Consider the following 66,320-nt stretch of genomic DNA (forward strand, 5'->3'; position numbering starts at 1 on the left):
CAAAAATAGCGCCACAAGCCCACAAGACTAAAATGTGCTCCACTGTGAATAACCTCACTGTCAATACAGCACAGCTAGAATAGTACCTTTCTTTTGGCTAAATGGAATATTTCTTTTTATCATTACTGAAAAATATGTATACTGAATTACTGATTGTAATTTGTACATATATACATTTATCTTTATATTAGAAAACAAATAACAATGTATTATGCATGAACATGAGGGTCTTGATTCGGATAAGAACTAAAAGGTCTCGTCAGTAAACATCAGTGATCCTATGAAATAAAATTCGAATGACATATAATTCTGCCTTATACAAAAAGAGTGCAGCACACACAGTTCTCGTGCACATTTAAGTCTGTAAGAGCAAGTCTAATAGGTGTGCTAAATCAAGTTTTAAATCCAAAAATAGGGAATATGGGATAAAATTGCACTCCAACACTATGCTAGTGATGTTCTAAATCACTAGCACAAGCTTCCTCTTCCCTATTTTTAGAATATGCTAGCCACTCCTAAACTATTTTTATCATTAAAATATTCATTTCTCTCTCTTCTCCACATCATTTCCCTCTCTCCTCCACACAAAAGTTGTTTAAATTTAATATTATTATAATAATAGGGAATGAATATAGGGAGTACTATTGGAGCTCATGTGCTAAATCTTATGCTAAATCACTAAGACATATTATTTTATAATATTTTTAGGGAACCTCTTAGCATAGTGTTGGACTTGCTCTAAATAACCGACTCCCACTCCTTGTAAAAATGCTCTTAATTAATAGATTGTGGTTGTTTAAAAATTAATCTGTTAGAAATATATAATTTCTGATATTATTTTATCGAAGACATTGTCCAAATGATTGTAGTCGAACTGATTTTTATTATGAATGGCTGATATTTTAGGCGGGCGTTTTTATGCTGGATCTACATGACAGTCACTCCGATCTTAATAAAGAAAAACAGTTCTAACGGTCTTCTAGCTGACTCTTAAATATAATATAAAATATATGATTCAAAGAAAGTTGGTACACATGGAAGAGTGTCAATTCTAAAAGTACTTGTTATATTCCTTTTTAAAATTATATTTTACAAATATATAAACTCAAAAAATAGAAAATAAATGGGTTGGAGAGAATTACTTTTTTATTACTAAAAATAAGCTAAGTGCGCTCGTAAAACTGCGAGTCTTAAAGCTCTATATGAATCACTCATGCAGAAACCCTCTGGAATGCTCAGATAGATTCTTTTGTTATGTAATTACTTCTACGACACATTTTTTATATATTTGTGAGTAGATGCAAATTTTGTTTCTTTTGTATACCATCGAATTAGGACGGGTCTCCGGCTGGCTAACTAATGAGAAAAAAGTCAAATGATTTAAAGAACTCGTTGGTTCCTGTATGAGGAAACAGCCTTGTGCTATTAATGTGGAGGCAACCGTGGACAAGGGTCGGCACCACCACAAGTTCACAACCAATCCATTAATTTCTCAATTTATCCTAGTAAGAGGTTAGCAGTTAAGGATGCTTGGATGTAAACATAAACATGTTCATGTCAAAACGTTTATTTACAATTTACACATGGATACGAAGGATGAAGAGCTGATCATATATGTTTGGTACTACTATAAATTTGTTTACAGTTTGTTCCGAATAATAAAAGGTTAAATAATCTAAAAAATTATATTATAAGGGGTTTTAAAATGTGTGACAAATATTTTATTTTAAATATAGCAAAAACCAACTAGGACATATGAAATATTTTTTAAGGGCCAATTTCACTGTTTAACTGAATATGAATTATTTATTTTCTGTTCTTACATATTCTTTTTAACAATTTTTTTAGAAAAAAAAATGTAATAATTGAAATCTTACAGATATAAATCTCTCTCATTTATAATTCAATTCACAAATTACGTTATTAAGTTACCAGAGCAAATCATTTATTTCATATTGCGGGAGTTACTTGAGAGTTGAGAGCCTCTGGATATGCTCGTTTTTAGTCGACGAACAGATACATTCTAAATTAACATTTGATAAATCGACTTTATAAACAGTTTATATCCAGCGAGCTGAGTTCAGACCCTTTATATATGCATATGCCTCTACCATTCCAATGTCCACCTCTATGAATTTCGATGAGGTGCTGCAACATAAATGCCCATGAAGACGTGTTAATAGAGTACCGCATGGCGGCTCCTACTTATTTCAAGTCGTATCTACCATACTGCTGTTTATCTCTTTCACACTCTAATGGTTCATTGTATATTGCAAGTTGTGTTGTAGGCTTGTAGCCCACATGGCCGATAAGGGGTCTTCGTGAAGTACATATTACAGGCAGGGGCGGAACCAGAAGAGGCTAGGGGATGCTAGAGCCCCTAACCTTGAAAAAACAGTGTATATTTTTTTTACAGCCTCCGCTGAATCATTTATGTCAATATAATTTAGGGTACTTAGAGCGAGTTGAAGAGATGTCTAACATGTCCTAAATCATAATTTAGGACATTTGGTGAAAAGTGTTGATCCAACAATGTCCTAGTGATGCCTTATATCATTTGGACCTCTTGAAGCCTTATAAAGCACCTCTCTCCTTACTCTATCCTATATATTATAACAAATTATTATACTTATTCTCTCTCTCTCTCTGTTTTGGACTTGCTCTTAGTCTAAAGATAGTCTGAATACATTCAAACAGATACACTCATAAGTCATACGCACACACTTGACACTACCCTAACTCGGCTTCTCACTGCAATAGATTCATTTAGCCGCGAATAGTGAATAGCCATGTCACTTAGTGGTCCTTATCTTATCACACCACACATGGAGATGGGGACATGTTGGAAAAGAATAGTGAATCGCCATGTCACTTGGAACTGGTTGCTTACGCTTTTTCGGAGGTCTACAACAATTACGTGGCGTAAAAAAATCGCTATGCTATAAGTCAACTTTTTTTTTCGCCGCCGCCGCTTACTGTTGTATTTATGTTAACGCACTCTGAACAACGTTCTCTTTGAGGCATTTTAACCAATCAATACATGCAACCTAGAGAGATGGTCGTCCCTCTTTGATGAATGTGGTATCGAGGTTCGGTATTCAAATTTCAATCAGTCCTTTACGATCTCACTTGCTTCCAATTCCAAATTTGAGCCCCCCTAAATATCATTCCTGGTTCCGCCACTGATTACATGGGCGGCTACCTCCTACATCCCATATGTCATTCTTAATGTCTTTTGTTTTGTTTTTAAGATAAAGATATAACCTTAAATCATTCTTCGTTGATCTTTATCTCTGTTGAACATACTTGATGTCATATCGAGATACCCTGGTATGATACGTGTTACAACCGAACCGAATAAAGTCGACGGGGAGCGATTATTAAAATAAAATAAAGTTTTTTTAATTATAATTTTATGCATTTTCAAAAAAATATGTGTTATAAATCATTGCTATTAAATTTAAGTGGTCTGTATATCAATTGTGTATTATATTTTAAAAATTTAATCTATCTTTCTTAGTTATCATTAACCTGTAAATCAATTGAAATTTACTAATGCTACAATTCTATGCTTTCTTTTATCATATTTGTACTTTTTATTTGTTCAAGGATATTTTTCCCCTCATTTGTATTTCATCCGATTTTATTATAACCTAAACCGAATTGTTACAAATCGAATCAAGGTTATTAAACCGAAATCGATGATTCGATCGATTATGATTACGGTTTTCATTTGTTAAATCCGATGATATATTTCAGTTTTCATTTCAATTTCAGTTTTAATTATCTGAAAATCGGCCTGAACTAACTCATGCTCTACCGTAACTTTCTACCGTAACTTTAAGGGTCTAGAGGAGCTCAACTATTTGACAAAAGTTCGACTCGCTCCGGCCCTATCAAAGTCAAAATGCCGCCCGGTCGTTTTAGAGTCCGATCAAAACTCGGCCTGATGGGGTTTCCTCGTATCTGCATCTTATCACCTATGTTGAGAATGAGGAACCCGATTTGCTGAGAGCAATAAATTGATGATGAAGGGTTGGTGTGATGATCGGTGGTGATGTTGAATACACGATATTATATGTGATAAACTGATAATTTATGCATAGATGAATATGTGTGTTGTTATTTATGATAAAAATTCAGTATAAAAAAAACTTAAAAAAGTTACTCATTCTTAGAATGCAAGAAAAAAAATTTCATACGATACACATTTAAAAAATACTTGTTTTGGGATAACTATTTTAAAACAATGTACCCTCAGATATTTTTGATCATCATCGTATAAATATCGTTGAAAATCAGCTTATCCAACCACATTTCAATTTATCGTAGGGGAGTCGGCAGTCGATTCTCGTGAGGCGAAAACAACCCTGATACACTAGCTATATCCAGTAGATTATTAGAAATGCAAACTTATAACATAATCATAGTTAGCGTAATCTATGGGATTTATCGGATAATATTTCGTTCAGGTATAAGAAGCTCTGTCTTTTAAGTTTTGCAGCCTTTTTTTTCCTCTCATCACTCATCAGAACTTACATATATATGACCATACTAGCTTACGTATAGTGTTGGATTAATCAGGCATACTACATATTAGTCTGGTATTAATCAAAATATTATGATGAAAACTGAAGGAAAGGTAAGGTATACGATGGTCTGCAATGCACATTGCAATATCATTGCCAACTTGGAGCTGTTACTACATTGTTCAGATTCGCAGAACTTCGCACATCGTTAATTTACATGCCAGCTAGTTATCATGCATCCTAAACAAAAATGCCTTCAAAAGCGCCTATTCCGGTATAAATCCTACCTGCTCTAATTAATAAGGAAAATGACATGAAATATGAAGTTTCGGACGGTTAAGGAGAGAGCTAGGAAGATGTAACTTATATACACGGACCATCTACTTCTTGGGCTTATGATATTTCTCTGGCTTTTCTTGTTAACGTGTTTAATCGTTAAAAAAAAAAATACACGAAGGATTTCATTCCATAATGAAAATTTATAATTTTATATATTCTGTATAAAAAATATATTTTAAAATGAACTTTTGTAGTAATATGTTCTTTTTTTCCTGATATTAACTATACTGTACAGAGGTTTTACTGTAAGGCTGACAGAAGAAAAATGTATAAAGTTGAAACGGGAAAAAGAAGTACTACTAGTGAACAAACTATAAATTTGTCTTCTAGACCCCGATATAATGAGATATTTGGACAAATTTTTCTTTTCAAATTTAAAGGCTTATTCTTTTAATGAAAAATATATATATTTATAATTTTTCTAAAAATAAATATTAAGCAAATGTTTTATATTCATTATTTAATATAAAAAAAAAAAAAGAAGGACCTGTTCCCAGGAAAAAAACACAATTCTATATATTCTTTTCCGAAAATAAAAATTTATTTTTAATAATAAGATCAGACAAATGTCCACAGCAATATACACCGGTTCATAGAGAAAAAGCTCCAAAGGATAAACCATATTAAAGCTACCATGCTTTTACTTTCGAAGTCAAGCACTCAAGCTGTAGAGAACTTGAGTTGAGCAGTTAATATTGGACGCGTTGACCCCGTCAAAGGTGAGCAACTGAGCAAGCGAGATAAATATAGAAAGTGACTGATATTTAATTAGGAGCTCCAACTGTATTTGAACGCTTGATGCATTGCATCCTTTCCACTATATAAGCAGGTCCATGCAGGAGCACAAGAGTAGAGTTAACATATACAACCAACGCACTCTGCCACTTCTGCTAGACGCTTAATCGAACATATAAGTTTTCGATAAAATCATGCTTAGACTGCTCTCAGCTTCGCCATGGGAACATTTAGGCTCCTTGAAGGTAATAAACTATAATTGCATTCAGATTTATATTTTTCGGCTTACCATATTATGATCACTGTATTAACAGTTAAGTTCTTTTCGACGTTTTAACCAAACAATGCAGTATCTTCTATACGCACCTTTCCTCATGATAGCTATCTTATCGGATTCAGAGGATAAAAACATGACCTGGTTCCATCACATTCTCATCATATGTGCACTAAGAGCTACCATTTACACATTCTGGACCTCTTACTGCAATATGTATTTTCTCAACCGAAACCGCCGCATCATTCAAGAAGGTGTGGACTTCAAGCAGATTGATAAAGAATGGCATTGGTACGTAGGACTCCATACGAGTTTGCTCATCATAAAATAAATCGTTGAAGAATCTGAGACAGTGTGATTAATTATTTTATTTTTCATCTTTAATTGTGATTTTCAGGGATAATCTCCTAATCCTTCAGAGTATGATAGCTTATCTGGGATTTTACATGAGCCCTATGCTAAGAAATCTTCTTCCAGTATGGGACACCAGAGGCTTCATTGCTATTATGATACTTCACATGGCAGTTTCAGAACCTCTATACTATTTGGCTCATAAATGTTTCCATGGAAACTATCTTTTCAGCAAATTTCATTCTTTCCACCATTCCTCGCCCATCCCCCAACCGTTCACTGGTAAATCAATCATCCTCATCACGGTTTTTTGTCTTTATTAATCCACCTCCCCGTAGCTCCTTTACACACTTGTGTACAATAGGCCGTGTTTATAATTTCTTCATGTGTTGTTGCAGCGGCTAGTGCAACCTATTTGGAGCAACTTCTATTGACTGCAGTGATGGGAATTCCCATCCTCGGGTCGCGCTTGATTGGATGTGGATCCATTAGCGCGATTTATGTTTACATTTTAAGCTTTGATTTCCTGAGATGTTTGGGTCATTGCAATGTGGAAGTGATTCCTCATCAGATATTTGACACCTTCCCTTTCTTCAAATATCTTCTCTATACTCCAACGTAAGTGACCAATGTAATACCAGCTCTTTCTGTATTTTTGTCACCTCCTAAAACAAGTAAATTTCACATAGTAAAGAAGAAAACCAAATAGTTTAAAAAGAAATTATGTGAAAATTAATTAGGCATGCATGCATATAGACATGTGTCCGTGATAGAATTAGGAAATGTTTTACAGCTATGACAAAGAAATATGCATGTGAATGTGGGTGAGGGGTAATGAATACTGGACCACATCAACATGGTAATGGTGCGATTTCAAAGATAAGAGTTCCTGTGATTTTATTTACATTACATGAGTCCGAAAATGCACTAACATATTTGGGAACACACTTGATCATCGCACCAAACAAGTTCTAGCGTGCATATACTTAGATGGTCTTTCCAGCGATGAATATACACCAGAGTAGTAAGTTCTGATTTGAGTTGGCCAATAACATTTACATAGCCTAGGTGATGGATATGCTATATTTAATATGCTCCATATCCATCTGATGAGCAGTGTATAAGCCTATATTGACTATTGAATTGTAGTTTACTTATTTTGTACTAGTCTTTAATACTACTAGATCGTGAGGCATAAGAGTTAATTTGGTGAATTTCTTGGTTGGTGTGGTTTTTGCAGATATCACAGCATACACCATACAGAAATGGGTTGCAATTATTGCCTCTTCATGCCTCTCTATGATGCATTAGGCAATACCTTAAATAACAAGTCATGGGAGCTACACAGGACAATGAGCTTAGATTCTGGTAATACACTAATGATAAAAAACAATTACTCATGCACACAGCATTTCCAGATTAAATTGAATTGGAAACTGACAGACAATAATATAAATTTAAACTTTGGTGTGCAGGTAAAAATAGAAGTGTACCAAATTTCGTGTTCTTGGCTCATGTTGTGGACATAACATCTTCCTTACATGTACCATTCATGTTCCCGTCCGTAGCATCCATGCCTTATACGTTTCGATTTTTCATGCTCCCGTTGTGGCCAGTAGCATTTGTAGTAATGCTACTGATGTGGGCAAAATCCAAGGTTTTCTTGATCTCGTTCTACAATCTCAGGGGCAAGTTACACCAGACATGGGCGGTTCCTCGGTTTGGTTTTCAGGTTACTTATAAAACCAGTATCCGAATCATGTTATGTCACTACTCTATTTAAATTAGTATTGTGTCATTAAGATGTGCTAGTGTTTTCTATTGTGCAGTACTTCTTGCCATTTGCTAAAAGAGGAATTAATAAGCAAATCGAAGATGCCATTCTGAGAGCTGATAAACTGGGGGTTAAAGTAATTAGCCTCGCTGCTTTAAATAAGGTTTCTTTCTCTCCCTTATTATGATCTGCAGATTAATTGTAATGTGTATGTTAAAGTTGTGTTTGTTGGCTAGAACCAAGATGCCTGTCCTTTCTGATTAATGAGACCTTGGTTCATACATGTGCAATGAATGTAAATTACAATTGACTACTTATAGACATCAAATGAATTTTACAAACTTTCTGGTATGGGTCTTAGGGATGGCTTGTCCGAAACTAGTATACATGTGCCGAATGGAGGAGAGTCGGTGGTAGCAGAGCGCGGCCCCGGTCCCCATTTGTTGCCTGTTTTCTATCTTGATGCACTTAATGTTCTATATTTGTTTGGAAAGGAAAAAGAGTCTAAGTATAGTTTAGATCCCAGCTTACCAAGGTCCACCTAAGAGACATACATGAGCCTAATTACCTTCCTTTTCTACTATAGATAACTATAAGCCAACTAATTACCTAATTAAGTTAGTAAGACAAGACTATTAGATGAAAAATATGAATGTAAAAGAGTGTGAGAAAACTTGTGTAATTATTTGTGCAGAATGAGGCTCTGAATGGAGGTGGTATGCTCTTTGTGAACAAGCATCCTGATCTTAAAGTTAGAGTCGTCCACGGGAATACCTTGACAGCTGCGGTAACTCTAAATGAGATCAACGAGGATGTACAAGAAGTATTCTTGACTGGAGCCACTTCAAAGCTTGGTAGAGCCATTGCACTTTACCTATGTAGACGCAAAATACGAGTTCTGGTAAGTTAAACTATTTATTTTTAGCACCCTTTCCCTGTTTCAAATTCTTGTAATTTAAACTGAAATATAGAATATGCAACAAGTAAAAAGAAAATGGCGTTTGAGAGTAACAGGATGATCTAATTAGTTAAAACAACCGCAGATGTACACCTCTTCACCGGATAGATTTCAGAAGATTCAGAAAGAAGCCCCAGCCGATTGTCAGAAATATTTGGTCCTAGTGACCAAGTACCAAGCAGCCAAACATTGCAAGGCATGTGACTTATAAATTAGCATGATTTGAATATACTCATTCCAATCATGTATAGCTAATTGATTGTGTGTCCGTGTAGACATGGATTGTTGGAAAGTGGATCACTGCAAAAGAACAAAACTGGGCACCACCAGGAACACATTTTCATCAGTTCGTAGTGCCACCAATATTCACATTCCGAAAGGACTGCACCTACGGTGATCTTGCAGCCATGAGACTGCCTGAAGACGTCCAAGGCATAGGATCTTGCGAGGTAACTAACTTTCAAGTATTTCATCGATCCATTGCTACGTATATAAATTAATTGTGCCTCTCATAAATTGGTGCCAACATTAACAGTATACTATGGAGAGAGGAGTAGTCCATGCCTGCCATGCTGGTGGTGCAGTTCACCACTTAGAGGGCTGGACTCATCATGAAGTTGGAGCTCTTGATGTAGATAGAATTGACATAGTTTGGGAAGCTGCATTAAAGCATGGCTTCAGGCCAGTCTCGAACAGAAACAACATTTCCCCGAAACAAATTCAACTGTGAAGATTAAAAAAAAGAAAGTAAATAATGAATATACAACAAGCACAGATCGATCATGATGAATTTTTTTCTTTTTTTCTCTAGTCTGCATTGTTGGTCTGAAGTTGTACTCATAATTGACATTTTTGTTGTATGATATTGTTACCTCACATTGATCAATATATACAGGAAAGCTGAACATAAAAAATACACAGGGTGTCAGATTTTACAACAATCATGTTCCATATTGCACTTAAGACACTCTGTTTTGGTTGAGCAAAGAAAGAGAATATATCATTAACAAAAGAAAACACGGTTACAATTAATAGCATTATGAAATCATATATTTTACCATTTGTAGCATGCACAATCTATCTGCATTGTTGATGATGGCCGGGTCTATCTCAATTTTTAAAAGTTGTCTTGCGATATGAGAAATTTCTGCACTTCATACTAAACGATATGATGTCATCTCTTTTCCTCATTGACGGGAATTTTCAAATTCACATTCTCAGGACATGAATTATGATAGTGTGACTTTTTAACGGTAGGATCCTCACAGGCTTCCTCGCCATCTTTGGATTTCATAACTTATTGTATTATCAATTATCATTATTTAGTACCCTTTCACTCGCTGAATCGTATATATATATAAAAAAGACAACTACGCATTTTAATACATTTATAAAATGTAGTTTTATAGTTTATATTTAAGATTTTTTTTCCTAAATAATTTATTCAATAAAATTTAAAAATTAAATTACAGATATATATTTTATATAAGTATTAAAACGTGTGACAAACAACAAAAAAAGATATATAAAACTGAGTTAGAGAGATATTAAATTATAATAATAAATTCGCGATCATCGTCGCAAACGAAACTGCTCTGACTATTTCCAAACCCGCGCACTTGGAAAGGTAACCACCTCACACTAGTGCTTACCTGGGTGATTAAATCCTGTTGGATTGGGACTTGGGTGTTAAGGTAAGTTGTGGGGACCATCTTCCATGTGTTCCCATGTTCCTCTGTCGTCTTTTTTCTGCTTCCACGATCGGCACGCTAACTCCCGTCTTCTCCGCGTTGCTGTCAAATTGAAGTAAAACATGTAAATTTTGAATTCTTCAAAACTATAACCTAAAAAAGCAATGGGTTTTATTATAATCGATGCTATGCATACACTTATATTGTTATATAAATTTGAAATTTGATTTTATATTATATATGACAATATATTATGTATAAATTAATTTGTATGGAACACTGGTTGTTTTCTTTAATTTTAACAGTAGATTTAATGAGTTCGAATATACAATAAATAAATGTATGCGTATATATATTACTTCCTCTGTTTCATATTACATGTCCACTATTGAGAACTAAAAAATGTTTCAAATTACTTGTTCATTTAAACTTCTAATGGAGTGTAGTCAATACACCAAGATGAGCTTTATACCACATAAAACTAAATTATATTGAGTTTGTCAAGTTTGCGCCTATAGGCACATGATAAACACTAAGGGGGTGTTTGGTTCATCAGAAGGAAACGGAATGGAATGAAGAAAGAGAAACGTGGAGAAAGGAAAGGAATGAGACTGAATTGTTTTCCTTGTTTGGTTCAGATCAGGAAACATAATGAATAATTATCCGTATTTTTTTTATATCTATTAGTAAAAAGTAAAAAGTTATTTTGTGAAAATTTATTATTTCATATAAATTGCAAGTATTTATATTGTCAATACTTTTTATAAAAGATACAACAAAATAAAAAAAAAATTATTTTTTTGAAAAAAAAATCAAAATTCAGATCATTTAAAATATGTTTCAAAAAAATTACATAAAGATATTCCCTTAATAAAAATATTTTTACCACCAAAAATATTTAAAACTAAATATGTCTTGAAATATATAAATTAAAAAATTGAAAAAAGAGTGAAAAAAAAGAAAGGGAATTCAAATACCTAGGGGGAAGTGGGTAATGGGATTAGAGGGTCTTGGGGTAAACCCAAAATCAAAAATAGGGAAAGGGAATGATTGTTTTTGTAAAACAAACAACAACAAAGGGAATTGATCAGATTGATTCCCTTTCCCTTTGTTTATTACCCTCAACCAAACGCCCCATAACATTTAAAAAATTAGAGGGTTTTGATTGGTGTGGTTGTTGCAACTGCAGGGGGTCCATCATTATTAAAGAAGATAAGCCAATAGAAATCATTCAAATTCATAAATTTTGGTGTTTAGTGTGTGCCCATGTGCACATCATAGAAAAACCGAATTATATTTCCAAGATCAAATATATCCTACATATTATACTTGGTCAACGCAATAAATACAATAATAAATGAAAGTTTTTTTTACAAAAATTGGTTTTTCTCAATATGCGTAATTTGTTCAAAAATAGACATTTATTATGAAACGGAGGGAGTATATTTTTGTATGTTCAAAATTTATATATTTATATTAATCAATATGAGTTATTAATATGAAATTATAGAAGAGAATAATTTGACTAATAATCATCAGAACTACCTGGTATAATTTTATACGAATAAATATGCTTAATTATTGCTCTATTAGGAATAGATTTGTACCGAAAGATATACAATGGGGTTGTTTGGTTAGTTTAAAAGAAGTGATTTCTTGCTTATAGTAAAGAAGTATAGTATAAATGATAAGCAAATAAGTTAATAAAGTGTTTGAAAAAAAAACAAAAACTATGAGAGAAAAACAAACAATTCTAAATTTTTAAAAGTAATTCTGCTTTTTCCATCGATTCAGGCTGCCCTCTAATATCAAACGGGACCATAGCCTTCGTTACGGATGGCATAACTGGATAAGCGGAAATCACGGGAGTTGACTCCTTAGCAATCATGAGTAGGCTGAGCCCATCAAATGGTCCTCGTGTATTCGGCCTTATTAGATTTGCCAGCCCACCACTCATAAGTTATAGGAGTAACCATGAGATGTGTTTATTTTTGCCTTCTTTTTTCACCCGTGAGATGGAGCATGTTTGTGCGGCCTAAAGCAGAACTTAAATAAGTTTTGTCACAATTTAATTTTATTATTACGTTCATATTACTTTATAAATTATTATAATTTAAAATTACTCAAAGCTATAATTTAAATTGTACACTTGCCCTTTAAATCACTACAAACAATAAATTAATATTTTAATTTTACTCCAAACATTCTCCTATTTAGCCCATCCTAAAAACCAATATTATGTTTTCTTTGCAAGTAAATCCTCATGCTCCCTACTGCCATGGAATTTTTATTCCTCTCCTAGTCATTTTGTCAATATTTTGAAATCATTTCTTATTTAATATAATGAAATGAATTATTAATTATTGTTACATGTACTCATATACACCCACTTATAATTTCAAGATGATATTTACAATGATATACGAATATTTTATGAGAAAGTAGATATATAATAAGCCTATTACAAAAACTTATATAGTTTAGTTTGCATGGAAACGAGATTACCCCGTAAATTTCTGACGAATTCTGAATATCTTATTAGAAAAGCGACTGAGACGGCAGCTTTGCTATGCTACTACTTGCCTGAATTTCTTATGGAGCAACACTGCAACAGTGCTCAAATATCGTTATACAGATATATAACTAGCTGATACATTATTATTGGACTTTGCTCAAACGGGGAGCAACTCATTGTATTTGCCATGGTAAAAATTGATAGCATAAGAAAGACCACAATTGAAAATTTAAGTCGGGACCTCCAAAATCATCGATGCCCCCTAATTACAAGATCGTTGATCGATCAGAACTGCAGTAGTTGCAGACTTGCAGTGTGTGTATCATACATATCCCATGAAATGCTCGGTTTCAATTAATTTATGTTACTATTATACTAGAGTTAATTGCAAAATGCACCCCTAAACTTGGGCCCAAATGCACTTCAGTCAACATATTTTTATTAATTGCATTGTGCATCCCTCTGGTAATTAGCGCGCTGCAAAGTGCACTTTTTCCGTCCAAAACTAACGGACTGTTAACAATTAGATGGCAAATGCGGAAATTAAAAGAAAAAAAACACTAAACCCACGTTTAATTAAAAGACATTAGAAATTGGGGGAGAAGACAGTTTAAACATGGTAGCATTGCAGTGTATTAATATTTCCAAATCGTGTGCTCTTGTTTAGAACTGTTCTGCCAACTCTGAGCTTTAACTTCGCGATTTTCTGGTTCGAGTCAACAACACCAGGACACGATTCAACGCACGAACTCTCCAAAACTTCCGTATTCACATTCTCCTGCCTAACTTCTTATAATACGACCTCGTAATCCTCCGCAACTCATCAGCGCAGCCTATTTTCACAATCTCACCTACAGCATCCGGAAAGAACTTGTGAAGTAGTTGTTGGATCCTGATTGTGGAAATAGGGTTACTGATTGAAGAAATCGCGAATGATCTCAACCCAATATAACCTAAAAACCAGAATATATGGATGCACATAGCCTTCTGTTATATATAAATATAAATTTTCCATTTTTAGGGCATATATATCTGAATTGGGGGAGAAAACCGTTTAAACATAGTTTTCCTATTATGCCCCTGACTTAAGTAACGTTAAACACACTTAATCCCTGACACTTAACGGACTTGGACGGAAAAAGTGTATTTTGCAGCGCGCTAATTACCAGGGGGATGCACAATGCAATTAATAAAAGTATGTTGACTGAAGTGCGTTTGGGCCCAAGTTTAGAGGTGCATTTTGCAATTAACTCATTATACTACTGTACAAGTAAGTCCAACTGACAACTCCTCAAGTTGCTTTGAAATATTTAGCTCCCGGACCAAGACTAAACGTGACCAAATCCAATCCAGCGACTTTAGTCTTTCTTCTCGACGTGGGACAGATTTTATTTCTGTTCACTTCAGCTCATTGATGACTTTGTACAATTTTGAAAAGTATACTTATAATTCACCAACAGCAATATAACTCTACTTTATTCTATCCGGTATAGACGTATAGTTGATGTATAGAATGCGCGTGCGCAAAGTTCCTAGCTCGTCAATATTCTACGAAATGTGGTTAGCAAAAACCATAAACGTCGATCATAGTTTTATAAAATGCTATAAACGCCAACATAAAATAAATAAAGTAAATTTCATTTTTTTTTTCTAAATTCGTTTTCAAGTGGATATAAACAAATTTGTGAAAATGAGGATGTTACGGGAAAGAAGGGAGTGGTGTATAGAGCCACAGGCTTGAAATGAAGGGGCGTACCCATGTGGAGACCATGTGGAGTGAAGCTTTTTAACTTGGCTTGCTAAAGCCTAAAGTTGTGCCCTAACCCCCTCTTGTTTTTACTTATTTTGCTGGACCCACCCACCTGCATTCCTCCGTTGCTCATCACCCAAGCTAATCACCATGTTTTCCGGATCCAGCTGCCAATCAACTCCTCCCATTCATCACCCCTCCAACCCTAGCCATCTACATTAATAATCACGTATTTTTATTTTTATTTTAATAACATTAATTCAACCCTCAAAAGTGAAACTAATTAATTAAATACGAGTAAGAGGTGTAATTAATCTTAAAATGAGACAAAATCCAGAGGCAAACATATTTGAAGATCGAGCGGCCTTTAGTTAGTAGGCCCGGGGTCTCCATGTGCTTGCATGTGCTGTGTCCTTCTGTCACTCGTGGACCCCACCACCTTGTGTCTCGTTAATAAAAAGAAGGAGAAGCTTTCTTCACATTCCCTAGCACCTTGCTCATTTGCACTGTGTTCAATCCCTCTGCTTAATTATATTGAGTTCTCACACTTTCAAGCCACACTTACTTTAATCTGTTCTTTTTTGAATCTCTCAATCTCTCTGCAAACCAGATCTTTGTCTTTCTTATAACTTGCTGTTAGCTCTGACATATTTATATATACATATTCTCGATCTGCTTCACCAGCTTTATAAGGTACCTAACTTTGCTTATCATTCTTGTTACTGGTATAGATTAATTAGATCTCGTAGTTTTTATTTACTGTATTTTTTTCTTTTGGATAGATGTTTACATTGCAGCACTTTTGTGTATGCATCTTTTATGCTGTTGGAATAACTATATATTATGAGTCTTTTACGATTTATGATTATGCAACGAAAATTAAGGCTAATCTATCATCATAGGTGAGATGCAAAGTAATTGTAGAGTGTGTGTGTATGTGTGTGTGCAGGCCGATCTGCTAGAATTGTATCATGTAACCAGTATTAATACTTTTATTGAAATATAGCTAATATAATATGGAACATTCAAAAAATTCTTCAATAGAAAGAGAATATAGACATACGGATATGTAAAAATAAATAAATGTTAAATTTGATAGAATTTCTTTGTAGTTGGGAGAGAATATATATTAATTAGGTCATGTATATTCTGCAGATTTAAGAGTGGTCGATTTTATAAATCATGAGAAATAACAACACATGCAGCTAGCTGAAAACTAACATTTTATCAATCCCGTGAAAGTCTCTTCGATCGATCATGATTACATTCTTTGTTTCTTTGTACATGGCCTAAATTAATATAGGAAAGCAGCTCAAGTCCTGTAATTTTTGTTTATAGGTTGTCATTTTCACTCTCACAGTATGCGGGGTCCAGCAAGGCAAGTGAAGGTCGAGTTTCTGAAAAGATGGGCTAGAGGACTCCAAATATACAGAAACAGAAAGAAGAACATGAGCTTAATTGAGACAAAGAATGCCATCAAGCTCTCCGCAGATGTTGCCATGGCTTCCACAAAACTCCACACATCTCAATGGAGCCGTGCCCTAATTTCCTCCGCATCGTCGTCGAACGATACGAACAATACCGTTGTCCACCATATCTTAGGCACTGACAAGGCTGATCATGTCAAGCATTATTCAGAAAACTTGAAAAAAAGTTCTTCAAGGATCTGCACTGTGAATAGCAAGAACATGGTTCGTAGTAAGAAGGTATTGAGAAAGAGTTGTGCTTTGGTTAGAGCCCGGAAAGCCGGGGTTCCTCATAGAGTATTGGCTGCGACAATTGCGAGGAGGATTGTGAAGAGGACTCAAGTGCTGAAAAGTTTGGTGCCTGGAGGAAAATCAATGGATGATGTTTCGATTCTGAAAGAGGCTCTCGACTATATTCTTTCACTTCAGGTTCAAGTTAACATAATGCGGCGTGTTGTGGAGATGAGTGAGCTAGCTTAATTAATTAACTAATATCCTGAATATATTAATTAATTTAAGTTTTTAATAAGTTTTTTTACTAGTTAACTTGTCTCACAACTGTGGGATGGATGAAAGATCCGGTGAAGAAGCTGAGGTCGTTTATACGCACGTACTTTAAAGTCTCGAGTATTTGTACAGAAAATAATATATAAAGTATGATCTTTAAGTTATGATAAGTCTTGGCTTCTTGTTCCAGCGGAGTTGCTTATAAGTTCAAAAAGTTGTTGATTTATCGGTGATATATCGATAATATTAATATACAGGTACAGTAGTTTACATGCATGCACGAAGTATATGTCATGTACATGTAGATATTAGTTTGGCAATTGCATTTCAGAAAACGAGTTCTTTCAAAAATGTTAAATTTCGAGGGTTTTATACATGTTTTCCCAACGTATCCAGTTCTTTTGACACTGCCGATTAGAACAATTTGAATACTAGACTACACATGCTGGCATGCATATAAGTGACTCCAAGTGAACAGCCCGTACAATTGTTACTCTTTCAGATTTTATATATACGGCTGTCTTGATAATGTCACACAATTTTAGGTAATTTAATCACATAATTAACAATACTCCATAGTTTTTGAATTTATGAATAAAATTATTCAACCCAAATTTTAATTATAGACGCATTAATTACAATTGTACCAAAATCAATACTATACTAAATTATAGTAATCGAACAAAAGCCAAATATGAATTTGGATACGGACACTTTACTGTCTAATTGTCTAATTAGAACCGTAAAAAATTTGAATAAGATTGAGGATAAACTAATTAAAATAAATGATTTTTGTTTAAATTAAGTAAAGTAGTAGACTAGAACTGAGAAGTAAATTAAAACTTACAAGTGTAAATTTTTGGGAATGATAGAAAGAAGCAAATAAACAACCTCAGCATTTTGTAAGTGTTTCCAATTTTTTACACAAATACATCAAGGAAAGTAGATTCAGCTTCTTATCAAAAGGAGCCACAAATCCCGATTATCATTAGATATAATATTAAAATAAATTTATACAAAATGTCCAATATTCAATTTTCATCAATGATATATTGATTTTGATTTTTTCAATTTTTAATTTTAAAAATAAATAAATAAAAACTCCTAACAATTATATCAAATTTTATTAAATTCATTGTAAATTACATTGAGAAAAGAGGGTGTGATTTCACTTAAATGTAGGACTGCCATGAACCAAGAGCCGAGTTTTGTTTAAGCCAAGTGAGTTTAATTTTTTCCAAAAAAAAAAATTAAGGTGAGTCGAGCTGAACTCGTCCCCGAATTCGAACAGAGTCAGGTTGTCCATAAATAATTTATACATAATTTTTACTTATCCATTCTCATTCATGATATATAATTTATATTCTTACATCCTTGTTAATATTATACCCTCACATTTACATTTGACTAACAAATAAACCAACTTTACACCATGTAAATTAATATTTATCTGTGATGAAATTCATATCATCCACTAACAATTAAAGTATAATCCATTCTTGTCTTAGGTCTCATTTTGTCTGTCATTTCAAGATTTTAATAATAATGATTTAAAAATTTCTGTTTAAAAAAAATATGTATATCCGGTCGTCAAGTCGTGCCTTTTGTCATCGTGCAGCTTCAAGTTCAACCCATTACCCACCGCCTGATTATGTATAAAATCTTTCTTTTGGAAATTCTGTTCATCGAGCCCACCAGAATGCAATAGCCCAGGGATTTGGGCTTTCAGAAACTTGGCTAATTATAAGGATCGGTAATCCATACAAAAAACCTTACCAGTAAGGTCTTGGTAGTTGACATCTATATTTAAACTAACAAGACTATACATAAGAATGTGCATGATATCTTCTTCTTCTGTCCTGCACTCCTACTGTGAACACTCATTTGAATGTAAAGTAATATTTTTAACTTCTTTAAATTTTGCGAAAGCTAATCACTCCTCTTATAACATTTGTTGTTTTTTTTCATTTTTTAAAATTTGGTCCCAGTTCATTACCTTTTTCAGTGACAATCTTCTTCTTTTTTTTTTTGCGAATAAAAAAAATATAAAAATTGAAGGAAACGAATTATAAACATTTCTAAAAGAAGAGGGCTAGACCTAGAGGATGATTAAAATCATGTTCGAAACAAGTAGCAAGATAGAAATGATTGACAACACGAGCAGGGGTCGACATTCACAAAAGTAGCTAGTTAAAGATTATGGGTATATAATTAATTAATTATCATCGCTTTAAAGAAACAAAGAGATGTGCATTATTGAAGTTGAGCTTTGAGTTTTACCACAAATCATATCTCATCACTTTTAGTTTATCATTGTTTAACATAGCCAATCGGGGTTTCGATTAATTGGCATCACTTCTCTTTCGTTCATTTGATTGGAACCCTTTAATTCATAAATTACAGAGCTATTCATTAGAGCATGTGATCAACCATAATTAATCATGATTATAATCAATTGTATGGCCATCTAAAGGAAGATTATTTAACTCAGATCTTAACCTTTCCAAAGATGGCTTTAGAGGCTGTGTAAATGTAGATTATGTTCGGTAGTGTTTTAAATTTGTTTAGGAAAATTGTCGTAAGAAAATAATATACTAGATTTTTGTAAAATTAATATATCATTATTGATACCTTTTATATTTAGTATTATCATACTTATATATTAATTTATATTTCCCTTGCCAGTTGCCACACTATTAAATTTGTAGATATATATAGCTCTACTTAAATAATTATTTTTAATACATATAATATAAAAATTATATAATATCATCGTTTATAAATATTTTTTTTAATGTATAACCTGCACAAACCTCACCGTATTTTGATGGGTGGTTTATGTTGGTTTTATATTACATGATGTAGTTTGAAATTTTTATCAAAATCGCATGTATGAATGATTCGTGATTTTAAGAAAAGATGGTGTTATTTATACCGTGAACATTCCTAATATTTGTATGTTTTGAGATATAATATAACAAATAGTTTTGATAATAAAATTTGTTATAACTTATTGTAAAAATCAATCCTCTTCTTTTTCTCGTGAAAAACTATATTTTTTGGATGATACAGGAGAACTTGCTATCTCTAAAAATATTTTTAAAATTGTTGTTTAGGAATACTATTTTCATATTTAGTGAACAATATTTTAATTGATTGTCAAAAATAAATTGCTATTTCTGTTGCAATACCAAACGGTCTACCTATACAAAAAATGCAATATCGAAAAATCGCAAGAAAAATAGCTATACAGCGAACTCGGCCAAATCGGCCAAATCGCGGATGATTTGGGTCCTATATAGCTGTATTGTTATCGTGAAGAATCAATGAACATACTAGATCCTTAGCTGAAAATTATGGTCTGAAATTAAAGACATGGAAGAAAGGGGCCTCATGCTTCTTCTCTTTCATTAGTTTTAGATATCCAAGCACTGTTTGATGCTTCTGTAGTGGTGTGCATGTGTACTCTACCCCGGCTGTAAATCTGTTTCTGTGTTTTTTATTTCGAATCGATTTGATATATCAATCGACACACATTCCTGTAATACATTCATGGCCCCCTTCTTTGCATCTTCGTTCTTATAATATATACAAATACAAAAAATCAATTATTCTCGTCTCTTTTCCAACTGTAACCATCTCCTCTGGACATCTTCATTCTCAAACAAGTACGCCTTGTTAGGCCTCCTTTCCATACTGCCCCTCTACTCGAGACCGCTTCAAATTATTTACACAGCAGTAACATTTTGTTGAGTGGGTTGACACCTAAACCCCACGTCGGAAAGATTTAATAGAAGATTAAGAGGATTTTATCTTGAATATAAATAGTCAAAGAACTCCATTAGTACGAGGGCTTCTGGGAGAATCCTGAAAACAAATCTGTGCGGACTTGGCCACAGCCCAGAGCGGACAATATCATACTAATGCGGAGTTAACGGGTGTTGCGCGGCCCAACAAGTGATATCAGAGCCAGGTTGAGATGTCGAGAAGTTGATCCTGAGATCTTGGACGACTTATGTCGAAAGTCTTTTCGATTAAGGTGCGGGCAGAGATAACGGGTGTTGCACGGCCCAACACATTTTACTCGAAATATATGTACCAAAAATAATTTTATCTGTCAAACAAAAAACCGATCGGGCTCTAATGTATATGACAATTTTTCCAAACATTTCGAACTCTGAAATTTTGAAAGTCGAGCATTCATCTTCAAAGATTCGAATTCTTTGACAAGAACAACAAATAATTTTCACAATTTTATAACGAGTTGAAAAAAGCTCGAAATTAAGTATGCATACAGCACCTCGTTATACAAATTCGTTCACTGTTAAATAAATGTATGCATGTTTCCACACACACACAATCAAGTGACACTAATGATGCAGGTGGACCTGTTTGTTCCCCTTCTCAATATCAGTACTAAGTACATCCAACTCAACTTATCAGCCTACTTTAATTAATCTATTATGGGCGTGTAAATGGCAATGGTGATTACTGTTTAAGCATAATGTCTATTTAACTCAACTCTTCATCACTTACTTTATCATAAGTTGCAGCTTAAGCCCCTCCAGCAATACTTTGGTTGAAGATTATAATCGATGGATTTTAAGTCGAAGCCAGATGTTTCGGATTCACAATCCGAGACCATGGATCTTCTTTCGCGTGCATGGTGCAATTTCGCAGTTCATGAAGCTTTCCAGACAGAATTGCAGGAACGGTCCCTTGTTCTTCATGATAGTTCCATCAAGTTATTTGATAATGAACCTAAATCGCCTTCCCTGGTGAGCACTCTTTATTACATCTGTACCGTATATCTTATCCTTCCTAGACCCTGCCTCAAGTTAATGGATTATTCTCGTTCGACTGAAATTCATTTGTATGATGCTTTAGTTTGGCTTGCAGATGTTGGATCCCGGTCTGAAAATGGACAGTACAGAGAGTTCAGTACCTGCGTGGAAATCCAATGATGTAAAGGTATATAAAATAAGACCCAAACTGACGAAACAAAAGGTTAAAATTGTGGTATTATTATCAAAGAATGTATTACCTTAAGCTTTCCTCTTGTGTGTCCAGTCTTGGCTATGGATGCAACAAGCAATGCACCCCGAATTAAACTACAACAGCTGCTTTCGCAAGAAATGGGTAAAACCACGACGAACTACAAACTAACAACATATTATATCCGAGGTGTTTTTATAAATGATGTAAAGATTTGATTGCTTATGAATAAAATTGCAGATGTCTTGGAAGATTAATGTGCCAATCAAGAAATGGGTGAAGGAGATTAAACAGAAGAGAAAAGAATGTAAAAGATTGCAACGCGCTGAAGTGCATGCTGCAATATCTGTGGCAGGCGTGGCAGCAGCCTTGGCTGCAATAGCCTCAGCAGCAGCCACCCAGTCATCAGAATCAGATACCTCCAAGGATGCAGCCATGGCATCGGCGGCGGCTCTGGTGGCAGCTCAATGTGCAAGGACTGCAGAGGCAATGGGAGCCAAGAAAGACCAACTCAAAACTGTTATAGCCTCAGCCATAAGTGGAACAACTGCTACTGACATTCTTACCCTTACAGCTGCGGCTTCAACATGTAGATACAAAATATATAAGTACCTTATTATTATATATGACCTCTTATACATTTGATCTGACATATGATTTGACATTATTGATTTAGCCCTAAAAGGCGCTGCTACGCTAAAAGAAAGAAATGTTTGCAAGAACAGACTGAAAGGGAGTGCACCAGTGCTGCCAATTGAGGAAAATGATGAATCTCACTTAGAGGACTTTCAGCAATGTCTTTCAATTCTTGCAAAGGGTGCCGACCTCAACATTGAAACATCCAACGGTATGTGCATGGACAAAAAATCTGGACTGTGATAAGCTAGAATCAAGCTATATTAAGTTTTTGAACAATTTGTTGTTCTGGAAACAGGTAGATGCATGGTAAGGTCAGTATCTATTACCTTAGACAAGGAGGACAAGGTAAATAAATTATAAAACTTCCATTTCTATAAACGAGTAACAAATAGTAGTATACTAGAGTAACTATCAAATCACTTGTACACAGATGGTTCTCAGATTGAAGAAGCTTAACCTGATGAATACCTTTGCAAGCAAAAAAGAAAGTATGATCTTCTTCAACTTTCTATTAAAATTCTCCATCTTTCTTTTTCATCAAGTTCCAAATATTTTGGCTCGCAGTCAGAATACTCATCTATGCATGCTTATATTTATATGTAGGCATTGTACTAGATCAACATGCAGAGTTGTACAAAGATTCAGAAGGGGAAGAAAGTGAAACATGTTTTCTTATTGTGTTAACTACTGATCGGGGGATAATTAAGTTGGATATGATGGAAGATTATCACCGTTACAGGTTGTGGGCAATGACCATTAACCATATGCTCGCACTCTCTACATCACTTACAAGATATGATGATCTTGAATTTCAGAAAAAGTGAAATCTGTGTTTCTTTTTTTTGCTTCATGTTGGCAGTATCTATTATAAGTGTGTAATATTGAAGGTTTATAGTGTTTGTTCAACAATATATGTTATGTATATTTGTGATTTAAGCTGTAAAACAATAATCTTGGGCTTATCTGTGCTAATATAATTGGAAGTGAGCAAAAGATATATATGGAGAGAGTTACCTTATTTATTGCCGAGCCTGTGCAATAGTAGGTGATACATCCAAATTAATCTGATGAGGAACTTACATAACAACTTTTAATGGATGAAGTTGCACAACCTTCTCTAAAGGGCCTAAAATTTCCTACGGATTTCCAAAAGCAATAACATATAGACATACCTCCACTTTTGCATGTAATTTAGCTTATAAATGCCTTTTCAGGATCACTACTTTTGGAACAATCTGTCACCACCAACTGTAGTCAGACAATGGATGTATATCTGAGACAGGACATACAAAAATTAAAAAGAAAATTGAAGCGGAGAAAAGGATGAAGCCTGTCACAGTACTGTTATAAGGAGTCTTTGGTAACACAAGGCTATAGGCTGACAGCAAGAAAATATATATGATTTCAAAACATGGACTTCAGCACTGAAACACAAATGATTAATGCTATACATGTGTAGCTGCAACAACTCAATGACACTAAAAAATCGATGTTCTTCTAGTTTGTGAGCAATGATAGTAGTCCCTGCCCTTAATGACTCAAGACTCTAGAGTATACACAACTATAGATGCTTGGAGGTCTCGGCCCACCTTGAAATAAGAATGAAAGAACCTCCTCTATCAATCAAAGCCCATACAATACAAAAGAAATTTTTCAAAACCAATTCTCTGTAACCTCATTAATTAAAATAAGAGTAGAACAAACCTCTTGGAAAGAGTGCAAAGCTAAAAAGTCCTTCAATAGTCGTTCTTCATGATCAAATAGTATAATGTGACTTGGCACAGACCAATTTTTGGCAAATTCTACAGCAAAACTAGCTGGGTCCATCATAAATCGGTCAGACTCTTCAATTCCTTTGGTGTCACTGTTCAATGATACAACAATTGATACTAGCAGAGGTTACAACTGTTTAGAAATGATGCAATTGGATATTTAAGTAAATGAATCTCAACGCTCACTGGAAATTTTTTTGCTTTTGCCTTGGTGAACAGTCTAACAAACGCATAGGAGCATTTTTATGGAGGGTTGAGTAGTAAGGTGTTGCATGGCAGGGTGTCGAAAAAATAATTTTCCACTTTCTCATTGTTAGCTTCTTGTGAAAGATAATTTCATTGTATCTTCAGCTCCCCTCTGTTCATTGTAAATTGGAAGTCAATGCAGATAACTGCATATTCTTAAATGCTGATCCTAAGTTGTATCTAGTAGGCTTTCCAATTATAACAAGAAGGAAGCCATAAAATCTATTTTTATTTTTTTGCTAATTAACCATAAAATCTATTGAGAATGGCATAAGAACCAAATTTAACCAATTGAGAACAGACAGACTTCTGCATCATAAAATTGCAGCACAAAATTATTTACCTGATGAACCATACTCATATACAAAGCCATGGGAACATTGGTTGCAAGCAGGAAAAATATGGCCAATTGAGATTTTATATTTTAAAGATCTCCTAACAAATTTACTTTAAGAAATCTTTTTCCTAATATTTGGAAATCATTACCGTTAATCACAGACAAGTGATATCCAGAAAACACCAACGCTATCGGAAGCACAGGGAGAGACCTGTAATACAAGTATAGTAGACAGCCAACAAAACACAAGGATCATTACTAAAAGCCCGGTGAAGTATCTGCTGTAAAGTCACATACAAATATACAAAAAAATTGAGTAAGGAGAGATTACAAAGACATTACCTGAATTCTTTGTGTCCAAGCACACTATAAAGCCGAGAGTAGCTTGTGATTTGGCCATAATAGTGATAAATTAAACAATGAAGACTGAAAATTTTGTTTGGAAATTAAAGATAGCTAAATTTTCCTACCCAATGAGAGCTGCCTCGAGGAAAATAAACTTTGGTCGATCCTGTGCCACAATCAGCTCCAACAGACCAACATATATCCATGTAATAGCACTTGTTGACCGAATAGCACATGCTAATGCTGCTGCAGCCAAACCATAGCTTCTGGAAACCATGGAGACATTGCAACAAGTTAAAGTTCTCATACAAGGCCAGTGGTATAGGCCAACTATTGTAAGAACAGTCTCCAGACGACTTGATAAAGTACGTGTACAGTTTGTTGTCTGTGCAAAGAGATGTGATAAAAGAAAATACCAGATATAAGTTTTCAAGGCTTTTGTTCACCCATATAATGATGTGAAAAACGATGATAGAAGAAAGAAAACAATTTTGACTTATTACACCTGATTAAATCTTTAAGAGAAAAAGAAATAAATACCGCCCACTTTGCAGCTTGGTCACCAAATAAGACTCTAGGGAATTTGCACAAGTGAAGGTCGCCAAGAGCTGAAAAGATAGATTGCATCTTCCTTGGAGCTTTTATCTGCAAAATATGAAACTAGCGGCATTTAGGGGTCAAAGAGAATGCTATCTTCATAATAATCACAATGTGGTTGAAGATATACATAGCGCGTTATGCACACATTATGAAGTAGCTGCGTGTAATGAGTTAGCATCACTGATCTTCAAGAATCAAGATCGATGAAGGTATTGTCACTAAGTTACTATGATTTCCCCTGCATATATATAAAGCTAAAATGCTCGTGAAGTTTACCATGACTAATGGGGTGTCAAGATTTAAAAGTGCAAGAACTTTATACAAGGCAGCAAACATCATAGGGTGCAGGTAGCTCCGAATACATGTCTTCCATTCCCAAGTTCGATGCCCATACCTGTCATTTTATTAGATAAACACATCAACACCTTGCGCAACATGTTTAAGTTTACAGAAACAGTAATCAAAAGAACTCGAAAGAATGATTTATACCCGATGTGCCACCTCTAAAGCTTGCCAGTGTTCATCAGGGTTAAAATATGTTTGCACCAGTAAAGAATTTATCATGTGTATAAACACACAGAGTATAAAAACCCTCTCAGGGTATTGGGAGGAGGGCTTACCAGGATCATATTTTATAAGCCCATTTTCATAGGGAGTCGAGTCTCCCACGAGACTAAGCCTTCATATCATTAAGTGACCAATTCTCCCAAAACCTCCTCAAGATGTTAGTCCAAAACCTCCCTCAAGATGTCAGTCCAAAACCTCAAGGTGTTATGAGGAGGGCTTACCGGGGGGTCATACTATGCTAAGTGACCAATTCTCCCAAAACCTCAAGAACCTTGAGGTGGGCACGGGGGCACTTTGGGGGCGGGGAGTGCTATCCCCGATCCCCGAATTCAATACCCCTCCCCGACCCCACCCCGAACCCCGAACGGGGATTATTTTCCTCCCCGATCCCCGCCCCGAACAGGGAACGGGAACCCCGCGGGGATTCGGGAAATTTTATTTTTTAATAAAAATATAATAACTTTATAATATATAATATACTTTTTAATAAAAAAACAAACTACTAACTCCTAATATACTAATAAAATAATATTATCTTATATTTCAACATCAAATAATATTAAAATTGATTTATAATATAAATAAACGATTATTTAAAATTATAAAATATATTATATTGCAATATATCTATAATCAATCAATAAAAATAAAGATTATTTTTTAATTTTAATTATATTATAAAGGTTATCTATTTTAAATAATATATTTAGTATAATATATATATATATAAATATATTATTATTTATATATATATATATAATCGGGGTCGGGATCGGGGCGGGGAGACACCAATCCCCGACCCCACCCCGATCCCCTAATTTTTTATAAAAAATTGCCCGATGCCCGCCCCGCCCCCGAAAAATTCCCCGAATCCCCGACCCGAACAGGGTCGGATCGGGGTCGAGCGGGGTGGGGTGAATGTCCATCCCTACTCAAGGTGTTAGGAGATGGACTTACTAGGATCATACTGTATTCTAACATATTGGAATAACAATCAATAATAAAATGGGAAAATAGATTTTTTCGCCACCCAACTTATTGTTTGTTTAGAAATTTGCCACCGAACTATAATTTTTTTCTTTTTTGTCACTAATGTTAGGTTCGGATTTTTTTTAGTCACTAAACTTTGGTTCGGATTTAATTATTAATATTATGTTATTTTTTAGTATTATTAAAATAGAGTGATAGTCTGCAAGATATTATGAAGATCTGATATGTGTCTTTATCCATGTATATAGTACTTCATATGTCCCGTAGATAGTTCACCTTGGAGAATGGGAGTTTGACATGTATTTTAAGACTTCTAAAAGATTTAGTTTCATATTTTTTTTTAAATTTTTTTTTCTAAATAAAAATTATGATTGTCTACTATGTATATTATATATAGTTTCATAAAAATCAAGGTTAGATGTCATCTACAATTATTTATACTATTGTACAAAAATAGGAACGAATACTATAAAAAAAAGTAGATAATATACAATTATTCTCGATTTTACCGCTCAGTTATGTTATTATTACTCCCTCCGTCCTCCTATTTTTTATAGTTCTTTCCACTGCTTGGCACTTATTTTAAGATTCCTACTTCTTATAAACATATTTTCATAATTTAATTTTGAGATTTTCATTTTTGTGTATAAAAATTCAAATGTTAATTTATATTCAGGAAAAAAATTAAAATAATTTATGAAACTAAATCTTTTAGAAGTTTTAAAATACGTGTCAATTTACCTGGGGCACATATGGAGTACTACATATAAAGATATAGACACACATCATATAACCATAATATTGCGGACCACCATTATGTTTCTATAATGCTAAAAAGAATAATATAATGTTAATAATCAAATCCGAACCTAACGTCAGTGACAAAAAAAAATCCGAACCTAACATTAGTGACAAACAGAAAAAAAATTATAGTTCGGTGACAAATTTCTAAACAAACAATAAGTTGGGTGGCAAAAAAATCTATTTTCCCTAATAAAATCAACTTTAGCTGTTAGTTTATGATTTACTATCAGTTTGGATAACCTTATTAATGTACTATGGCTTAAAATATATAAAAAGTCACCAAATAAAACGAAAATACTAAAATCTTAATACCTCATAACTTGCTTACCATCTGAAGTACTAAAACATAACTAATCTAAAACGATTTTCCCCGCGAAAAAGTGTACAATTGTCATGGAGCATACATTTTTAATGATAAAAGATTGATGCCTGGAAATCTTAATACCACATGACATTACTCTATCTAAACAAACTGGCAGCATAACTCTCCAGCATAATTCTTCAAATTAAGTTATCTCGCTAGGCATTCCATCAAACATATCGCAGGCAAACTTATGTTTTCAAAGCGAAACCTTCGTAGTCAGTAATAAAAAATGGGTTAATTATCTTGTTAGTCACTGAAGTGGGCTTTATGTATCAAATTGGTCACTGAAGTGAAAACGGTATCAAGTTAGTCACCAACTCTGAGCCGATTGTATGATACGTCAACATTTATAACGTCTGTTAGAGTAACCATGGTTAGATAACTACAGTTTAAGTAAACTCTGGTTATTTCAATGAATTAAAATTACAGCGCAAGTGAATTGGGGCAAGTAAACTGGGTAAAGCTAAAACCCTAAGGTGAATGCATATATTTATCAGTAAGGTAGTGTATAGGTGTATGATAAGACGATTATATGTCATACATCGGATGTAATTTATATATAATGATCCGTTCTTTTCAATTCTACAGGATGTCAACAAGAGCTAATGTTTATATACATCATCATGATAATTTGGATATTACAAAACCGAGCTATCATGGTGGGAAGGTGGATACGGTCAATCTTGACACAGATGAGTTCTCTTTTCGTGATTTGGAAGATTTCAGTAAGGAATTTGATTATGATCCTATAGCTCTTGTTTATTATAAAACAAATGGTCATAATTTTAGTGATGGTATGAAGATTTTGTATGATGATGAGTCTGTTAGAGAGGTTGTTAATGTGTCGATGCCTTACGGTAAGATAGACCTCTATATAGATCACTGTTTTGACTTTGCTTCTCCATTTATCGAAACTGAAATCTTTAATAAGGATGGAAGTGATGGTGGTAATGAACCAGAGTATTATAGTGTAACTGAATCAAGTGAAGATGAGTGCTCTGATCATGTTGTTAGTGATGAAGAACTGAATGAATGTAGGCAGTCACAGAAGTTATTTAAGGAGAGATTGGCTAGCGAGAAGTTTAGAGATGCTAGCAGTCATGAGTCTAGCTTTGAGAGTGATGAACTGAGATCGATTGATTCCTCGTCTGAAGATGAAATTAGCAAGAAAGGGTTTATAGGAGATAATTTGGTCAAGAATAAAAGAAAAAAAACAGAGAAAAGCTTTTTAAAGCAGGACATGAGAAAGAGGGAACTATAAAATTTACAATAGGCTTGAAATTTCTGTCTATGGATGACTTTAGATCCACTATTAGACAATATGGTTTAAATGATAGGAGAGCCGTCTATAAAATTTACAATAGGCTTGAAATTTCTGTCCGAATGCTTCAACGCATGGATCATAAACGAGAGGTATAATCCTGCATGATTTACATTTCTAAGCCACTTTGAAATTATTGCAATTTTTATTTGTAATTTTTTTTAATGCCAATTGGATGCAGGTATATGCCAGTTTTGACAATGATACAAGAGATTACATTTAAGATCATGACTAGAATTAAAAAGAAGAGGGAAGAAATGCTTAACAGTGATCAAATTCTTTGTCCAAACATTAAAAAGAAACTTGACTTTTATGTAACCGAAGCCAGAAACTGGAATGCCACGTGGGATGGAGCTAGGAAATATGCTGTAAGTAAAATAATGCTATGTAATTTTCTTTAACTTTAAGTTTCTAAATATTAAAATTTGAAGTTTTTTGTGCAGGTTAAACAAGGTGCAAGGGTTGTGACAGTGGATTTGCTTAACAAAACTTGTGATTGTCGAGTATTTCAGTTAACCGGAATACCATGTTCACATGCGATAGCAGCTATACATGATAGCAGGCAACAACCAATCCATTTTGTTTCTGATTACTTTAAAAGAGATAGGTACTTAAAATCTTATAGTCAACCTCTGGAGGCCATAAAAGGAGAGGAGTTTTGGGAACTTAATACCACTGATCCATTGTTACCACCTGATATTCCGAAACAATTAAGAGGTCGTCCAAAAAAACTTCGACGACGGGAAGAATGGGAGGGAGGCAACAGGAGTCGAGCAAGCCAGCCACTTCGTGAAGGCTCTGAAATTCTAAAGTATGCTACCCCAAGAATCATGCACTGCAGTGTTTGTGGTGGTACTGGGCATAGAAAAAATAAGTGTTCAAATCCAACTTCACGTGACAAGACCAGTAAGAAGAAAGGGATGTCTACGGAGACTACAACAGATAAGCCTCCAAGTCAGAGGAAAAAGTTAGAAATCAGGAGAAAGCCTGCATTACATTCTCAAGCTTCAGTGTCTAGTTGTTGGGAAAGGAAGTGAAACCAGGAAGGAAAATGAAGACTTTTGAGACCTGCATGTTTTATTAATATAATCAGCAGACCTATATTGCAAATACTAGTTTTTGTTACTCTGTTGGCTTCTTTTAGTTGTCTTTAAAGCGGATGTTATTATCTTATATTTTGCAATGAAATGAAGTCTAGTTGAACTTTTGACCCAACAAAATTTTCTGTTAAGGACAACTAACGGGACAACTAACGGAGGGCACGTGACATGATTTCAGTGACTAACTTGATACCGTTTTCACTTCAGTGACCAACTTGATACATAAAGCCCACTTCAGTGACTAACAAGATAATTAACCCAATAAAAAATAGAAAAGATCTGCAATAAAAGTTTTCTAAGCAATGCAGTTAAAATCAATTGCATATCTGCTGGGGTTGATTAGTAGTATGAGATCAAATTATTCCATGTCAGCTCTGCTGAATACTCCTATAAGATAACGCATAGTCAAGTTAATTTAATTGAAATATTAGTATGAGAAACTTCAACGGGAAGAGAGAAACTAACTTTGGGCGCGCTCTTGTAAACAAGTTTTGACCCGAGTAGCTGAGCCCAGTGCTGGATATGGGATTCAAACCCGTGGGCATCAGATAAATTTTTGAAATATATTCGTATGTTTTTAATCAAGCAAATTTTTGAAAAATATTTGTATAATTTTAGTATTGCGAGTATATTTTTATTTTATAAAATTTAGAATAATAAAACAATTTTAAAAAAATATAGATAAATATTTCTATGTCTGATCATCCCGCTCCCCGATCCACCAATAAATGCATATTTACTTATCCATAATTTCAGGAATTTTCATTAAAACATTGTCAAGTAAAGATTTCTATCCAGTTTTACTTTCTTGTCTTTTAATAAGAATATATTATTATTAATAATTAAATATAACCCAAATGTGGTTTAGCTTGTTAGTGAAGGCCTAAAGGGTATTATTGATTCTTTTACATTATTTTCTTTTCTTTTTTTTTGAAAATTACATTATTTTCTTTTTGTTGTTGTAATAAGCCGATAACTACCACGTCTGAGTTATCTCTGTTAGTACAGTACGAGTACATTTAAGAAAATTAATCTGTGACGATCCTCCTCAACTGTCCTCGTGACCCATAATAAATTAGCATGGAGCTATTGGTTTTTCTACGTATATCTGGCCAATTTTAATAAATGCAATGCATCACAGACATACAGCACATTCACTCTTGATTGCCAGCTTCGAACGATACAAGTGGCATCATTATAATCAGAATTTACAGCTTTTGAATTGTGTAATGTGAAGTTTCTGCACTCCCTTCCTTTCAGTTCGTACAAGCATGGGACCAAATTTAAACAAATTTGAAAATACTTGTCAAAATTGGTGCCATGAACATAGTGCACAAATGGAGAGGAACGGCTGGGACAAAGAACCAAAGACTATGATTGCCACATTTCAATTTTTAACTAAAATTCATTTCTTTTTCCGATTGTTCTCCTAGATACAAAAATAATCTGGAAAGTAAAATTGCAGAAATTAAAGACCAGGGGGATATGATGAATGCACCACCTTGTTCTGTTTCCCTAAAAGCCAAAGCAGAGTCCTTGAGGTGAAAGATTGGGGATTTGCTTGAGAGTCTAAACTATTGCAGCTCTGATTTTCCTCATCGCAGCCCAATTCACTCCCTGGATTCTCCCACCGTCCAATGCCAATTTCAGAAGCAGTCCTACCACTATCATTTCCATGATTCTTGGCCTTCGTTTCATCAGCAACAAGCACATTCCTTTGCAGAGGAAAACGGAATGATGAGGCCTGACTTGAAGACTCATCTCTGATTGAATTAAGATTCTTTTTCTTACCTCTTGTCCAGATCTTTGACAGTGAAAAACTCTCTCTCTTGCTTTTCCCGATCACATTATTAGGATTGCTGCTAATTTTAGTACTAGTTGCAGCATATTTGCTAAAACTTCCAAATCCTTCAAGCTCTTCAAAATATCTTCTTGATTCACAATCACACTCGGACATTGCTAGTTTTTTACCAGGGATCAACGGCAATGAAGGCTTCTTACTTGACAACTTCTTTATCGGGGTTTTTATAGGCACTTTTAGTGATGTATCTTCATCCATTACATACTCATATGACCCCATTGAGAAACATCTTCTACCATCATCAACATTAGTACTATTAGCACCACCACTACTTTCCTCTCTATACCTTCCATCAACATTCTTGAACTTCCCAAGCTTAACAATCACAACCTTTTCCTCTTTCTTTTCTTGATTCCCCTCCTCTTTCACTTGAATTTCACACGATTTACGCGAAACATCAACATGGGCTGCTCCAACTTCCTCAACTCCCAAATGAGAATTCACACTAAAACCATCCAAATCACCCTCTCTTTCACTCACAATCTCTCTTGAACCCTCACTACCAGATTCAAGAACAAGAACCACCGGCGAACAATTATTATAACCATAAGTACCCAAATCAGATAATAAACATGATCTACAAAGAGGACAAGTGGAATGAGAAAGCAACCATGTATCTATACAATCCATATGAATGCATGGCTACATTTAGGCAACAACCTAAGCTTATCTTCACTGTCAAACTCACACAAACAAACAGCACAATCAAAGGGAGAATTTTTAACACCAATAACAGACTTATAACTAAAAATGGGCAAAGTGTCAATAAAGGTCTGATCAACACCAGAATCATGCAAATGAAAAAGCTGTTGTAATGGGCCTTGAAGTGCTGTGGCATCATTAAACTCATCAGGGTCTCTATTTGAAGGCCTTGGTAAAAATCTAACTAAGAGGTGAAGTAGCCCAGATATAAAGAATACAATAGCTAGTATTATAATGATAAGTAAAATTGTGGGACTAACCATGTTGTTTAAACTTAACAGGGTGGAGCCTGGCGGTGGTGTAAAGGGTTGCTGTGACGGAGAGAGGTGGTTTCCGGCATGTGTTTCAACGGAGAGGCTGTTCATGAATTTTTATGAAAAAGATTGGAACCTGATGAGAGAATCATACAATATAAAGAAAGAATTAAATATGAAAATAAGAGCTGAAATTATGCTAGTGAAAAATTTCTCCAAATTTCTCCAAATTTTTGGAGAGAAATACAAGTAGGGAAATAAATGTTACGTAATAAATGTGGTGAAGAGGCAGGAAAGGCAGCATATACTCACATATAGAGTACACACTTGTGTGATATTGAAAGTTTATTTATATAAAAAAATGATTTGGTTCAGCAACTGCCTGAAATTTCGGGTTGACTTTAAACAATCACTCGCATGCACAATTAATTCACCTAATCACAAATTTAATGCATTACACTAAAAATACTCCATATTTTACTTTAAGGTCATGTTATTTTGCAGACTTGCAGTTCTATTCCTGCTTCCATTTCTTTTTAAATTGGATTTTTTTTTGTGTATGGACAAAACAAACGATACAGACTGATACAGAGAGGATAGAAAGTCAAAGGTAGAGGGAGATGAGGATGTTTCATCTGTGGAGAAACATGGGAGAGTGTGTGATCTGGAGATAAAAACTGGAAGGGTGTCAACGAGGATTCCGGTACTGGACCCAGATCCTTTGCAGATGACAACAAAACATTTTATGATTCCTCAGTCTAGACGGCTATACATATATGAGTCGGGCCACTGACCCCAAACAAAGGGTTTTTTGAATTTGTTCCCCAGTCTGGGTAATGTATACGAGTAGGGTTTAATTAAATTTTATGCGATTATTAAATTTTATTAGATTATTTAATAATATTAGTTGATTAGTTGATTAATGATAAAAGATAGATATATTTGTTTGAGTGAAAAGATATATCAAAAAAAAAGAATGCAGGTTATATTTTAATTATTTATAGTCTACACCTTTTTTTTTATTTTTTTCCCTTGACACTTTTATATGGATTCGTGGTTATCATATCGTTCAGTGGCCGTTTTGGTTGAGGATAACTAATAAAGGGAAACAATCAGCTTATTAGATTGCCTTTTCAAATATTGTTATTTTCATTTAATATCTATATATGAAATCATCCAAAAATAAAATATTTTCAATATAAAATAATAATTTAGATTTTTATAAATTAGAAAAATGATATAGTTTATTAAAAAATTAATGATATTTTTAAATAAGAACTCGTATCAACTTTTGAAAATGTAAGTAAGTTATATCATTACAATAATTATCAAAACTCTTTATTAATAAGCGAAACCACATTTCAGTGGAAGATCGGTACCAAAAGTACCAAAATTTGGTCACTTTCATATTGATTAGGATTTTATAGTCATTATTATACTGTTATCGAAAGACTTCTATAGTTAATAGAATTTTATTATTAAAACCTCAATATTCATTAGGACAGTGAAAGATTCTGTATAGATTAGAATTTTATTATTAAAAATTTCAATATTGATTAGGATAATGTTATATAAATTTTTTATTCAATAACAATAATGATTATCGAATTATGAAATTTTTTTCATATTGTTAGGATTTTATACTTATTATTATACACTTTTAGGATTTTATAATTATTATTATACAATTATGAAAAGACTTCTATATTGATTCAGATTTTATTATTAAAAATTTCAATATTGGTTAAAATTATTATACTACTACTTTTATGGTGTTTAGGATAACATTCATCATATCCGCACAGTTAAATCGCTAACAATTTAACTTATGAAACAATTCTATAAAATTCATATCCAAATTTGGCTATCATCATATTATTTTTTAGGGTTTTTCTCATAAATACCTAAGTCTAAAAGAATTTTTGCAAAAATATTATCATTTTGTTAAAACAAATGCAAAAATACTATCTTTCAAAAAAAATTGCAAAAATACGGTGGTTGCATATGCAACCTTATCTGCAACTGTAGCAACCATATATGCAACCACAAATGCAAATTTGATATTTGAAAAAATTTATCGAAAATTATATCAAGTTGCAATCAGTTGCAACAAAAAGAAAAATGAGTGTCCCTGCGGGGCCAAAATCAAAATCAACCAGTATTATAACTAGAATCAACCAACACCAACCAAACCTCAAAAACACAAAAGAAAAGTGCAGTGAACAGAGTCAATGTGGGTTAGGGTTTAGAAAAGGTATCGCTAGTGGGAGCAATCATCAGTTCAATCAACACCGCCATTATAATTACTGATCCAATCATCATCAAGAACACCATAATGATTGAACTCACTCTGAGTATGCCTCGGATTTCACGATGAACAATCATCAGATCGATTTTTGGATGAGATAGGGAGAAAGGAGGAGAAAAGAGCAAAGGAAAGAAAAATAGAAAGAGAGAGCGAGAAGAGATGATGTTGGCAGAAGAGAGAGCGGGTGGAGAGAGAGAGATAGAGAGTAAGAGAGAAGGGAGAAACAGAGAGACAGGGAGCAGAAAGGGTGTGGCTGAGTCCGTATTTGTGCAAATGTTTCAATTAGAGTCTCAAAGAAAACGTACATTTGCAATATTTTAAGGTAGGTAGTAATTTTGCAATTAAAATGTTAAAAAGAGATATACTTGGTAAATACCCTATTTTTTATTTAACAATTATTACTATTTTCATATTGATATTAATATAATATCCTATCAATAGAATAATAATGTCAATGAAATTATTCGTTTTAATTTTTAAAACTCATACAATTTAATATATGAAATAAATTTATAAAATTTCTATAATATTTCAAGATTAAAATAAACAAGATTCAATATTGATACCAAAGTACCAAAAACTTGGTCATATATTTTTTAATAATAATTATTATTATAATTCAGTGTTTTTCAAAAGATTGCGATAAAGACGAGTAAGGCGGTGGTAGCACTGACTTGACAGCTAGAAACTCAAATAGAATGAAGTCATTGTCCATATTGCAGCATATAATAAAAGAACCGAAACTCTAGACATACGTCAAATATTCTTTTTAATTTTTAAAACTCATACAATTTAATTTACGAAACAAATCTATAAAATTTCTATCATATTTCAGAATTAAAATAAACAAGATTCAATGTTGATACCAAAGTACCAAAAAACTTGGTCATATATTTTTTAATAATAATTATTATTATTATTCAGTGTTTTTCAGAAGATTGCGATAAAGACCAATAAGGCGGTGGTAACACTGACTTGACAAATAGAGACTAAAAAAAATGAAGTCATTGTCCATATTGCAACATATAATAAAAGAACCGAAACTCTAGACATACGTCAAAATATTTGATATCAAAATACTTTTGGAAAGTTAATTAATTTTGTCAAACTATAATATTAGTTTATCAAACAACTGCAACAACTATTAGATCTAAAAAACTCCAACTAGAATTATATACAATGTTTGCCTATTAAATGAGTAAAATAATTGCGACTTAAAATTTTGAATTTTTTTTCAAAGATTAAAGACGCTATAAACGAACTTATATGTGTTGATCTTGAATATTATTTTCTCAATTTGAAAAAGACATATTCTTCAAATAAATAACAAATTTTAATATTTTATTTATACCCATGCTTGGCACGGGTTGTCAACTAGTATATATAACTCTTAAAATTAAGTTTTCGAATAAAAATCAAACAATAAAAATAATTAAAAACCGTTCCTTTCTTTTCTTCACATTTCCAAATTCTAATCAGTTTATCTTAAACAAACCAATTAGCCCCATAAAAAGTATTCTCACCTATATCAAATTTAGGTATCAAACAGATACAATGATTATAATAATATTGTCTCATGATCTTATTATTTTTCTAATGATCTCAACACTCCTCACAAATGGACTAAATTTTGTCACAAATATACCAGAAAATCATTAAAAACAAACTAGAAAATCAAATAAAAACAACCAACAAAACTTGTTTCTCCATATCTATTTCTTTGTTTATCTCCATCAAACTCTTTATTCCCGCCAACCACCATCTTAGTAGTGGCACCTTCTGTGACATTTAGTACCACTGCATAGACTTTAGTTCAATTTATAAGTATAAATAATCCTACCAATTGCCCCAAAAAATTATGATTTTGGTGGGTTGTGAATTACCCAGCAGTTGGGTCAGTATACTTCGAGTTATTTTTTATTCGGAGTTCGAGACTTGACCTGATTTTCAGAGAAGACTCGAGATTTGATCCGGATTGTCACACCTTCACCATAACAATGGTTCCTTCGACCACCACCCAGGTTGTCACACTTTCACCATAACAATGGTTCCTTCGACCACCACCCACACCCCAAACTCACAGATTTAGAGAGTTGAAGGAATAACAAAGGTGTGGTTTGGAGGAAGATTTTGCACTTGGATTCTATCAAGTTGAGATGAAAAAAATAGACAAAACCGATTTTCGAAAAAGATTCGAAATTTGATCGGGGTTGTCACACTTCACCATAACAATGGTTCCTTCTACCACCACCCACACTCCAAACTCTAACTCAGAGATTTAAAGAGTTGAAGGAATAACAAAGGTGTGGTTTAGAGGAAGATTTTGCCCTTGGATTCTATCAAGTTGAGCATAAAAAAGAGACAAGTCGATTTTCATGATTTGTTTATTTTTTGGATGAGTGATATGGATATGATGGTAGATGTATTTAAACGGAGTTGTGGATATTAACAATTCTGATCTTTATCATACGAAATTAGTTCTTTATACACAGAAGTTTTTATTGAACTAGTTGAGAAGCCGCGCGTTGCGGCGGTCTATAAAAATTATATTAATGATTCAATATTAATATTTTTAGAATAAAATAATTTTGTGACCGTCTATAAAAAGTATATTAATGTTTCAAAATTAATATTGGTAGGATAAAATAAATTTTATATTATAAAAATCTTGATTTAATACCAATACTAATATATAAAATTGTAAAATTGGACTATATTTCATGGTGAAAAAATGAAAATAATTTATACACATAATTAACAATTTAAAGCACGACGAATCCTAATTCCTAATTTTATTTTGTGTGTTTTTTTAAAAGTAATCATGTTCTTACATTGTCACATTACTCCAATTTTTTTGGATTGATTGTGCACAAAAACATCTAACTTAAATTCGTGAGATATACAACGGTCTATAACATCCTTGCTTGTAACAACCATTATATTTTAATATTGTATAAACAGCCTTCACTTAAAAGTTGTTTGAACGGAGCAAACAGATAATGCATAAATAATTTTTTTCCTGTATACAAAGTAAATCATATAAATATTAACAACAAACATGTCCAAAGTACAAAACAAATATTATAAAATAATAACCAACAAACATATATCACTAACAGTTAATTTATTGATATCATCCATCAATATCATGTCAAGACTATATTCTTTTCCGGTATTTGGATTTGTCGACTCCAACATAGCAGTCTATAACTACCTTTGCTACAACCTTTATTGTTTTAATACTGTATAAACAGCCTTCACTTATCGTTACAGAAGAACGTCACCACCGAGTTAGAAATCGAGCAAGAGAACCATCACCAGAGAGAAGTAAGGTTGTGGTATTGAGAGAGAAGAGCTTGTGTTTAGAGAATCCAAAACCCTACGATCTATATAGAGGTATTTATAGGTGCAGAGAGACTTGTGTGCTACTTTTTCCCATAATTAAATAATCTGAAACAAAATCAGATTAAAACTTTCAAGTTACTATATTCCATAAATAATCTGAAACAAAATCAGATTCAGAAACTTGCTTCTAATATACCCAAACTAAAAAAGGTAGTTCTAATTTTTGATATTTTGCATCCAAAAATTTCAGAAAATTAGAAAAATAGAACGGAGCGATGTGAGAGGCGCCACCTACACGCCCCTCGCTTCTCCTTTATATAAGTATATTGATGATTGCACTAAGTTAAACAATATATTCACAATTATTTCCAAAATATAATGAAATCATAAAAAATTACAAAAGTTAATAGTTTTCTAAATACTCTAGATTAAATTATACTCCTATAGTCCTATTTACAGTAGTATATAAAAAATTAGAAACTAAAGATATGAGATAAGGAAAGCAGTGAACAAAAGCGAAGCAGCCGAATATGGTGGTGGTATCTATTGTATCGCCATTGCAGGCCATCGCTGGCAGCCTCTCAGCTCATCAATTCCCAACAATTCACAAGTGAGTCCATTACATAACATTCAATTCTGTTTTAAATATTTATGTATCTCTTGATTATGTATATATATCTATGTTAGCCCAGGTAACCACTACAATTGTTTTTAGAAGCTGACCCATAATTAAGCAAGGAACAAAGAATTGATGTTTTATTTTACTCTCGATTGCAAAGAATGGAGTATACTAGGTTATTGCATATTGCTTCACCTAATAGTGTTAATATGGTCTGAAAGCTGTTTGAACCTGCGGTTTCGAGGTGGAAATGGAAGAACATGGTATTCCTCAAATTTTAATTTGGACACTTAGTTGAATGTTGCCTTAGTGATTTAATTCAATTTGGACAATTTTCGCAAGCTAACACGAACTTGAGGTGTATGGGTTCTGGTCAGCTATGTCCCCTAGAAAATTTGCACAACCTGCTGCCTAGCTTGTCAAATTGGCTACTTGACGAACCTAGTTTTGGGAAACCAATGAAACATATTTAAATATAATTGCAGGATCAAGGGATTTACTTCCGTGTGACTGATATTACGAGTTATTTAAGGTTATAAATGAATGCTTCTATCTTGCTTTGAGGTTATCCTTAGATTATGTTTATTTTCCTTTATTCTGTTTTTTAGGTTTTCTTATTTCATTTTCCAGATGGGGGTCGGGAAGAGATATTGGTGGAAGATTGATCATCCGTAGATCCAAGAGCCCCTCATTTCGTGTACTGGCAAATCCTAATGTATGCATTGCCCAAGGCTATTATATATCTATATATTGGCAATAAAAGGGCTTAAATACACTTAAAGATATGCTTAGGTGTGTCGGGATCAATTAGTTTCAAAGCCCACCCTCGCACCACAAAAATAAAAGGAAACAGAGAGCTGTTATCATACACAGGCTGACCAGGAATGTAGATAGTAAAAAGGAGTTTTTTAAATATGGCTCTCTCTTTTACATATAATTCAACATATCTAATTATCTATACATAGTTTTGCCTATGTTTTGTATATATACAATGTTCTGTGTCCATGCCCAGTTTTGTCCTTTCAACTGGATAATAGACAAAATGTGCCATAGAAGTTACTGTTATAGTTCTCTTATATGGTTTTATATCGAAGTGGCCATCGTTCCCATTAAATATCCTGCCTAGCAACCCGATCTCCACGGGGACTCGTTGTAAACACTCAAATCACTATAAATATAACTAAGCTCTAGAAAATACATTGATATAAAACTTAACTGAATCCTATTCACCAGATGAAATCTATTACACATAGGAATGGGCATCAGGTTACTTCAGGTCTGGGAGTGCTATACCCGACCCCGACCCCAACCCCGGATCCAAACTCAATCCCCATCTCCGGCCAAATCCCCATTGGGGATTATCTTTGTTCCCCATCCCCGGCCCAAACGGAATTTGGGGATACCCACGGTGATTCGGGGATTTTTAATTTAAACCAAAAATTATATTTAAATACTTCATAGCTAGCTTAGTTTTTTATCTTGCAAAATTATTAACTACAGCTGCAAGAAATAGCACAAAAGTCTATTAATTTCAGTAGTTGGACTAGGTGCACACGGCTAATGGAGAAGCTTAGGAACTTGTTGTCTTAATATTTGCAGCAAAAGTCCAATCACACCAAAAACTAATACATAACACATTAAAAGTCTGCACTACACATGCATATATATACACGCATGACAACTATTAAAGTATATAATATTATATGATATAATATATAATATAATAATCGGGTCGAGGATCAGGCTGGCAAGGGGGAAATCGGGTCAGGGATCGAGGATCGGGCCGGGGGAATGTGAGAAACCGTACCCGAACCGATCCCCGGTTTTTTTTCAAGATCATCCCCGTACCCGAGAATATTCCCTAATCCCCGCACCGAATGGTGCGGGGATAGGATCGGGATCGGGTGGGTCGGAGTTAATGCCCATCCCTAATTACACATGTCTCGTATAATATAAATAGATCACAATTGTACATGCAAAGGCACGTTAAAACACATATAATTTTTTTTTTTTATAATCTTATCTTAAAGCCTTCAACCTTAATTTATTCATGTACTTGAATTTTAGTGATTAAACCTAAAAATCTGAAATGCCTGTGTCTAAAACTAATCTATTAGAAAAAAAATCCCCAATTCTGATAAAAGAAAGTTCCAAAATTTAACAGAGTGATATATGTAGTGATTTGAGTGCTTTAAACGAGTCCCTGTGGAGATCGGGTAGCCTGATGAGGTATTTTGACGAGAACGGTGGTCACTTTGGTACAAGACCCATCTGTTATATGGGTGCAGTTCTCCATTACTTGTGGCAGTTTCTTCTCTAAGCAGCAAGTATTTCCTTAAAAAATGTGTTTTTACTGTTGTTTTAAGTGGATCTTGCCATTACCCATTTCACTGATACCAATATTGGCATGACAATTTAATCATTATTCATTACTGATTCCAGGAATTAGTTGCTTTTCTTGTTACTGTCTGATTTGATTAGGAATATAACAGAATTCTTGTAACTCATCATTAGCTTTTCCCTTCTGATGTGCTCATTTCCATTATATAGGCGTCCACAGGGAAAGAAAACGCAAAGGAGGTGATAATGGTTGATCCGGTGGAAGCAAAACGCTTGGCCGCCAAACAAATGGAGAAAATAAAAGCAAAAGAGAAGTTTAAGGTAAGAATCGATCTATTTAAATTTAGAATCAATTATCCTCACCAGTGGTGCATCGCTCATAGACTGGTATAGGTAGAATTATTTATTTCGTAATTTTAAGTGAACTTGGCAGGCATTACTAGAAGCAGTATACTTTTGTTTTGTGAGTATAGCAAATTACCTGTATTAAAGTCTTCCCATAGCATGCGCCATAGGCATTCCTGTCAACTTCTATGTAGGACCATTGTAGAATTTGTAGGCATACTTCTTGTAAAAATTTGAGCTATTTACAATGGTGCACAAGTTTCTCTATAGTTTTTAATTCTTATTTTGTAGCATAGGCTGTTGATGTAATTCCTGCCAAACAAATTTAATTGCTTATTGCTTTTATAAATTAAATTTTATTTCTTATGTTTTAGTCTTTTACATGTATGTGAGCTTATGTCTTATATTTTTAAATCTTTATCACTGTAATGTTGTTTGGTTTTTATTTCTACTTACAATTCTATACTCCACTAAGTATTGGTAACTTAGTAAACCAACTATATCTTTGGGGCCCTGGAGTTTTGTGTTTTCCCCGGTGATTCCCAACTCAGTCACGGCATGCGCACAAAAATTCTCACGGAGATGATACTCGGGGACATATTAAATAAATAACTTCAGTGGCCACTTATTAGTCAATGTAAACTGCCCTTGGCTTATACATATGAAAATCACCATCATTTTTATTTTCTTTCTTCCATATATAAAGCCTCCTCGCCTATCCCACTCACTGGATTATTAACTCAAACTACCTTCAAATTGTACCAAGAACACACCAATGTGCCATGACAGTCTCATGGGTCATCAAACACAAGTGTATCGTGCATATGATCAAGCTCCCTTGCACTTCTCCTCCTATTTCTCAATAAAATGGTGTGCACACTAAATTCTTGCACAATTTAGAATTAGCATTATTAGCCCAGAGCGATATGTAACAATTATGTTTGCATCATCATGCCTGTACCTCTATAATAATCTATCAATTTTCTTTATCCGAAGACATGATACCTTTTCATGGCAACTTGTTTTAACTTCTTAGAGAAGACGTCAAATAGAAGCAATTAATGGAGCTTGGGCAATGATCGGTCTCACTGCAGGCTTAGTAATTGAAGGCAAAACTGGAAATGGTATTTTGGCACAGGTATGGTCAAGCTCTCTTTTAATTTATATTTACATATGGGTTCAAAAAAAAAAACTAAAAAAAACTTTGATGGGGTTTTTGATTAATATCTAAGTTTGTTTTCTCTTGTTGCTCTACTCAGGTGACTGGATATTGGACAACCTTTATCAGTTTTTTTGTCCGATAAAGTTTAAGAGCTTGGAAAACCTATAGAAATGTACAGAACGAGTAAGAAGAAAAATAATTTGTGTTTCTTTTTGCCTTCTTCCGCACCCTGTCATATTGTGTTGCTGGTTCTATAGCTAAGGTTTTATGACCTGCATAACATAACAGGAATCACTTGTTCCAGCTGATCATGAAATACATTGATTGGTGCCTTGGTGGCTAAATTACTATAAAATTGTTTAGCTTTTCTTTTATCCATGCCCCAGCTTCTGATGTAATTCCATTTTCTGTTGCTTACTCCTGTAGATGATTTGGCTTCATTTTTATCCTCGTCTCTGATTACATAACTAGATTATGACCAGGAAGTAGGATGACGAGCAGATATCTTGCCGGATCATTTAGTTCATTTCTTATGTTTGGCGCAAACACTACGTATCTGTGAAATCATGAATATCTATGCCTTTGTTTGGCAGGAGTCAATTTAAAATATACAATGTGACAAATTCTTTATGTAACCATAGGCGAACAGCCAATCCCACTTTAAAATTGCACAATGTCAAGGATTCACTAGTACTACAAGTTTACTTACGGTAGTCACCATAGGCATGCATATATACTTGCATATGCACACCATCGGAGTATTCAACCAATTTCCATCATTAAAAGCGAGTACCACTTGAACTGCTTGATCAACAAATTTCTGTCATCAAAAGCTGAGTACAGCCGGAACGATCAAAATAATTTTTAGAATCAGAATGCCCTGTATATGGTGCGGCTTAAATATGTAATAACTTTTGAAAATCAGCTACTTATTGTTGCAAATAAAAAATGTTAAACACGTAATAAATAACTCCATATTAAAGAATATGTAAATATGAATTTTTTTTAGAAATAAATCTTTATTTCTACTCCATTTGCTCTTACCGTTTCTTTATACTTCATATTTTGGATGCCTATTTGTCACATTTCAAAACTTGTCAAAAAAATAAAAATGTTACTTTCATAATATAAAAATGATTTTTCAAGTGTGTGTTTACGAACAAACAATAACAAACATTTCTTAATGATTTGAGAATTTTTATCAACCACGACTTCATTAATAATAATAACCTTTTCATAAAAAAGAAATTTACAAAAATTAACCACTCGATTATCCTCGTTTTATATATTAAATATGGAAAATGCTAGAGACCCCAAAAAATTGTCCCAAATAATTTTCCCAAATGATGTGTCCAAATTTGATTGGCTGAATTCACTCTCATAATAATGAGACCCCCTGCAGATTCATCAATCACCCAATCATAACTAGCCACTTGTTTGCCACATCATTTGGTAAAGATTTTTGGGAATTTTTTTTGGGAAAATGCTAGAGACCCCAAAAAATTGTCCCAAATAATTTTCCCAAATGATGTGTCCAAATCTGATTGGCTGAATTCACTCTCATAATAATGAGACCCCCCTGCAGATTCATCAATCATCCAATCATAACTAGCCACTTGTTTGCCACATCATTTGGTAAAGATTTTTGGGAATTTTTTTTGGGGTCTCTAGCATTGCCTTTTTTTTGGGGTCTCTAGCATTGCCCATTAAATATTATAAATATCAGTTATTCTCGCCGCAATATTAAATATGTAATGATTGCTGTACATATGAAATTCTGTAAATTTGTTTATCTTTTATAAATTGAGCACTGACGGTCCAATTGAGAGTGGGAACCAAACCATGAACTTTTATTTGCTACAACCCCAGCAGGCCCTTAAAGAGGAATACAAGTTTTGGCCACTGGGGAAAGCGGCAGCCCATCCTGAAGCCAGGGTAACTACTTTCAAGTGTCAATTGTGATCTTGTAAAAAAAGGAGTAATAAATGGGTTACGCTGTAGCAGTGGACCAACACGGAAACACAACACGATTGGAACGTCTAGTTGGAGATAGTAAAGACGGCTACTATTGGGTTAGTCCATAAATGGCAAGTAGTGTGACAGGTCCACCTTTTTTTCAAAAGAATATTGTCACGTGAAGTAGGCCCAATAATCTTGCTTCTCCAACATAAACTCATCTACCTGCATAGTTATCAACAGTATATCTTTATGACTCGTTTGGAGCATTCCATGTTTTGTCAAGTTGGTTCATCAATAGTACAACCCAACTTGGGTGGTTCGGCTAATGCAAAATGAGAGATGATGAGTTCTTTCTTTCCTTTTTATCGCTTAGCAGCTTTGAATGAGAGAAAGAAGTGACGAATCTTTTCGACTCGGACTCTCCCATTCCAGTTCTATTTTTCTTTATATTATTTTCAAAATAGCCACACGAGCTTGAGCCACTCGAATTTTCGATATTTTTTTTTTATTTCTTAGCAAATGAATGACATCTTCTGCTGGAAATCCTAGCTATTCTTAGCTTCAAAATTTTAATTCTAACTCCAACTTTTCATATCTGAAAAATATCCGGAATTTATTTAAATTAATTATTTTTATTAAATTAAATTGTGGTTTATTATAATATAAATAAATAATAATTTAGTGAGATTATGATTCAATAAAATTATTTAAATTATATAAATATGTTACAAATGTATATAGTTGTGTAATATAAATTTACATGTTATATATAATAAATTAATATTATTATATATAATATTTAAATAAAAAAATTTACAAATGTATGTAGTGGTGTGGCATTGTTCCATGCACCCCTAATTCTTCATCAGCATTACTTCCCACTTGAAATAATATTCTTGCGAGCTGTGCAGGCAATGGTCACATGTTTTTTTTTTTCATATAATATCCAGGCTTAGTACAATGTATCTAGAGCAAATTGAGTCCAGTGGCATGGTCAGTCTCGTTCATTTGCATATTCACCCCAGCCAAGTATAAGAACAACCAAACGTATTGAAAGAAACGAAGTCGTACATGTAGCCAAATATCAAAACAAAACCAACTAACTAAACATGAATGTATAAGCCACTTGGTTTATGTTTGGTCAGTTTTGTAATTGGTCCCCCGCTAATTCTCGCCCAATTTGAGGTTGCGTAGCTCTATTTGTTTCTCATCTCACGAAGAAAGTCTTGAATAGTTAGCCTTTATTGCGGTTTAGATATTGAAATATGTTTGTTAAAAGGTCACTTCACCCACTAGCTAGCTAAAGAATGCTAACTATAATTTGATAGATTATTCTTATTGGGTGTTTAAACAAAATAAATTACTGCGTATCTAAACGATAACAAAGTTAGGACGTGGGTAATTTGAGTCGGTCTGCTGGTTTTGAAAACTTCCCAACAAATCTCCACAAATCAATGTTAATTTCTTAGTTTGATTTGTCAAATAATTGTAAGTTCCTTTTCGGGGATGAAACAAGACGTAAATTAATATGACTGGAATCCAATTCATGGGAGTGAATATTATCCGTTAGGATTAGTCGAGATGAGTGCAAACTGATCCTAACATATGATATAACATGGAAAAAACGCACATAAATTTGACCTATCATAAAAATCTCACATATGATACTCTTCACTTCTAAATCAATTGTAATTACATACATTCAATGACGCATTTAACGTACCAGAATAAGTCAGGCACATTTTCTTTATCCGTGAGAACCGATTAGGTTAACTAACCCTCTCTTTGAATGCAACAGCGACCTTGCCTTCTCTATACGTTTTGTTTTGAATCATGTAGGATTGATAAGCTTAGCATACTTGAATCTTTATCTGATATGGACTACCACGACTTGTAGCTGAGCATTCATGGATAACATACAATTAGGGAGCATTATAAATGGGAAATAGACAGATTGTGGGTTATGAATGTGATAAATAACAACACATGGACACCAGGGTCTGTCTACCTTCTATTTTGCCAATGGCAACCATTTGTGTCCATCCCTTTTCAGGTAGGACCAGGAATGGACGTTGAGTTCTTGATTAATCAATTTAAATTATAAAATTATAATATGAACTAAATTCTTTTTTCTTTGTCCAGAGTTTAGATATTTATTATCATCGTTACCTGGGGAAGACGACTCATGTACAATGACGACGGAATCATAATTCTAAAGGAACCAGAATTATAAAACAAGTCGGAAGTGACATATCCTTGAGATTTTGAGCAACTTCTTTACCATGCAATGGAAACACAAAATCAATTGGCTGCACTAAACAAGTGAGAAATGGATACATTTACTATGGAGCTACTAGCATTGAATATTAAAAATATAGGGATAAATAAATGAGCTCTCCATCTAGGAAAAAATATGAGGAAGAATAATAAATGTTTGGTCTATTAACCTCTCACATTGTCTACCAATATCCTCTTTTTTACCCATTTCCCCCCTAACGCTATAATTTTCTCCTTTCACTTGCTAGTATATTGTGTAGACCCTATTTACATCTATGCCCGTGACAAAATACAAAAATACAGACAGTATCCCTTCACCTCACACTGCTACTCCATTCAGCATCACTGAAATTCTACTGGGAAGCCAATCTTCATCACAGCCTCTGCCAGAACACATCTCATCAGCTTCAAGCCTAACCGCCATTGGTTCGTTGGATGAATAACGTGACTTGAGAAGGTGAAAAGCAGGAAGTAAAACTCTCTCGGCCCAATCTTGCAGACTCGTTCGACCAAACCACAATCCGCCTAGTATCTTTTGAAGAGCATCTTCTTGTACTTCAAAGGAAGTCTCGTCTAGTATGTTAGAGAAAGTCTTTGTGATTGTCTTCTCAACCTCACGTTGAATGTGGTCGAAGTTAGCAGGCTTAAAGGTGATCGCAGCATCAGCAGAATTGACCAACTCATGAGGCACAGATGTAACAGAGAACTGAGTGTTATCAAGGCCGAGTTCAGTTTCATGGTCATTAATTAGATCACTTGAATTATATGATCCTTCATCCTCTGCGTCTGCGGCTTGATTAAGATCCAGGCACATACCAAGACCTGAATCTTTCCTAGCCCTTGTTTGTCTATCTTTGTCATGGAGCCAACTTGCTCGCCGTTTTACACTCTTTTCAACCATACTTAGCCGAAGCTGCCACCCACGTTTACTGGCAGAAGCAATCTTAGTTTCATCCAGAAAACATCCATTATCAATATTTCTCACATTTTCTGCTGACCAATTGCCAGTTAGTATGAATATGACATTTCCAAGACTAATCTCACGGCCGTGAGAATTAGTAAGCCGTCCTCTCTCCATTGCACGTCTGATGCTCCCACGTAACAACATATCTGCTTCATCAATGTCTTCAAGCATAATTACGGAAAATGGGCTTCTCCGAACTGCCTCTGCAATCCGATCCAGTGCTGTTTTACCACGAAAGCCTGCATCAAATTCTTCATCTTCCCGTCGAGACCCAAGACATATTCTCACAGGATTGGTCCCGCACACATGCTCAGCCAGAACAGATGCCATTTTCCTTTTAGCAACCCTGTCTGGACCTGTGAACAGTAGCCACATGTTACCCTTCGATCCTGCACCACGCTGTTTTCCATGGCCTAATTTGCATTGTGTCACCGTCGTTGCTATAGCAGAAGCTGCTTCTGGCTGCCACCAAGCTTTCTCCATCAAGCCTTTGAGCAGCTTCTTAAATGAGTCCGCGTCTAATGCATCAGCAAACTTGTTATTCAACAATTGATTGAACTTGGCTTGTGGTTCAGAAGATAGGCATCCCAAAAAGTCCTTAACCACGGGCTCATTATTAGTCTTCTGAGGGCTAGTTTTAGCAATTTTAGTGGGCCCAAGAACCAGGTCTGTCCGGACTGGGCTAGGAGGGGGGCTACTTGCATCCTGAGAAGGCTTTCTACAGCCAAGATCGGAATGCAGCTGCAAAGACTCTCCAAGACTTCTAGGTTGTTGCAATTTCAGTTGTGAAGGTTCACTAGGCTTTTGAGGCGAGTTCAACTGCAGAGGATTCTCAATATTTCTTCCTTGCGGTGTTTTGGCCTGGAAAGGTTGCCGAGAAAGTAATTTTGGATTATACAATCCCAATCCTGTCAAAGATAGAGCTGTAGGGGTGATTCTCTCTGGCACAAGACTATGATGATGACCATTATGAAGTTGCAAGCATGTATTGTTCCATTTCTTCATCAACTCCTCACTTTTCTGCTTGAACTCCAATTGATGATCCTTTGGCTGCAAGGCAAATTAAGAAAGAACCACCGATAAGTAAATTTAATAATACAGAATTTAATTAGGCCTTCTACACGTTAAATTATTTTAATACAGATAATGGTACCTGTAAGTGATCCATTGTCTTAATATTACTACCAAGGGTGGCATTTTGCATCCACTGTGGTAAGCCCGGTCGAGTTGCTTCAGGTTGAACCTCGGAAGATGACTTCTCGAACTCCTTGGATACCAGTGTTTCAAGGTCTTTTTCATAACTCTCAGAACATTGAGAGCAACATGACACTTTTTGAGCAGGCTTTGTGTTCTCTGATAAAAGCCTTGGTGCAGGAGTTCCCGCACTTGCAAAGCTTTTCAATGGATTTAAAGACTCAACTGAGCTGCTAAGAATTCCATTGCCCGCAAACCTGAATTTCAAGAGAAGGAATAACCATAATCAGATAAAATGAGATGATGAAACAAGCGAATTTATACAACAGATCTTTACCATATGCAGATTCCTAGGTATTCAAGTATTGCAATGTTCAAGTCCTCGCTATGTCTAAACTGTAACTTTAAAGTTCCAAAAGAGGCTAGAATTATCCAGTTAGAGACAAATATAGCTCATGACTAGAATTAATCATGTTGCCTCAACTCCGGGTTTTTGATAAATATATCTATCTAGTAGAATTCACTATAATCATATATTGCATCTAATAAATACTTAGTGTCATTGCAAAGGTAATGCACGGAAGTAAAACTACATCGAGGATTGCTTGATACTCCTCCCCTCCTCAACTACTCAAAAATCTAATGCACCAAAATAGATGTAACAAATAATAAAAAGGCTACGGCTTGCAATACTGAAACTGCCTTAATATTGAGCTGATAATCAGGATTACTACATCATTTATACAATTAAAATCTAGACCTATGACTAATTTCATAAAAATATGGAAGAAGGAATGCAAATTATACCTTGGAAACATGGATCTTGAAGCAATAGGAACAGCCTGCAAATCCCAATCATTTTCCATTGATGGATGATAAACTTGGCACCTTAAATAAGTCTCACATGTTGCAGTTCCAATCAACCAAATCTTCCTATTGCCAAACCTCCCAATAAGCTTCCCCATCTCTGCCACCGCTGCACGACCAATCTCAGAAACAACCTGTTGTTGTCCAGCGGCTCCAACCCCTGGCTGCTCAACAAGCCATTTAAGATCACCCAAATTAATAACGATCCCTCTATCCCCAATTTGACTCTCTATAACTCCTCCCAATTCTTCAATCTTAGCTGCTATTTGTGTTTTATCCAAAGGAAGCTCTTTACTAACATGAATCACTTTAACATTCTTCAAAACTGCTTCGCTTGAATCACCGCCCTCAATTCTCCTTAAAACCTCCTTGATCACAATCACCGGCTCCGAATCACCAACCAACACCGGATTCCTCTTTTTAGTACTTCTCAACAAAATGTCAAACACTTTCTTCACATCCTCATTTCTTGAACTCCCCTGCTGACTATTCGAATTCAAATTCCCCTGCTGCAACCTTGGATTCAGATACAAATTCCGATTATGAACAGAGGATACAGGCATCTGTATCGGCGCAGGGCTTGGATTTGCCCTCAACCCAACATTTTCCTGCGGCGTCGTAGAATTCAACAACTGCTCAATTGTAGCCTTAACAGCCGGACTCGAAAAGCTAGCTTCCCTCATAACTCTACTAACACTCGGGTCATCAAGAATCGATATAATAAGCTGCTCAAGCTCAACTTTAACAGCAAGAAGCGGCTGTTGCTGTTGCTCAGGACATCCTCGCCTTTGATGCGCTTGAGCCCTCTTCAGGGCCGCCATCAAGGCATTCGACACCGGGGGCTCAGGAGCCCCCGGTGACGTACTCTGAGCGGTCGGTAACCGCTCAAGAGCAACACTAAAACAAAGCTCAAGAGCTCTACACTGGAGCGGATGTGATGAGTTGGGATGTGAACGAATACACGCTTGCCGGAGATACCCGGACGGAGAAGCTAAAAGGGTCGCCGCTACATGAAGCGGCGTCGTCTGGCCGTGGTTCCTCCGACCAGCCTCCGAGATTGAATGGTTCAACACAGTCGCCGCCTCCGGCGTCAACGTTTGTTGTATAGTACTAAGTCCAGCTCTCATCTTTGCACATATAAACACACAAGTCTTTGTATGTAAATATATATATATAAACAAGTGAATTATAAGATACACACTTGTAGGTTAGAAATTCAGACAAGAGGTTGCAGAAAGGTAAGAAAAATATATTGGTGGAGAAATGAATGAAAAATTGATGAAGATTAAAGAGGAGCAAAACCGACCAAATAATTGAAAGGCTAACTTTACAAGACACAAAAAGAAGAAAATCCAAAGGCTACAGTAGGCTTCTAAAACGAGTACAAAAGCTGTGTGTAAATGTGTGTGGATGTGTATATATAACAAACCAGGCAAGAAGAGTTGTTCAAACACTTGTTTATTATCTCTGACTAAAGAGATGAGATGATATTGATGATGATGGAGATAAAAGATGTCTGTGTTTACAACTTACAAGTAGCGTCCGTCACTCACTTTCTCTTTTTCTCTTCCCAACCAGAACTATATATGTGTTGTGCATGTCATGTTTGTTTTATATTTTATCTTGCGCAGGAAAGGGCAAGTAAATGTCAAAGTAAAAAACAAGAAAACAAAACCAACTTTTTCATATTAAGTTGCAAGGATTTCTGGAAATTATGCTTTTTGGGCAGACCAACCTACCCTCCGTTCCATTTTATAAATTGGCCAGTAGTGCTCTACTTGTGATTATTTAAACGGTTTTTCTATGGTGTGTCCATGGGCACATGCTAAGCGCGGAAAATTTTGTGCTAGGATCATTTTGATTGGCTCCTATCTAATGATAATGTTGGACTCCCCTACAACTACACCAACCACACCAATCAAAATCTCCCAAATATAAAAATTTCCGCGCTTAGCATGTGCCCATGGGCACACACTAGCCAAACCCTTATTTAAATCCACAGCCGACTATGAGTTAAATCATCAATATGCACACTTCTGTTACTTCGTACGTACGTCTCAAATTTTTTATAATTTCTTTCGCTCGCTACGACATATATTTTAATATTTTGATAATAATAATTTAATAAATTATTTTTAAATTTTTCTTATAAGATTTCAAATCGACTAGGACGACGTCTCATGAGGCGTTAAGTCGAGTTCAAGGAACCCGAGCGCCTCAAGTGAGGACACATGAGTTTCTCAAATTGACCTGATAAATTTCACGAATCGACCAAAGCGTCTCACAACTTCCTAAATTCACCTGGGTGAAATTTGGTTCGACTTAAATGTTTTAAATCGACCTCAACTAGATTGATCGGGACACTCCTGATCGACTTGGGTGAGTCCGACCTGAGCGTCCCAAAAACGTCCTAAATCGACCTGGGCGCATCCTCAGTTGGCCTGAGTCAGCCCAATGGTCGATCTGATTCATAAAAAATCTCAAAAAAATTCTGGAAAATTTCAAAAATTCAGGATAAATTTTAGAAATTTGAAATTAAATCATGAAAATAGAAATCTATTTATCTACTTTTATATATAATAAGGCAACTAAGGGTAAAAGGTATTAAGAAAATAGCTGTGAAACGTCTGATATACCCTTATTCATCATATAATTACAAGAATACCAGCCAAAAATTCATTTAATTCACTAGAATTATTAAATGTTATTGATTGCTCTAATTACACATAAAATAATGACATTAATTATGCTTATCATCTTACATTAAAATTTCATTTATAAAAGTATCACTAACAAATTTGTGGCTACAAAATATTAGAAGTTATTAATCAAGCAATTAATTCATGTAAATTTTAATCAATTAACACAAAAAATATTCATGTGTTTTGATTTTTGACTTTTTATTTAATTTTCGCAATCATAATCACCTAAGTGAATCCCATAAATTTCATTTGTTTTACACACTTTCATGTTGATTCAATCTTAAACATCACGAATTCCACACACTTTTAGGTTGATTCAGTCTTAAACATTAGAAATTACACGTTGAGTCCGAATAATCTTAAGTATTATCAAAATATTCGAATACTCCATACACTTTAAGTATATTATGACAACATATAAAACGGATTATAATAAAATGAAAATGGGAGCGCGAGATAGTGGTAATGATACATTGTTCTCTAATCACAGTCAAAATATCAAAAATTATACATGCATTACAAGAATTCTTGTAATATCTTGAAACTTAATCATGATTTGACAACATGAGCTAATCAGTCCAAATATGTTTATGATTCATAATAATTTTTTAAGTATGGAGATTAATATTATTATTGCTAAATAGTAAATATTATATTTCCACTCGCTTAAACAAAGGAATCAAACTCACATATTTTATGGAAAAACTGATAAATACTACGCATGTTCCTAATAAAATAATTATACAAAAATATGATTTAAAATACAATATAAATTAGCCGTCCGTGCCTTGCACGGGTTTTTATGCTAGTTTGTAGTTAAAGTCACTACAAACTTTATGGTACAAACTGCCACGTTTCAAAGTGTGGTACTCATTTGTTAATGATCCAAAATCCAGGGGGTACAAATTTCAATAATCTCTTATAATTATACCATATAAGATATATCAAATATATCTAAATTTATATTATACTATGATTTGGACCACTAGGTCTATTCGGTCTGAACTGAAATATTTTTTAAAAAACCGAACGGAGTCAAATTCTATTTTAGTGGTCTTCGGTCCAAATCGAAAAGAATGAATTTTCAAAAAAAATTGGACCGAATCGAACTGAATTTGTACAGTTCGATTCGTTTCAATTTTCCGATTTCGATTCGATTTTGCTCACCCCGGTCTATCATGTTCCTCTCTCCCAACCTTTATACAATTAAAGTGACCTTTCAGTATGATTATAAAGCTTGCATAGTTAAAATGTAATAGTATCTTTACACCTAAAAGCTTGAATAATTGTATATAGCTAGAATCACAACTTTAGTGAAGATAAAGCAAACAACTTTTTAGGGAGATGAGAAAATTATTGAATAAAAAGATTAATACACACACTTTTTATGCTTGGTTTTCTCACTCTTACTTTTTACTACCAGTTCCCCGACTTATTCTTTTGCATAGATTCACTTTACTGACTCTCTTCTTTTATGTTATTGTATTATTTATTTATTTCTTTCGAGTTGATGTGTTTAAAAATATTCTATAGCCCCTCCATCCACATCGGTACAACTTTTAGATAACGCCTTGTAGCAGAACATGTCTATGCTCCAAAGTAGTGGCGTGGCACTAGAGTCTTTATCAACTTCACCTTTACACTAACTTTCTGCCTTTAACACGCAACTGCTGTGCTGCCAAAAGGCGTAGCACGGCTATCTACTTTTCATACTTACTCCTCTTTCTCTTTCTAACTTTTCCTCTGCTCTCATATCTACTCATTTTTATACCATATATATATACGCCCATCTCTTCTTTGTACTAGCTTCGAATTTATGCCTCAGTATTAATTTAGATTTAGTGATTCATGTATTTTTTATTATACTTTTATGTTGGGTGTAAAATTAACGAGTCTATAAACGGAATTTTTTGAGACTAAGAGCATCTCTAAGAGCCTCCTTGTTGGCTCTAAATATAATATAAAAAATGTGGCTCTTAGCAATTTAGAACAAAGTTAAGAGTGTACACTCCAACAATACTCTCTACATCTCTTCTCTATTTAATATTTTATTCATATATTGGGCTCCACTACAACAAAAGAGAGTGAAAGATGGAGATGAATTGGAGGGAAAGATTTTTTTATTGTAAAAAAATAAGTTAGGAGCCATGTGGTGGCTCTTAACTTTGAGGAGAGAGGAGAGAGAAACAAGAGACTCTTAAGATTTAAGAGCCACTTAAGAGTCTCTTGGAGCAACATTTTTCCTCTCGCTCCTCAAATCTCAAGTTAGGAGCCTAAATAAAGAGTCTGTTGGAAATGCTCTAACAACTTCTTTCGAGTTAAGTAATGAATTTCTAGTGTTTCTCATTTCATTTAATAACATGGTCAGTGTATATATAAAAATTTCCATCAATTCCAATCTTTTACTATTAAATTTACAGGTTTTTGTTCATACACGCTCATGTGCACACGAAATAATGTTATACTCGTAATTGAACTACGTTAACGTTCATTTTGACGAGGCAATCAAAATGCAAAGACAACATTCATGTCAGAACAGTTATGTTTATTTTTTTGGACCAGCAGTTAATAGCTTTTTATAATGCTAAAATCCTTTTAATTCTGTACTTGTTTAATTTCTGTTGAGATTCTTGGTTTATTTCAAAGATAAATCCATCCATAAGCATGATATTCGGTTTGGGTGACGCAGGCCATCTCTTGCCTTTTACGCGTTTCTCAATTATTATTCTTTCTCCTACCTAAAACTTTTCATTTCAAAAGTATACGTATGGTATAGCAAAGCTGTATGTATGTCTGTGCTTCTCTCTCCACATATTCTCATGGATCTCACTTTTTCACCTTTGGCAGCAGCATGTTTGCTCTAAAGTCTGAACCCTACCCTATAGATTCGGCTTCTCTGCAAGTTTAAAAGTGAATCGGTTCATTTTGTAACAAAACATAAACTAACTCGTACATCTTCCCACAGGAATTTGAGATAAGCTCAAGCAGAAGTACATCAAATATTCCATTAATTGTGTTGTGACTTGTGTGTCTACGAGAGTTAGAAATTTCAGATTACATTAAAAACACAACGGATGTTTAGCAAAACATTTCTTTTCTATTTAAAATTATCTTATTAGTATTATTTGTGTTAAAAAATTATAAATCAGCTTTTAATCAAGAATATAAAAAATTGAAAACTATAATTTTTTCTATTGGCTTTATTAATTTTACAAAATAAATAAATTAAAATAGAATTTATAATATTTTATTATTTTAGTTCTTATTTCTATATCTGATAAACTATAAATATAAAAAAAATTATCCAAACACATATATTAAAAATTACTTTTTATTCATAAATAATTTCTCAGTTATGAGTAATTAATATTTCAGGTCCCATAATTCTAAAATGGATGTACTTATAGATTTCGAATGAATATTTATATTTTTCGAGAAAGTATTCCCCTTTTATATATATTTTGAAAAAAATAACATGTATTTTAAGAAAATGTTGGTTTAGTTATTATTAATATATTTATCTGTTCTTGATAATTATATTAAATTAAATTGACTTATGTATATATATATATAGACACACACACACATATATATATGTAGTTTTGTCAAATATTAAAAATGTACATTTTTATAAATATTCAAAATGTTGTTTTGAAAAAGAAAGAAGTAGAAATATTTGATTAGAAATTCAGTTTTTAGTAAATGGAGATAAGTGGATATAGGTTTTTACATAGTATTGATTTTATTCAGTAACGAGGGACGTAATCGGTAGTCTAGGCCAGTTCAATTGTTCGGTCACTGCTGGAGACTGGAGTAAGAAGGAACGGTAAATGTCGACCTAAAATGACAAAATTGACCGGATTTAAGTTGGGAGGTACGACAATGGTCTGAGGAGCTGATTGAAATAGATGAATGTGAATGTTGTGAATAGTAGTAGAATTTTTGGTTGTTAGGATGGGACAAGAACGCGTGAAGCTAGGGCCTTACGTTTTGTGTCGTGACTGAGAAAGGGATCCCACAGTTGGAACTTGGAAAAGTAGAGGAGGAGGAGAGAATAAATTTCAACTTTTCGCATTTATCACCATTCACACTCACTACACACATGTTCGCTTCTTGCAACTGGCAGGCAACGCTCAGCTTCAGATAACAACCCCCTCCCGCACCACACACTCACACGCCCCTGTTTTGTTTCATAAACCCACGTTGTAAATAATGCTCGTTTCGGCTTAATTTGGTAGGTAAGAGCATCACCAACAAGCTTCTTACTACACTCCTAGATCATATTTTTAGAGAGAATATGTTCAAATGTCACTCCAACAATCTCCTAAGTCTTCCTCAAATTGTTAGGAGCTTCAAAATCCTCCTCATACTTAAGATTCTCTCTCCTCTCCTCATTTCATTCTTTATTAATATATATCAAACTTGGCCAACTTTTACTATTATCACATTTCTTTATTCAAATATTACAAGTCCATTTAATAATATATAATAGTTTAAGAGACATGAGTAAGGAGATTGTTGGAGAAGAATCATATAAAAGTGTTCTAAATAGTTAGGATTCAGTAATTTATATTATTTTTGAGAAGGATGTTAGGAGATTGTTGGAGTTGCTCTAAGTAACTAAGCGTTTCCGATTACATTAAAATAAGTTACGTGAATTATTGCCATGCTAAGATACACATGCATTGATGCACATGATGACATGCAAATGCATGCACCGACGATAAGTTGAAAATTGATTTTAACAGCTAATGGCTCTAGCGGATGCAAATGTTATGTTTTACAGCAGTTTTCTTACGGACAAAACGTCAATATTCATGTATGTGTAATACACTTCAAAACCAACTTTCGGTTGACAACTTTTTTAAATTGTTATTGGCATCATTAATTGAGTTCAAAATACATCTTAGCTGCTAATCACATTACATTTTTTACATAAACGATAACGATAAATTTCGTTTGGGTTGAGGGTTTGGACTTAAGGTGGCTGTGTTGGCTGTTAAGAGATTGCTATTCATTACAGAGGAATAGGTCTAGAAACTGGCACCATTGACTTGCTCGCTAGTCGACCACTTACATTTGCCAAAGAAAATGGATAGTCGAACATACAGTTGACTGACAATTGTCGTCGCACAACGCATTAAAATAGGACAAAATCGATGATCTATCATTAATAAAGGGTTGTGAAAATATCATATCTAAAATCAATTGAGCTTCCTAAATCCTAGGTCGGATATAGAAATAATAAAAACAACTTGTAAAGTTATATTTTTAATACAACTTAAAGTTCATATAAAAGTCAAATAAGAAATTAATTTAAAATAGAAAGAATGTGTAATAAGAATATTTTTTATTTTAAGAAAGTTTCTTACCGCATATCACACACAGGCATTGTATTTTGAACTAAAAAACCTCTCATTTTTTTGGCAAAAAACCCCCTCTTATTTCAACCGCGATACAAAATCATTTAAATCTAATAACATAAAAATATAGAGTAAAGTTCTATGGAGTACACAAAATATTGGAGTATTGGAGTACAAAGTTGGATAAAATATATTCATTCATCTAAATTTCAATTTTTTGTTCAATAATATTCAGAAACATTATTTAATAACCTGCACATTATGTTCTACAACATAAACATTTTAATCAAAAGGTAGAATAATGACTTTTATAAATTACAGGTATATGTTCTGCAATATAACTAATAAGCAGAACAATAATATTAATACTTGTTAAAGTTGAAAGATATTAACGATTGATAGACAATTATGTGCAAAACAACTTATAAATGATAGATTGTATATAAATTTGCATAACTAAATATATTATTTATAATTAAACTAAAAAATTAAGACTTGTACTCCAATACTCCAATATTTTTGTATACTCCATAGAACTTAACTCTAAAAATATATACAAACTGCAAAATTAGTATTTCAATATTAAACCGAGACTATGGAGAATTTAGGATGATGTTTCAAATTTCAATCTCTCACCACCACTGAATTTGTCATGTGTTATCTAGCGCCCTACCCCAGCAAAAGAAATACTAATTAATAGAGTAAATTATTCTCGAGAGATCTTGCTATTGCAAAGGGTAAATTACCGTGGTGTTTCTGGAGGTCGTAATCGTTTCGTTTCGTGTATTTTCGTGTTTGTGTATTCGAAGGTGAAACCTGTATCTGTCCGTTATTGATTTCGTGTACCTAATTTGAAATCCGTATCCGATTCGAAACGTTTCGTGTATTTTTCGTGTATATTATATATAAAAATATTAATATAATTTTAATCAAAAAATAGTCTTAATATATATTTTCCTATATAATTTTACTAAATATGAATGATATATTTATGCTCGCATACAATTATCTACAAATTTGTTAATGTATCTATAATATGTATCTACATATACATAAAAAATATATTTATTTAACACAATTATATATATAATATATCATAACATATATATAATAAAATTTATGTGCAAATATTTCGTGTACCAAAATGAAAATCCATATCCGACACAAATCTATCATATAATTTCGTGTTCGTGTACTTTCGTGTTTCGTATATTAAAAATCAAAACTCATATTCATTATTTTCGTGTTGTTTCGTTTCGTGTTAGCCTGTTGCGCGTCAAATTGCCGGTTCTTTCTTTCTCCAAGTGAGGATTGGCAATGCAATAAACACAGCCACAACGCACGTTGCAGAGTTCTCTAAAGGAGTCATTTCAGCCGAAGAAAGAATCGACATTACGACATATGAGGCCCCTTCCCCACATGTCCAAACTTCACATTGTCTATTCACATGTAAATATCATGGTTTAATAATCTAATTCTACTGTATAATTAAAACTTCGATCTTCCCAAATCTAGTTGATGGTAAAATAACGAGGCTAGGAGACCCCATGGAGGATGTCAATACAAGAGTACCAAGACCCACCACACCTTTGATTAATTTTAAATCATATCATCGTGTTCCTACTTTAAGCAAACAGACAGGTACAATTGTTCACAGCTGTTCGAGTGAACACATTATTATGCATCATCAACCCCCACAATAAAAAGGTTACTCTAGCTTCTTGTTCTTGCACTCAAAGCAACTTTAATTCACTTTTGAGTTCTGACCATTTCTATATTTGAATGAATTTAGGATGAAGCGGCCCTTTTTTGTTAGTTAAACAAGTGAATTCAATAAATCAACCGAATTTAGGTAAATTCTATCAATTAAATCCGCATACTGAGATATATCCTACTGTTGAAATTATAACTATTAAGAGAGATATAAATACCTTGGATTAAGATCCTTCAATTAAATTAATATTGAATATCCTACTTATGATTGAGAATTGAGATGGAGATGCACATAAAAAAGTTAAATACTTTTCGTCCACTAATGCATCGGAAAGGCAGTTTGATTCGCACTGCTGTGTTCTATAGTTGAGAGACTTTACACACAAGCCATCATTCAAGTTTTTACAATATAAACTTTTAGTATCAAACAGAAAGAAGTTGCGTGCGACTGTGAGATGAATTAGGTTTATGCTTTTGAAAGTAAAACAAAAAATTAGTGGAAAAGTAAAACTGAATAATAATGCAAAGACAAAACGGTATACCTAACATTTATGCGGTCTCCCGAAAGATGATTTTATATTATGAGCAACATGTCTCAGACACTCTATAATCCTTTTATATGGATATTCATAATAAATTTTCAGGAAAACATATATAATAAACGAAATTTTACATTTATTTTATAATATATAATTACAATTTTAATTAATAAACAAAAAAAATCATACAATCTTTTATCCCAAAAACAATTAAAATCGATATGATATTTCACTATTATCATGTGACAGAGATATAATTATACAAAATTATTATATTTGAAACCAGTCATGAGATCAATATTTTGTTTTTTAATTCAAAAGTGTTAAATTATATACGAAGATCATGCTCCTGCTCTGAAGAGTAGGGAGACTATTTCCGTATAAACCTTTGGCTTAGTATATTGTGTGAGATATATATACACTACAGGAAAAGCGGTCATTTTCGACAGTCAATTTCTGGTCGAAAATGACCATTTTTGATCGTATACGATCGAAAATAGTCATTTTCGACCGGAGGAAAACCGGTCGAAATTAGGCTGATCGAAAATAAATTCTGGTCGAAAATAATTAATTTCGACCGCTATTTTCGACCGTCCTTTTCAGGCCAAAATTCGTTTTCGATGAAAATTTGAATTTCCCCACTCAAGTTTTTAAAAAAATTTGAAAAATTGAGTTTCCCGCAATATATAATAATTTCGACCGACATTGGTCATGATTCTTAACACATGAGACTCACCTTTATCGCGAATATATCCACTAATAAATGATCTGAGCCCTTTCGTCAAAACATAACGTCATAATATTTAAAACATCTTCTCACTAATGCATGTGCCAATGACTGAGCTAAACTTTTTACTTAAAGTATAATGTCATAACACTCAAAATCTAAGTCATGAGACCAGGTCTTAACTACCCTGATACGCCAAGTCCAAGCATTTTTATTTAATGGCATATCACCCGTCATATTCGGGCTCCCATACTCAAACTTAACTGATCAACCCTCGTCCGACGAGTACAACCTCTCTTTCTCTTGCCCCGGACCGATATGTATAATTTACTTAAATTATACATATATGTTATTCTAAAATAGAATCACATTTTATTTGTATTTTATTATAAATTTCACAATAAATATCAATTATATCTATAATGAAATGCTACATAACTATTTATAAGATACTACCGTAGTTTCATTTTGAAATCTTAATTATATAATCTTTACGCATATCAAAATATTTAATTGAGTAACTGAAATTAATGAAGTTCTCTTTTATATAATATTTTTTGGTAAAAACTAAAGTAACATTTTTTTTAGCAGTCTAACAAATGAGTACTTTAAAAAAGACATAAGAGCAACCCCAATGGTGTTACCTATTTTGAACCCCTAAAATATAATATATTAATGGTTACTTAAAATATAGATAACCAAAAAGTTGTTTTACTTCAATGGTATTACCCATAATCATCCATATATTTGAAAAAAATAATATTTTATTAGAACTTCTACTATGGGGCTATTAGGGTGAGCTTAAAATAAGTGTTTCTTGCAATAAAAAAGTAGAGTAGAAGTTAGAAACAAGTTAAGACTTCTAAGTGATTAAAGTGTTTGGCAAATAAGCAGAAACCCTGAAACAAAAGCTAGCATTCCTAACTTTTTATAAGTGGTTTTTGACTTTTTACACAAACGGTACGAAATAAGTGTTTCTAACTTATAAATCAGAAGCCCGGCTTAAAAGAGGGAAACAAACACCCACTATGATGGGGAGATAAAAAAAAGGTGGAAAAATGAAAAATGAAAGAAAATGAGAGAGGGAGATGAGGTGGAAGAAATAGGGGCTTTTCTATCCTCTAAATAAGGGGTTTTGTTTTCTCTCACCTAAAAATTTTAGGTAAGGAGAGGAGGGTTGGAGTGAACAATTTTTACTTAAACCCCTATTCTTGTCCACATAAGCTCATTATAAGTAAGGGAGATGGTGCCTTGGAGTTGCTCTAAAACGGTGTAATAATTTAGATTTCGAAATGGAGTAACTAATACTCCTACCACCGTAATAGGCACCGCATATAATTTTATGAAAATTAGGTCGGAATGAATGGCAGGGCCAAGGACTGACAATCATTAAGAAAGACAAAATCATACTTTTAAGATCCAACGCCCTCCATAATTTAAAATTCTTTCCGGAATATAAATGTAAGTAATCCAACTGTTTCTTTGCTGCTTCGTTTCTTTCCTTTATAAATACACGTCCTATTTCACCTGTTTATGGGTATACATTAAAGACCAAGGCCGGCATGGCTTATTAATATACCACGGCCTTGCTTTATGGTAGAAAATATTATTTCTGTACTTGACAAATGCTTGTACATTTGGATACACTTTAGAGAAGCCTCTCATCAAGTGTCAATTGTATTGCGTCTGCAGAGAAGCTTTTCATATAATTATATATATAAAATAAGTGGGTCCGGGTTAATAATATAGTAATAATAATACCCACTAAATTTATACAATAGCCAGCCCGACAAACTGACCTTTGGTGCTAATAAAGAAAGAAGAGCACTTTTAGAGGTTGTTAATCTGTGTTAGTTTTTGTTTAAGAGAATAATAAGAAGGTATTATACGTGTTTTTAGTTGGACTGTCCTGGTCAGGTTTAGAATCAAAATCCTGGTGATCGATCTCCATGTGATTGCCTCACTCACTTTGTTCTTAGACAAATCATATACATCTACTTGATGATTATATATACACGTAATTCATTCATCGAAAGTCAGCTAAAAATCACTCTATCTGTCCCTCTCATTTTTTTACGTTATTTTTTCACACATTTTTTAACATTCATTTAAAGTATAGTTTCATAATATATTTTTTAACTTTTTTTCCCTAAATAAAAGTTTGATGTTTAAACTTTTATTCAGAATAAGAAAATTTTAGAAAAAAAATTATGAAACTATACTTTATAGGAGTCTCAAAATGCGTGAAAACAGTGAAACTACTTGAAGGGACGGAGGGAGTAATTTACGGCAACCGGCTACGTCGATAGAAAACGAGGAATCAAAATTTTCTGACCTTGTTGAGATCACAACTTGATAGATAGAATCAAAACATTTGATTTTAGACTCTTTGTCAATAATTGAAGCTTTGACTACACTTCTAGTACAGCTTAATAATGCCTTAACGTATAATTATACATTCGTATCTCTAAACTAATACTATGATACTACCATTGTTTTCGTCGTAGTTTAATTTTCTAAGATCAACGGCAAAAGTTCCGATATTATAGTGCTTCTGTTATGTTTGATTCTAGGAAGTTCAAATATTGACTTAAATAAATACTGCCGGCTAATTAATTCTCGAGAGACCAATTCATGCTCATCAAACAGAAATCAGTGGAGGAGGAATGGGTCGACCTAACCCAATTTAATTGAAGCCTAAAGTGGGCCCTGCTCATATTTTCTAAACAATCAAAATTGAAGATTAAGACGTCGGTTGTCAATACTCAAGAGGCTAAAACTGTTCTTACAGGATTGGTTGATCAGATTGTTCGGGGTTGATAATTACTGATTAGTGATTATATGTGGTTAATTTAGTTAGTTTTATCACGGATTAAAGATGGAAACGTGCAAATGAACAATGAGAGTATGAAAAGTAATTTTCGCTTCACTGTTAATCTTCCCATAATGGAAAAAATAGTGGTCAGCATTCCAAAAGAGACTTTTAAGTGGGTTATTCATGCCTGTTTAATCAACTTTAGAAGAAAAGGGGCTACTCCCTCGCATGTTTCATGATTTATACAGTAGTAATACTTTTTGGCGTGAGAAAGAAAGCTTTTTATGAAACGAATTGCATGGCATGAGTGTGTATAGTTGTAATTTGTAAAGAGAGATCCAGAAGTGAAGCAAAAGCAACGTAGAAAGAGGATACACAAAAGTTTAAATGTCTGTTCATCTTATCTTTTGCACTATCATTCATTTGTAAGGTTATATCCTTTTTTAACTCTACGTTTCTCTCGTTGCCAGGGGCGGAATCAGGATTAATTTTGACCCCGGGCTAAATTATTATTAAAATTTCAGCAAAAAAATTAAAAGTAAATATGCATACTTTAGTTGGTTAACTTCATCGTCTATGTTTTTAAATATGGCCTTCTCGATGTAAACCACAATGTTAAGTGGGCTATTTTTTATATATATAATCATTTTTAAATTTGTCCCCGGGCTAGAAAACTAAAAATAAATAAATTATACTTATAATTTTTTTCTCAGCCCGGGCTGGCGCCGGGGTTAGCCCCCCTTGGTTCCGCCCCTGCTCGTTGCATGAAATCATAAATTTTAAACACGAATATAAAGAATTTAACCACGATTATGCAGATGTAAAAGACCACTTCCCGTTTAAACATCCATTTCAGAAATTGTGTAAATATAGGGATGTGCACCGATATAGAATAATATTGGCATGGACTAGATTCATCGAATTAAAGAAATACGTTTACTTAGGCTTTTAACTTTTGCGATTCATCTTTTAACGTTAGCGCGGGATGTAGTTAGCATGGTGTGAATGCTGGTCCATCATTGTGATACTTGTCCATATTCTTTTCCAGAAGCCATTGAAAAATTGGCTCACTTTATTCCCTAAAGTAAGAAGCGTGTGCCTAAATAAATTAACGGCTTGACTTGAAGTTTAAGACCATTTCTTTCGGTCTTCGGATTTAGTGCTCGGTCTTATCGATACATGTGTTTCTTGTCTTCATTTACTCCAGATATTTTGTCTTCAACAGTTGGAGTAACTCTTTTCATTTTGAACCACGATGGTATTCCACGGAACACCGAGTTCTTGGCAAGTACGCG

The 66,320-nt window shown here is 33.9% G+C and overlaps 5 protein-coding genes, 1 non-coding gene and 1 pseudogene across 15 annotated transcripts; 4 read left to right on the forward strand and 3 right to left on the reverse strand.

Moving 5' to 3' along the window:
* Positions 1-5,718: 5,718 nt before the first annotated feature.
* On the forward strand, positions 5,719-9,901 carry LOC108220971 (very-long-chain aldehyde decarbonylase CER3). The gene is made up of 11 exons (XM_017394874.2): positions 5,719-5,848; positions 5,954-6,168; positions 6,275-6,510; positions 6,627-6,846; positions 7,469-7,596; positions 7,704-7,960; positions 8,058-8,165; positions 8,697-8,903; positions 9,046-9,156; positions 9,236-9,409; positions 9,496-9,901. The coding sequence occupies exons 1-11, from the start codon at positions 5,798-5,800 to the stop codon at positions 9,688-9,690; spliced, it is 1,902 nt and encodes a 633-aa protein (XP_017250363.1). The 5' UTR covers positions 5,719-5,797; the 3' UTR covers positions 9,691-9,901.
* A 5,486-nt stretch (positions 9,902-15,387) lies between these two features.
* On the forward strand, positions 15,388-17,059 carry LOC108221000 (transcription factor IBH1-like 1). Of its 2 annotated transcripts, none has more exons than XM_017394902.2 (2): positions 15,388-15,609; positions 16,255-17,059. In XM_017394902.2, exon 2 carries the CDS (start codon positions 16,278-16,280, stop codon positions 16,860-16,862), a length of 585 nt encoding a protein of 194 aa, XP_017250391.1. In that variant the 5' UTR covers positions 15,388-15,609; positions 16,255-16,277; the 3' UTR covers positions 16,863-17,059. The 2 variants fall into 2 exon arrangements, with proteins under 2 accessions (XP_017250391.1, XP_017250392.1); XM_017394903.2 differs by having other exon boundaries at positions 16,277-17,059.
* A 4,147-nt stretch (positions 17,060-21,206) lies between these two features.
* Positions 21,207-26,691, reverse strand: LOC108221039 (uncharacterized). 7 transcript variants are annotated; one of them, XR_010291753.1, is made up of 5 exons: positions 26,313-26,691; positions 26,100-26,217; positions 25,221-25,868; positions 21,934-25,089; positions 21,207-21,834 (listed from the first exon to the last, which is right to left on the reverse strand). It is a non-coding gene; the product is annotated as an uncharacterized LOC108221039 (transcript). The 7 variants fall into 7 exon arrangements; XR_010291754.1 differs by having other exon boundaries at positions 21,934-23,796; positions 24,228-25,868; XR_010291755.1 differs by having other exon boundaries at positions 21,934-23,587; positions 23,696-25,868.
* Positions 21,485-23,434, forward strand: LOC108221038 (VAN3-binding protein). Of its 2 annotated transcripts, none has more exons than XM_017394936.2 (8): positions 21,485-21,667; positions 21,777-21,860; positions 21,960-22,028; positions 22,125-22,473; positions 22,561-22,731; positions 22,819-22,868; positions 22,954-23,011; positions 23,127-23,434. In XM_017394936.2, exons 1-8 carry the CDS (start codon positions 21,485-21,487, stop codon positions 23,345-23,347), a joined length of 1,185 nt encoding a protein of 394 aa, XP_017250425.1. In that variant the 3' UTR covers positions 23,348-23,434. The 2 variants fall into 2 exon arrangements, with proteins under 2 accessions (XP_017250425.1, XP_017250426.1); XM_017394937.2 differs by having other exon boundaries at positions 21,789-21,860.
* Positions 26,692-32,324: 5,633 nt separating the features above from the next.
* On the reverse strand, positions 32,325-34,105 carry LOC108220983 (RING-H2 finger protein ATL13-like; annotated as a pseudogene).
* Positions 34,106-39,887: 5,782 nt separating this feature from the next.
* On the forward strand, positions 39,888-44,279 carry LOC108220436 (uncharacterized). Of its 2 annotated transcripts, XM_064094767.1 has the most exons (6): positions 39,888-40,049; positions 40,689-40,773; positions 42,609-42,719; positions 43,780-43,881; positions 44,003-44,088; positions 44,194-44,279. In XM_064094767.1, the coding sequence occupies exons 1-5, from the start codon at positions 39,970-39,972 to the stop codon at positions 44,045-44,047; spliced, it is 423 nt and encodes a 140-aa protein (XP_063950837.1). In that variant the 5' UTR covers positions 39,888-39,969; the 3' UTR covers positions 44,048-44,088; positions 44,194-44,279. The 2 variants fall into 2 exon arrangements, with proteins under 2 accessions (XP_063950837.1, XP_017249698.1); XM_017394209.2 differs by having other exon boundaries at positions 44,003-44,279.
* A 3,944-nt stretch (positions 44,280-48,223) lies between these two features.
* LOC108223182 (protein SUPPRESSOR OF MAX2 1) lies at positions 48,224-52,735 on the reverse strand. Its single transcript, XM_017397302.2, has 3 exons — positions 51,107-52,735; positions 50,259-50,556; positions 48,224-50,155 (listed from the first exon to the last, which is right to left on the reverse strand). The coding sequence occupies exons 1-3, from the start codon at positions 52,291-52,293 to the stop codon at positions 48,461-48,463; spliced, it is 3,180 nt and encodes a 1,059-aa protein (XP_017252791.1). The 5' UTR covers positions 52,294-52,735; the 3' UTR covers positions 48,224-48,460.
* Positions 52,736-66,320: the final 13,585 nt, after the last annotated feature.

This window comes from Daucus carota, chromosome 5 (assembly GCF_001625215.2).
Source record: "Daucus carota subsp. sativus chromosome 5, DH1 v3.0, whole genome shotgun sequence".
NCBI lineage: Eukaryota > Viridiplantae > Streptophyta > Magnoliopsida > Apiales > Apiaceae > Daucus > Daucus carota.

Bases quoted from the DNA above. Each gene is read 5' to 3' on its own strand.
- LOC108220436 (XM_017394209.2), top strand. From the start codon at position 39,970: ATGGTGGTGGTATCTATTGTATCGCCATTGCAGGCCATCGCTGGCAGC. The intron at 40,050-40,688 runs GTGAGTCCATTA...TTCATTTTCCAG, and splicing joins CAATTCCCAACAATTCACAA to ATGGGGGTCGGGAAGAGATA. The intron at 43,882-44,002 runs GTATGGTCAAGC...TGCTCTACTCAG, and splicing joins GAAATGGTATTTTGGCACAG to GTGACTGGATATTGGACAAC.
- LOC108221038 (XM_017394936.2), top strand. From the start codon at position 21,485: ATGGATTTTAAGTCGAAGCCAGATGTTTCGGATTCACAATCCGAGACC. The intron at 21,861-21,959 runs GTATATAAAATA...TTGTGTGTCCAG, and splicing joins GGAAATCCAATGATGTAAAG to TCTTGGCTATGGATGCAACA. The intron at 23,012-23,126 runs GTATGATCTTCT...ATTTATATGTAG, and splicing joins CTTTGCAAGCAAAAAAGAAA to GCATTGTACTAGATCAACAT.
- LOC108223182 (XM_017397302.2), bottom strand. From the start codon at position 52,293: ATGAGAGCTGGACTTAGTACTATACAACAAACGTTGACGCCGGAGGCG. The intron at 50,557-51,106 runs GTATAATTTGCA...CTTGAAATTCAG, and splicing joins TCAAGATCCATGTTTCCAAG to GTTTGCGGGCAATGGAATTC. The intron at 50,156-50,258 runs GTACCATTATCT...TTTGCCTTGCAG, and splicing joins AGACAATGGATCACTTACAG to CCAAAGGATCATCAATTGGA.
- LOC108221000 (XM_017394902.2), top strand. From the start codon at position 16,278: ATGCGGGGTCCAGCAAGGCAAGTGAAGGTCGAGTTTCTGAAAAGATGG.
- LOC108220971 (XM_017394874.2), top strand. From the start codon at position 5,798: ATGCTTAGACTGCTCTCAGCTTCGCCATGGGAACATTTAGGCTCCTTG. The intron at 8,904-9,045 runs GTAAGTTAAACT...AAACAACCGCAG, and splicing joins GACGCAAAATACGAGTTCTG to ATGTACACCTCTTCACCGGA. The intron at 9,157-9,235 runs GCATGTGACTTA...GTGTCCGTGTAG, and splicing joins AAGCAGCCAAACATTGCAAG to ACATGGATTGTTGGAAAGTG.